Source organism: Eulemur rufifrons, chromosome 3, assembly GCF_041146395.1.
Source record: "Eulemur rufifrons isolate Redbay chromosome 3, OSU_ERuf_1, whole genome shotgun sequence".
Taxonomy (NCBI): Eukaryota; Metazoa; Chordata; class Mammalia; order Primates; family Lemuridae; genus Eulemur; species Eulemur rufifrons.
The window spans coordinates 90,242,723-90,314,811 of NC_090985.1; the positions used below are offsets into that span (position 1 = coordinate 90,242,723).

Genomic DNA, 72,089 nt, shown 5'->3' on the forward strand with positions numbered 1-72,089 from the left:
TTTTTTAAATTGGTTACCTACGAAAATCAACACTGATCCAAATAACTGGTTTATAAATTCTACATATATGTGCTAATGATATGCATTCCATTCTTTTTTTTTTTTTTTTTTCCATGTTTGACCTTCCAAATACTGCCTGGAAAGCAACAGGAAATTAAAACAAAACAAAACAAGCCTAGCTGGAAGACCTAGGCTACATAATTCCAAGATAGGTATTTAATGACTAACTTCCTCTTCCTTGCACATTTTTTTTCCATTTAAAAGGGAGTATTGGAGGTGAGGGATGGAACAGTTATACAAGATCTGAGAACCAAAACATGTGCTCTTCTGAAAGAGGAATGATTCACTCAAGGCAATTCCCAAGACTTGACATGGTTTCAGTGGCTTTAAATTTAGACACTAGTTGTTGCTGCGCACCTTTCTTTTCTCCAGCATTTCATACAGGAAACATTTCTTACAATTTAGATATGTAAGTGCTGGCACATTATATTTTCTAAGTGGGAAGGATACTGCTTTCTCTTTATTACATTTATTTGCAGAGATATAATCATAGTGTATCATTACACATGTTCACATGTGGCCACAGGCAGAAAATGGTCAACCTTTTAAATGCAGAGGCAGTAAGCGCTTTTGGACTTTAAGAAGCATAATTTAGGTTAAAATCTTAAAAACGAAGTGTTAAATGAGACATGTTAGTTAAGAAACAGATTACAAAAAGTGATACAATCTACCTTAAACATTTTTATTTAAAACAGATATATATACTTTAATTGAATTACTTGATAGAGGTCCAAGACTTTTTTTTAGAATAAGAAATCCATTGATTTGAACTCCCTAATGTTTTTCTTCTATGAACCACACCCATAATGTATTATATTCTCTAAGATTTCCCAGCGGAGGAAAACCTGAAAAACCACTTGCAAACTAAACACAAACTTCTACATTTTTATGATTTTCCCACAAGCTTTTAACAGTGTTCAAATCAGACAACCTGTATCAGGTATCTACAACGCCGTCAATTTAGCTTTCTTAGAAACAACTCTCCTTCGGTCATTTTATCAACTTACATATTTAAGTCTCATAATAAAATAAAGTACAACTGGAATAAACAACTTCAGAAAGAAGCACACACAACTCTTGGTAAGCATGCAAAATGGGTGAACTAGAAAACAGCTATGAGATACAAGTACTAATTTTGATCTCAGCACTGGGTGCTTTCCACAGGACACAAGTCAGTTAATCTAGCAAGTCCAAGTAGAAACAATAAACTTAATACATTTGTTGAGGACAATAGCTCTAATATTAGCATGCAACAGTACTATGTTGAAGCTTACTTTTATATTTCACTTGTGAACTTTTTATCTCAAGATATACTCTTCCTTTTGAATATTTACTAGAATAGTTAGAACTGCCGTCTTATTTTGTGTTTACCAAATACCTCTTCCTTTTAAAGTTGCATAATTTCACTGATGAAATATGGAAGTAACACATTGGCATTAGTGTTTCCATTCTGAAACGTTACTAACTAATCCCTAACGAGGTGCTTACAATATGTTATAATACACACTAAAGTGACACTCAATATGCATTTGTAACAAGCAAATCAAAAAATTTCTTATCTAATTTTCACCTTTGGCTTCTTTAGTTTTCTATTGTTTAAAGGTTTTCTTATCATTAATCCCTCATGTTAGCTTTCCTCTTAGTCTAATTCACCTTTGGTCCCGCCATCTGCTCTAGCAGAATAAACTCTGTATTGTTACATTTTGTTTACTTAGAAAAGGCATGGCTGAGAGTCACGGAAAACACTGGAAACCAAAAGCAGCAAAAGCAAAGATGAATTATAATTTAACAAAGATTTATTCACACAGTGGCTCTTCTCAGGATCTCAATGATCTAACTATATGAGTTGAAAGTAATTAACTTCAACTACAACCTCTAAGTTGTATCTAAGCAGCAAACATTACCATAAGAAATCTTCAACAGCAATCAATAAACTACATTCCCCATAATAAACAAAAGAGGATAGTTAACTTTTGAGGGCCTGCCATGGGCCCAGGGATTGTGCTACACACTTGATAAATATTACCTTGTTTAATTCTTCTGAAATGGGTTCTATTATCATTTTTATAATCTTTTTTTTTTTAGTTAACCAGAAAATCAAGACTTAGACTAGTTACATAGGGGATTCAGGATTCCAGGACAGATCAACCTCCAAATTCCATGACCTTGACCATTATATTACACAGCAGCCTCAAGTGTTTCAAAAGAATTCTATTAAAAACAGATGCCAAGCTGTTTAGAATGTTTTTTTCTTTTTAAAGGAAGGCACCATTTAACCATAATATATTATATGTACACCTCCTACTCAGGTTTTTTTCCTCCAGCCAAATCAGAATGACTATCAATTCCGACCTATACAACAAGATCAAGTTTTTTTGCCATCATCTAAATCTGTTACTAGATCCTCAATCCTTTTACTAGAGTCATTGCTCCTCTATACACACAATTAGAATTAATGTAAGTAGGTAGGTATGAGTCTCCACTAGAATTCCTCCAATATCCAATGGTCCTGCTGAAAAATGACGGGGAAAAGAGGAGAGGGTGTTCTAAGAAGATACAAGCAAAAAGGCAATGTATTGGCTTGCAAGCCTGTTGAGATAAGGATAAATAGTAATCCCTTCGAAAGTACTAATACAAGGATGAGAGCATAATTTCCCACTCAAGTGTGGGCTGTGACTTCTTTCCAAAGAGTACAGTAGAGAAACAGGGGCAAAAAAAAATAGTAACAAAGTGCAGAAACCTAACACACACTACCTCCGCCAGGTAGTCAACTATCACGAGACATAAAATGTTGGTATGTATCTTTGATATTATGTGATGGAAATGGCACTTTACTGACGTAGGCTTCCTCTTGAAAGCCCACAGCCCCGTCTAAGCATAAAAACACCAGCCAATTTTCAAAGGAGGGACTTTCTATAATACAAAATATCTGACCAGTACTCTTCAATACTATTGAAGTCATCAAAAACAAGTCCAAGAAATCATCACAGCCAAGACGAACCAGAGGAAACATGACAACCAGAAGTTATGTATCTTTGGTGAGATCCTGAACTAGAAAAAGGATACCAGGTAAAAACTAAGGAAATCTGAAAAAAAGTATGTATTTTAGTTAGTGATAATTATCAATTTAGTTCATTTATTTGTAAGATATTAATAACATAGGAAGCTGGGTACATGGTTTATGGGTACACTCTGTACAGTCTTTCCAAGTTTTCTGTAAAACTTCTAAAAGTCTCTTTAAAAAAAAATGCAAGGATAATATGAAATGGCAGTGGTATGGGGAAAAAATCTTGGATTTCTTTGGGACACACATCCTTTTGCTTCTCTTTACTAATACTGTGAAAAACTGGGGATTTTGTACCATTAGACTTCAAAATTGAAACTACTGGTCGTATTTAAAGAGATTAAACCAATGTTATTTGGGCTACTCATTACATACACTCTGAATAAAATAGCATGGGCAACACAGGGAGACCCCATCTCTACAAAAACTACAGACTACCCCCCTAGTCCCAGCTACTTAGAGAGGCTGAGGCAGGAGGATCATCTGAGCCCCCTAGTGCAAGGCTGCAGTGAGCTGTGATCACACAACTGCACTCCAGCCTGGGTGACAGAGTGAGACCTTATCTCTTTAAGAAAAAAAAAAAAAAAAATCATACTGGTTTCCAAACTCACTTCCAAAAAAACATTCACCATTGCTAGAATAAGGCCTTGCCTACAAAACTAGCTATTTAAATCACAAATTATAAAATCTCAGAACTGCAAAGAACCTTAGATGTATTCTACTTCAACCTTGTGATTTTATTAATACTGATTCTAACAACAAAAGAAATGATTTGTTCGGTGTCAATCTACCAGTTAGAAATAACTGTAATTCTGATCTTTCAACTCCCAATTGTAAAATCTTCCCCTAGACAATAATTCCATTCTGGTTATAGTAGTGTCTCTTAGAAATATTCAATAATGTTTCTAAGTGACATTCTAGTATCTAAATCTTTAAGTGTGTTCTTTGAAGGGGCACATCGGGTAGCAGGAAGTCTTATTAACCCTATACCTTCACTGCACACTAAGCTTTACAAAAACAATTTTTCATTTACATTTAGATCCAATGTTGTCCACATAACTAAAATTATAGAGGTGATAAATTCTGAATTTAGTGCACCATTTAAATAAATAAACTGCATTTAAACTGCCACTACTACGTGTGATATATAGAAGCTGTGTCTAACTATTGCACCAAGAGAAATAAGGAAAGAATACATTAAGATCACAAAGTGGCAAGTACTGTGATTAGAAAGTAAAGATAACCTTAAATTGTTCAGTTAACTTCTGATGGCAAGAATATTTTGCTTCATAGACTAGAATTACTAAATCTAGTATCACTAAACAAGATAAAGCTGAGGCAAATTAGGTCCCAACTACAAATGACTGGCCTCAACTATAAGTACACTGATGAAACACAAACCCTCCCTCTTTAGATGACCAATAGAAAGGACTCTGACGATGCCACAGTGTGGGCACCTGGGGTGATTCTTCAAGCCCTGGTCACAGGCCAGCAGTGTTGTGTGCATCTGCTGGCCTTAACAGATAGACAGCCCAGAAAGAATCAGTGCACCATCCAGAGTTACCATGATCTTATCCACATGAACTCTTATCAATCCCAAGAGGCAGATGTACAATGTTAGAAGAACATTCCTCAGTACCAAAAGTGGGGTATTAAGGTTATTAGCAGCTGCTGCAACTACTTCTTCCTACTACAAAAAAAGAATAAACCGGTTCTCTTTCTCTTTTGCTCTAAGTTTAGTATTAAACACATGTAATTCAATTAGGTCATTGGAATGGATAAGGATGAGAATATACTATTATCCTCCCTCTCTTTAATTCCCCTACTTCAATGGCCAACTAGAAGGAGTGATATAATCTATTTACATTTGGAAGATATGTCCATCAGAAAATCCGTAAAAGAGCAGGCAAAAATGTTAATGTTTTCAAGCAGGCAATACATATTTATAAAGATAAAATAGAAAGAACACAGGTATGAGTGAACAATTTTTATTGAAACCCTCAAAGATTAAAGAGGACCAAATGGTGAGTTTGGGTACCATAACAGAAAATCTCACCTAACTGTACCATCATTCACAGGAATGAATAAACCCAAACACGACAAAATTCAAATTCTCATGTAATTGCTACAAGTGAATGTAAATGAACTAATCATTTTATCATAACCTTCCTTTAATCATACGTAAAAGGGAATTTACATGGCATAACAAAAGATACGCAAAACTTAATGAAAACACAATTCTCTTAAATTTCTCAAACTTATTTTTTAAAGATGCAGAATGCACTTGAAATGATTAAATGACTTAAGCTGATTCTTTTTTTTTATTGCAAACTGTTTTAACATCAGCTTAACCCCCATGCATGGTATTCAAAAAGAACACAGCTTTTGAATTAGAAAGATCACTTAAGTTAAAAAGAGGAATTAAGTACTAAATTAGGAAAAGGCTGGGTTTCTTTTGAAAGGAATCTTCAAGTACCAATATGTATAGAGAAGGAATACTAATTTTGGTTACATTTTCCCCCTTACTGTTAAATATACAAACTATAATACCTTTCAAAATAAAATACCCACATAAGATAACTTTAATAAGAAACATTCAAACCAGAACTTGGAAAAACATTAAGCAAGAAATTTACTGGGCCAATAATGTCTTAATTTATGATTATTCAAACATTTGATTATGTGTCTCCTCTTACAGACCCCAGGCAACCCCAGGCTCTCTCCCTTTTGGTCCCCACAGTTAAGAAACATTCAGTTAGTTGGTTGTTCTCTTGAGACAACCTATAATAATTTCATTTAGAGGAAAAACATTTTGCAATACAATGACAGACCAAGAAGGAAGAGAAGGTGGGTGCTCTGGAGAAAACTTAATGAGAAAAACACGAAATTATCAACTGAAAAGAAAAAGGATTTTTTTCCAAAGGAATGCTGCACCCATTTCACTTAAGATTAGATATCCAGGTTAAAGGCACTGGGATGTACTCCTCACCATGAATAGACTCTCAAATACATTTATTTAACATGTCTGAGTCTATTGCAATTGGCCTGCTTGCTGGGTGCTTCCTTGACAATCTTACATAAAAACCTAATGTAAATTAAACAAGTTTGAATCCATTTATAATATAACTAGTTTTATAAAAATATCCAGAGTTGCTAATAAAGCACCAAGAAAAAGAGAACCTCAGGGGGAGGACTCAGATCCTTCCTACAAGGTCACCCTTTTATAGTTTTCTCTAATAGGACCTACCTCCAGAATGACAACAGTAATCCTTGATATGTCCTACCTATATAATCTTAGAGATGTATAACATTGCTGTGGTGACTATACCCAAATGCCAATTTTCATTATAAATAGTTATGAGACATGTTATAAGATTTCATGGCTTACTCTTAAAAAGGTAAAATAGGTGCAATTTTCCTTTAAGAAAGTCTTTATTTTATAATATATCATTAAAATTTTGATGTTCCCTTCAGTAAACACTGATATAACTACAATGGGACTACCAAAGAACTGTGTAGTAGCTATGGTTATCTACAAATACTGTATTTTTTTTTTCACTTGAATACAGTATTTGTACATTCTAAGAAAACATTGTACAAAAAAAAAAATCATATAAATGAAAGCCTCAAAGAAATATCTGACACTAGGGTTTTGAGTTGAGGTGACCAAAGACCACAATAAATGAATACATTTCTAAACATGATGTAAACATAAATGGAGTAATGCAGAATATCAAGGTCTTCAAATCTACCGTATTGCTATTTTCACCCTTAACATATCTTCCTACACAGCTTTCTCCTCTTGGAACAGTAATATAAGGGGCAGTACATTATTTTCATAATCTTATGCCATCAAATCAGTTAATACAGATGCTTGACACATTTAATTATACAAAATCAATTTGCTTCAAGATACAAAATTAATGTTGATATGTAATTAATGAAAAAAATAAGATGTTAAAAAGATAACTATAAGAATACCCAGATATATGCTGTATTCCCACTTATATAGATCTGATCAATAAAACATCAACACATTCACTTAGATACTGATTTAATTCATGGATCAAGGCCATATTTTCAAAGTATTTTAAGGATGCCAGGACACTGCAAAAGCTGGAGAAAAGAGCTGAGGAACAGTATATGCTTGCTAAACAAGAACTATGTTTATTCAGCTAGTGAATACCTAGAGTAATAAATTTTTACTTCATGATAGCAATCAGGCTCGCAAACACCCAGAAATAGGAATTAAGGGTTTTAAATGTAGTTATAAAGGTCATAAAAAGTCTGATTAGACTGAGGTACATTTACTCAAAATTTTGAGATTCATTAAGTGGTAGCAAACAAAATAATTCCTCAGACAAATGCACATTTCTCAATATACATATTATTGGGGGAAGGAGGGGAGAAGAATGTGCATTAACTGGTGAAATCCACCAAGCTGCATATCAATATTCTGTTACACCAAACAGTTTGAAGACAAGGGAAATATTCTAATATAATTTCAGATTATGTTTCATTTGGCTAAAATAGAGCTTAAGGTTGCTTTGCCATATTAAAAGTTTACTACAATAATTTTTCACATAAACATTTAGACTTGAACTCCAGGACTAAATATGGCATGATTACTTTGCTTTTAATCTGTCAAATAGCTAAAAATTGACAATTTAAAAACTACAACAAAGAAAAGTTGAAGCAGTGTGACTCTTACATCATTGAACCACTTCTAATGGTTAACTGTTAGTATTTAACAAATTCAAAGAGTTAATGAATCCTTGCATTCATTCAGTCTTCTGTGCCTTAGCTAGGATGCATAATTACAAAAGACAGCAGATACTGGTAAAAGCTTCAGGACAGAAAGTGCTTGACGAAGTTACAGTTCTCAAGTGTGTTTGGTGAGAGTATAAGGGCAGATGCGCTGATGAAAACCATTACAAGAAGAGTCAATTTTGTGTTAAAGTGTTCAAAGATGTCACCTTAAGCAGAAAAAAAGCTTTAATAACGTCTTCTTTGACTTATTAGGCATTTCCAGAGTCTACGTCATTAGTGTTGTAATTTTAACAGGACATCTCCATATGGTTATTGTTTGTTTCTATTTCTCTCCTGAAAGAAAAACAGATAAAGAATTATAACAAAATACTATCATTATTTAAAGACTTTAAACTATATGCACATATAATACAAATGATCTCTACAGAAAGTTCTTCAAATACTAAATCAAGTAATTAGTTAAAAAATGATTTACAATTACTTCTGTATACCATAGTGGGATGAATTCCACAAAACATTTGAAATAAAGAACTCTCAAACACAAAGACCTACTTCAGGAAAATACAGGTCCTCTCTGCAGCCCTATTTTCCCACAGGATTTTGTTTAAGAATATTATAACGTACTTTGAGCCCTTTCAATGAGTTTTTGATGGTGAGGTGTTAAATAGATCTAAAAGGGCCTTCCCAGAAATTTGAAAACTATTGGCTGAAGTGGGGGTAGGAGGAAAGGTAAAGAGTTGCATTAAATTACATAGAAGTTACATTCCATTAAGATTTCAGTATTAAGTAAATATTTTGAATCATAAATTTCTTCCATATCTTACTCTCACATTCAGTGTATTACAACTTTACACATCAAGAAGTATGATGAGTTGTTAGGCAGATTCAGGTGAATGTTGATTTATGATATAATTGAGAGAAAAATAATAATTTCTTCTACATAAGAAAGCAAACCACTTGAAAAAGAGTTAAACTGAGTAATGTTTTCACAAGCTCAATATTGATCAAATATTTTTAACACTTCTGTCTAAAAAAATGACGACTAGCATTGTACATGCCTACCAGTTGAACACATCAAGTAGTTTGTAACATCTTGTTTTAGTGCGTACCTCAGTGGTTCTCAAACTTTAACAAATATCGGAATCACCTGGACAGCCTGTCCAAACACTGATTGTTGGGCCTCGGAGGTATAAAGTAGAACCTGTGGATTTGCATTTCTAACAAGTTCACAGGTAATCCTGGACTGCTGGTCCAGGAATGCACTTTGACCCACTGGTGTTTAACACTGTAAGACTCTCTCACTTTGCTTTTGCTACTCCCATCTTATTTTTGCATGAGTAATATACATTCTATAGTAAATATAAGTCATACTTTGCAAGTGGTCACATTAGCTTCCCATCCTCTGAGACACCACCAGAAAACTGTACTTTAAATTTCAGAGAGAACCTCAAGTTCCTTGCTAGTAAAGTCCTTTCTTTTTCATTTTAATGCATTTCTGGAACGTGAACAGCAATATTTCATGCAGAAAGCTAACAAAATAAATGTCCTACTACACAACTATAAATAAAATTATTTCATAGACTAACAAGTATCAATGAGATACACTGAAATGAAAAACTAAAACAAAAAACAAGCACAGCTAGCTAAATACCTGTTTCAAAAGAATAAACAAAACCCAAAAATCCAACAGTATCAACAAGGATAAAAATAAAACATAGGCCGGGCCCGATGCCTCACAACCTGTAATACTAGCACTCTGGGAGGCCGAAGCAGGTGAATTCTTTGAGCTCAGGAGTTTGAAACCAGCCCGAGCAAGAGTGAGACCCCGTCTCTACTAAAAAACAGAATGAAATTAGCTGGACAACTAAAAATATATACAGAAAAAATTAGCCAGGCATGGTGGTGCATGCCTGTAGTCCCAGCTACTTGGGAGGCTGAGGCAGAAGGATTGCTTGAGCCCAGGAGTTTGAGGTTGCTGTGAGCTAGGCTGACGCCACGGCACTCTAGCCTGGACAACAGAGCAAGACTCTGTCTTAAAAATAAATAAATAAATAAATAAATAAAAATAAAAAATAATTTGGTACCACAAAGCTGTAGCCCAATTTTACAAAGGCCCTAAAACTTTTCACAAACCAGCTGAAACATAAAGAAAGTTTAGTTCTCAGCTGAAGGATACAAAACAGTTTTGGATGATAAATTTGGAAGCGTGTTCTGAACATAAAATATTTTGAAACCTTACCTAGATATAAAATACATAAAGCAAAAAGAGACAAGAGCATACATCTCATTCTTCCCCATAAAACAACTGATCAAAACTGGAGAAGAACTCCATGAGAAGCCCCAGAAACTACAAGAAAAAAAATGCAACTCCAGTTAGACAAAGAGAAGTTTAATACAAGGGAGATGATCAGTTATAACAGGATCACATGTTATTTAAGTTGGAGATGCTGTTTCAGTTTGAACTGTAATCAACTATGTACTCTAACTGAATCACTGAAACATAAACATTACATATATATCATAATACATCTATATATATAATGTGTAACTTCCAACTCAGTGAACAGGAAAAGGGGAAAATAAAGAAAACTTAATCCAAAAGGATGGAAAACAGGGAGGGAACTGGAAAGATCTACAGTAATTAGAAAGCACAAAATAAGAGGGTAGAAAAAAACATATCATTTATACATTTATATCAGGAGTCACAATAAATGGAGGCTCAGCAATGAAACCACAAGATATCAGCTCAGAATTTTAAAAGATCTCATTATACGTAATTTACAAGAAATAAACCTAAAACATAAGGACAAAGAAAAGTTAAAATTAATGGAGACATGACAACACAAACCAATTCAAGACTCATGCAAGTGTATTATCAGACAAAATGGACTTAAAGGCAAAAACCATTTTTTTTGAGACAGAGTCTCACTCTGTTGCCCAGGCTAGAGTGCCGTGGCATCAGCCTAGCTCACAGCAACCTCAAACTCCTGGGCTCAAGCGATCCTCCTGCCTCCTCTCCCAAGTAGCTGGGACTACAGGCATGCGCCACCATGCCCGGCTAATTTTTTCTGTATATATTTTTAGTTGTCCATATAATTTCTTTCTATTTTTAGTAGAGACGGGGTCTTGCTCTTGCTCAGGCTGGTCTCGAACTCCTGAGCTCAAACAATCCACCCGCCTCAGCCTCCCAGAGTGCTAGGATTACAGGCGTGAGCCACCCCGCGCCCGGCTCAAAAACCATTGTTGAAAATAAAAATGGTCACTACATACTGAATAATAGTTTTTTAAAAACTATTAAAATATTAAACTAAAAAGACCATTTTAAATATACTAAAAGTTGTCAGAATTATAAGCTGACAAATTCATAATGATGGCAGGAGATTTTAACGCATTTCTCTTAGTAACTGGTAAGGCAGACATGTTAGTAAAAATACAGATTGAACATACAGAAAACAAAAAACTGAGACAAATAATTGCAAGGTGCACATTCTACCCAGGGTGTACAATGAACCACAAAAAGTAAACACCAGACCAGAAAGCAAATCTCAATAAATGCCAAAGCAGCATTATCATACATATCATATTTTCTGACATCAATTTTAACAAACAGATAACAAGAAAAACTTTACTCACATTTGGAAATTCTAAAACAAAGTTCTAAGAATCTCTAAAAAAATCACAATGGAAATTAGAAAAGAAGAAAAACCTAGTGTTTTTGAGAGGGAGGAAAAAGCAACAGAAAAATCTCTGGAATAATTAATTTTAAAAAAGAAGTGAAGTATAAATGTCATGCAGACTGATTAGCATAAAAATATTAACACCAATATATCAACAAATCTGAAAGATTAAGACAAAATTAACTTTAAAAGAGGTAGAGCTAGTAAGAAGTGCTTGGATTCGGTATACATTTGAAGGCACAGCCAACAAAACCTACTGATTAGATAAGGAATTAGAATTAGAATTATCAATTATGAGTCCAGAATTTTTAGTATAATCCCTCTAATAAGAAAGAGAAGGTCTGGCAAAGAAACATGAGTTATATTAAATTTAGGATGCTTAAGAGACAACAAAAAAGATGTCCAATAGGCAACTGGATACATAAGCCTGGAGATAAGAGGAAAAGTCCAGGATGGGAATACAAATTTCGAAGTCCTCAATGCACGGCAAATGTCCACTCAAGTCCTCCAAGAGTCTATCCATTTTTAAAGAACCTCTCCTTTAAGATCAAAAAACCCTCACATTTATATTACCAAGATGGACTGTGCCTGACAGTGTTACTGTTAAACACATATTTTATATATCTATGGGCATGCTATCAGCTATACACAGACCACTAGAAATATGAGACTAAAAAATGATCAGTGGTATCACTAACTTTTGGTGTTATTATAAAATGAGGCCTATATTACACAGCTGATATGACAATTACATGTACTGGTATATTGTTGGAGAGTAACAAAGCGATAAAGGAAACTTGAATTACATGAAAACAGCCATGATCCAGTATACCTGGAGATAGACTAAGTCCCTAGTGACAATTCAGAGAAAGTCACTTTATACACATATACTCTCCTCTTTCCAAAGTGATTCACAGAACTCAATGTTTACTGTTAATAATGACTGAAATCTCAAAAGATGATTTGTGGAGAATTCCCTTCTCATCCACTGGCAACCCTTTTCCATTAACAGCACTATGCCTAACCAGGCAGATTCTGAGGATTGAGGGCTAATGAGTCTCTGAGGAAAACACTGGGTAGTACACGGCTTCTTCCCCACCCTGTACTGAGCAAGTAACACTGGACACCAAACAGGATCCTCGGGCAAAGACCAGGACTTGGCCTATGGAGATGAACCCAAGAGGAAGTCTATGGCCAACTCGTGTCTTTTTGAAAGAGTTTTTGAAAGAAGTTAAGGACAAATGAGCTCACACTTCCCTAGTCTTCAAACGAGGGAAAGGGTGGAATACAAAGACTTTCTTCAATGTCTTAAGAGGGGCCAACAGCTTGCCCTTGACATCATAGTAAATGACTTATTTTCCTTCTAATCATCTGTAGGTTTATCACCATTAGGAATATTTCAGTAACCAGACTGGAGGCCAAATGAGCCACAAGGGAAAAGATAACTGTGTATCTAGGAAGCCACAGCATTTAGAATGAAAATGAGGAGAAACACTGAGTACACAGGTGCAACAGAACAGAATTTTTAAAGGAAGCAGTAAATGCCTTAAAAAAAGAGAGAGAGAAATAGCAAGCAGACACTTGAGATCCAAATGCAACAAACACACACAAAAAAACACTTTTTGTGGCTTAGAAATCTGATTTTCAAATTGAAAAATTCAATAGATGAATTAAAGAGGGAAATGGTCACGACTCATTTATGGTATGGAATATTAAATCCAGGAAATATGTCACATCACGGAGCAGGAAAAATGAAACGGAAAAGCACACACACAAAAGGGAACTAGAGGACAGATCCAAGACAAAATGAGTATTCTAGAAGTAGGAAAAACAACAATTCGAAGGGTGACAAACAGCAACAAAAAATTTCACAAATTCTTTGATACTCCTCCCTGCATGAGGTGGAGGTTGTTTTCCTCCTCGTGAGTGTGGGTTGCATATAGTGACTTGCTTTTAGGAATAGAGCATGTAAAGGGGAAAATAGGACTCAGTGGAGAAACCTAGCAGACACCACTCTAACTAATCAAAGTTAACATCACTAGTAAACAGTTACATATGATGAGAAAGACATTATCACTTCTGTGGTATTCTTCCCCATAATCCGTAACCTCAATCTAATCACGAGAAAACATCAGCCAAACTGAAACTGAGGGACAATTTAACAAAGTATCTGAACAGTACCCTTTAAAATGAGAAACAAGGAAAGATAGAAAAACCGTAATAGCCTGCATAGCTTGAAGGACACTAAGGAGGCATGACAGCTAAATGCAATCTTAGTGTCCAGACTGGATCTTAAAACAGAAAAGGATATTAGTGAGAACACAGGGGAAATCTGGAAAAAGTCTGTAATTTACTTAATAGTATTGTACCAATGTTAATTTCTTAGTTTAGATAAGGTACCATGATTGTGTACATGTTAATATTAGGGGAAATTGAATAAAGGATATATAGAAATTCCCAGTATTATCTTTAAAACATTTCCGTAAATATAAAATTATTTTAAAATAAAGTTTTTAAAAATCACCACTAAATTTAGAAAAATATAACCTGCATACAACTCCCAAATATCACATGGCAGAAATATGAAATAAATATATTCTATAAGGTAGTGTTATTTTAATGGCTGCCCTGCTTCTCTTTATTGTTTATGAAGGTAACAGTGTTAAATTACACCCAAAAGTTAACGAGGAATATATCAAGACTATTAATATGTTTTTAAAGTATGAAAAAGCAGCGTGCATGTTTCAAGAAAAGACAAGGTTTACAGGTGAATAATGAAGTTAAAACATCTAATAGATTCAATTCTTCAGAAAAATTAATGATTTACCAGGAATGAAATATGCATAGGTGGCTGAAAGGTCTAGAAAAATTCATGCTAAAGAGTAGAACAAGGGCAGTAACAGATAAAACCCAAGCTACTCAAAAGCCTATGCATGTAAGTGCTATACTATTATACTTAGAGATAAGCATCTGGCATGCACTGTCTCAACATTATGACAGATCCTTTTGCATTAAGAAAGCAAAAAACAAAAGTGTTAATGGAAGCAGGTGTGAAGGGGGGAGGATTGCTAAATTCACACCTAATGGGTACAACGCACACTATATGATGGACACACTTATAACTTTGACTCAAACTGTACAAAAGCAATTCATGTAACCAAAACATTGTACCCTGGTAATGTCCTGAAATTAAAAAAAAATAAAGGAAACCAACCAATTCTGCACTGTAAAACAAATTCAAAACTATACAGTCATCAGGAGAAAGGACAATGATTATGCTTTGGGAATGGAGAGGTTCTGCTTTTGGAAATCAACTCTTCACATTTTTTAACCTTACGTTTCCATTTTAATGAGGCTCTAACATTCTTGATCATCTCTGCATGATCACACTATAACATAGAACTACAAGGGGAGGGGTGCACACCTACATGATGAGTGTGATGTGCACTGTCTAGGGAATGGACACAATTGAAGCTCAAACTCGGGGGATGGGGAGGCACGGGCAATGTATATAGCCTGATCTTTTGTACCCCCATAATGAGCTGAAAAACAAACAAACAAAAAAAAATAAAAAAAAAACTACTTTAAAAGGTTCCAGTACCCAAGATTGTATTTATAAAATAAGTTATTTTAGGTTTGGGAAAATAATTAATGCAGTCCAATATATATTAATATTCATTTATGTCAACCAAAGATCAAATAAACTCTAAGTACTATAAAAAAAAAAAAGAACAGTTAAGAAGTTCAAATAGAAAAAAATGGTGTAGAACAGAAATAATGTTTAGATGGTTCAAGGAGAGTGAGAGCATGGCTGTATGACTTAGAACTAAACTCATGTTTTGAGCTGTGATTTAGTTCAGCAAAACAATACCATTCATCACATAATTTTTTTGTTTATGTTTAGTCTTATTTTGTTTCTATAGTTTTTACTTAATTGCCTATTTAAGTAATACCATATTAAAAATAAAATGGCAAGAAAAACATAAAGATCAAAAAGAAACAGAATGGTCTCAATTTGTAGACTACGTGATTGTTAGAAAATCATAAGGCTGTATTACTAAAACTACTAGACTAAGTGAATTTAGCAATGTCACTAGATACAAGGACATAGCAGCAAACAATTAGAAAATAAAAACTGAAAACGTAATTTTATTTACAAAAGCATCAAAAAGTATAAATACTTAGAAATAAATTTAAAAAAGATATGCAGGCCCTCAACACTGAAAACTACAAAATTCTCCTGAGAGGAAATATGTTTGTCTCTCCAAGCAGACTGAGTTCTACAGAGTAAGGATTATTTATCTTTGGTGGCTTACTGGTAACCTTTAATATTTATCTACTGAATGAGTTGGGGAACACAATTAAGAAAAGAACCTGCAGGATCCAAATATATGGTGATAGAAGTGGACTGCTAATAGAAATCTCAGGAAAAAAGACTTGGTGACAGCAGCTTTTCAAGACAAGCAAAGGAATCCATATGCAATTCTATTTTGGATGTCAGATTTTAGAGTCTTTATGACAAAATAAAAATAATTACTATATTATATAGACTGTCTTTCACAAGTAAAATTATTCACTAGTAGCTTTTTTGTAGCCTATGATTCCATAAAGCCTTTTTCCATTTTCTCATGTTATTTCAAATGCAACAGAAAGCACATCAATATTGAGTATGTCAAATGTGTAAGATGCTAGAGTTTAAACAGTTTTCAATAAATACAAAGTTTTCTGCCAAGAGACAGTGAAGTCAATTTCACTCAGAAATTAGAGTGCAACATAGTAAAATTTGGTGGGGATTTTCTACAATGAAGAGATTAACTCAACATCTGATAAATGATACATATCTATAGCTACAGACCACATAAAAAGCAGAATTTTATGCATATGTTACTACTCATACTAACAAAATGGAAAAATAGTAAAATAAAGGTTTTACTATCGTTCACATTTCACATGTAATTGAAAACATAATACATATCTTTATATAAATACATATAATAGCTTAGATATTTCTAAATTGACACTTCAACATACCTTTCATTTGTACGTAACTTCCCTGCTTAAAAACTTTTAAAGGCTGAGCACATGGCTCATACTTGTAATCCTAGCACACTGGGAGGCCAAGGTGGGAGGATCGCTTGAGCTCAGGACCAGCTTGAGTTTGAGACCAGCCTGAGCAAGAGCAAGACCCTGTCTCTACTAAAAATAGAAAAATTAGCCAGGTGTGGTGGTGCATGCCTGTAGTGCCAGCTACTCAGGAGGCTGAGGCAGGAGGACTGCTTGAGCCCAGGAGTTTGAGGTTGCAATGAGCTATGATGATGCCACTGAACTTTAGCTGGGGTGACAGAGCAAGACTCTGTCTCAAAAAAAAAAAAAAAAAAAAAACCTTTTAAAGTTACTCCTCAAAACTACCAGACTTTAGATTCATGACAGGAATTTTCTTAATGAGCTCTATCCCTTAATGTCTAACACATGGTAGCTTGTTCAAAAATGCCTGCTGAATAAAGATTTCTTCAACTCACGATTTCTCTTTCCAGTTTCTCTCTTTTTCTGTACTGCCCCCAACCCCTGCCAGTTTTACCTTTTAGATTACTTCAATGTAGCACAATACCCTATGCTCTGAATGCCTTTCTTCACTTTATTATAAAATCCTACCATATCATTCAAGACCTAGTTCAAATATCCACCTGACTTCTTGATACTCCCAATCAAAATAATTTTCACTAGAGATAAAGATGAAATTTTAAAAATTAAATAAGGCTTTAATCTAAGTTTTTAGTTCACAAATAAAAATTTAAAGATCTGATAATCATAAAAATATTGCCCAGAACACCACAAATTCAAATCAGGTACCATGATTTGATATAACCACATGGTCCATCAGTGAAAAGGTTTAAAAGTAATTGTAGCAGGCAGTTTCTGACATGGCTCCCAATGATCTCTGCATCCTGGTATTCAAACCCATGTATAATCCCCTTCTGAGTGCGGGCTGGACCTAATGAATGACTTGCTTCTAATCAACAGCATTGGGCAGAGATGACAGGCTGTCACTGCCGTGATTTGAGTTAGAAAAGACTGTGACTTCTGTCCTGCTAGCTATTGCCTCCTCACTTTGCTCATTTTGACGAAGTCAGTCTCCTTGTGAGAAAGGCCCATAAGCAGGGAACAGTGCGAACACAGCTTCTGGCCAACAGCCAACAGGAACTTAAGCTTTCAGTACAACAACCTTGAGGAACTGAATTCTGCCAACAACCACATGAGTCTGGTTCAAGCCTCAGATGAGAGCCCCGGCCCAGCCTTGGCTGCAGCCTTATGAGACACCCTAAAGATAAGGACCCAGACAAGCTTTGCCCAGATTCCTGACATACAGAAACTGTAAATTGTGTTTTAAGCCACTGAGTTTTGGAGAAATTTGTTAGGCAACAATAGGTAATTAATACAACAATTCACAACAGCACTATCTATATTCATTTAACCCATCAGTAGCAAAGTCCCAAGAATGTAATATTAGCATAAATCCAGAACTGTCAGGGAAAAGAGCTATGGCATCTTTCCCTATCTTCAACAATATTCATTGTATGAGTAGGGTAAAATACACAAGAGATCTATATAGATGAAAAAATGTTTAAGCTATTCCAAGGAGCAGGTAAAGTCAGTTAAGTGCCTCAATTTACACTTACTGAAGAATAAACCTTACCTTCAATAGCTACTGATCTCTTTTCATGAAAAAAAAATTTTCTTTTCTTGGACACATGTATTCTAAATTAAGAAACCGCATGTCATGTTTAAAATAAACTATTAAAAAGGAATAATTCAATATTTAAATTAATATTTTCTGAAACTTAAGATATTTCATATTCACATAAAGTTAAATATATATGTTCCTTAAGTCACTGTGTATTTATTGAAGAAAGAGATAAATAACATTTGACCCTTTAACAACACAGGTTTGAACTGTGAAAGTCCACTTATACAGATTTTTTAACCAAACTCGGATCAAAACTACAGTATTCAAGGGACATGAAACCCACATATACAGAGACTGCGGGACTTCAGTATGTGTGGATTTTGGTATACACGGTGGTCCTGGAATTGTTCACACATACTAAGAAACAAACTGTTACTAAAATTCCGTTCAATTTAATGATCAGTGTTCACAATTATAGTGTTATTAAAAATAAGGATACAACTGCCAAGGAAATGCTTACTGTTGCCATAGATATAATTATGGCTTAAGTAATTTCTTGTATGTTAACACAAACTTGAATACTTAAGACAGACCTAACATTACCTCATCTTAAAATCAAAGTTGTTCCAAATATGAAAAAAATATATTAACACCAAGCACTAAATCTTAAGTCTTCAGAAATACCCAACTATGCAATAGCATACATGACTGATATACATAGAAGATTCTAGAAAGTAATTTGTGTTTAATATGGATTTTATTACAATTATACCTTGGTTATTTCTGCACCTAGTGCAGGGCTCCATCTCTTTCTAGGAGAATAGGTAGCCTAGTCTTAAAGGCACTATTCTTTAACATATCATCTTTAAATAATTAATTATGTTACCTTTAGAAAGATAAGAAAGAAAATAAGTGATTTACCCTTCCTGAAACCCTTCCTTCCCATTCCATCTTGTAACATTCTGTTCTAAGCAGAAGTAAATCTTTTATATCCTATTGTCCATTTCTACAAATGGAAAAACCAATAGACAGCATTTGTTATATAACTTGAATGATCACATAAATAGCACAAAAGGAAAACTCCATGACATTCAAACTTTGCAAAAGGAAATATAGTTAATATTCTCCAAAGCATTTATTCATTTAATAAACATCTACTTCAAACCTACCACGTGCCATGCATTTTTCTAGGTGCTATGGATTCGGCAGAGAGCAAAGCCAGTCCTGCTCTTTCAGAGTTTATGTTCCAAAGCTATCTAGAATTTTTTTTAGCTTCCTCCATTTCTTGAAGGCCAGTAGTTCCCAAACATTTCATTTCTCAGGCTTGAAGGACTACAATGCTCACTGGTAGACAGGGTGGGATGCCAGAATTCCTCAGATGCACTATAAACCGTGAAGACCTGCCTGACTCAAATGCACATAGGGTCTCTATCGTGATGTATTTGTTCTAATACAACCAGGTGCTACCAGGCGGTGTTACTTTCTTGAATTCCTTTCTCATTCTGCTGAAATATGTTAAGTAACCTTCCTGAAGGTTATGTGGCCAAGTTCTTGTAAACCTGAATTTCTTTATTTTATTCCCCCCACCCTCTGCACCCCACTTCACTAACTATATATTCATCTTTACAGGTGTAATTCTATGCCCAACTCCCTTCCAACTTGAAATAAAATTTTACATTGAATATCCAGGGTTGTAGATGAGAAAAATCCTGATGACAGTGTCATTCTCCCTCCTTTGTAGGTTTTTTTTTTTTTTTTTTTTTTGCTCAGGAAGCTTTTAAGATTTTTCTCTTTATCCTTTTTTTTTTTTTTCTTTTTAGTTTTAAACTAAACTCCTGATTACTCAGTAAGCCCATTCCATCTGAAAACATGTATCTTTTGGCCCCGAAATTTTTTCTTTAATCATTCTTCCCTTTGATTGCTTTTTCTTGTACTCTTTTAATGATCTTTACAGAGAACTGGACCACCTCCCTTTCCACTACATCTTTCACCTTTTATATTTTCATCTCTATTGCTCCACATTTGTAAATTTTCCCTGATTTGAAATCCCATATCATCAATTGAATCTAAAACATGAGCAATTTATTAATCTACTTACAGATTTTGTATTTTGACAATCATGTCTCTCATTTCCAAGAACACTTTCTGGTTTGCTGTTCGTTGTACATAGGAATCCTTCTTAACAACAAAAATTACAATTTTGTTTTACATTTTAAATTATCATTTGCCCCCTCAATTATGCATTTTTTTAATGGGTTTGTCTTGGTCATTCTTTCATTAAGTTTGATTTGATTTTACTCAAATATATAAAACTATGTCTTCACATCTAAGAACTATACAAATACTAACTGTCATGGATTTCTCCTGTAGTTTGAAGTTTCACCAATATCCTTCACTCTAAAATAGAGGGCCTGACATTCCAAGTTTTATATAAGCAGAGAGGATATGTTAGGTTGGCCCCTCCACAGGAAGAGTCTTGTTGGCTGGCAAGGCAAGCAGGGGAACTTCCATTGCCAAAATAATCAGGAGGAAAAAAAAAGTCAGTAAAAAATATCTAGCAATGACAAGATATGGAATTAGCTTTTTAAAGTCCTTGTCTGCTATCATAAACAGGCTCAAGATTTTAAAGAAAAACATGAACACACAGAAGAAATGAAACCTACATTAACCACAAATATAAAATTTAGAACAATGAAACTTCTATTAAAAAAAACAGGAAAAATTCCCAACTTGGAGAAGGCAAAAATTTGATGTCAGGTTAGCATAAGCCTTTGAAACACGTTATTATTCAAAATCGTTTTGACTAATCTAGGTCCTTCACCTGATCCTAGACTGGATCCTCTACTAGAAGAAAGAAAAAAATACAGGACTCTGTGGACCAACTGACAGAACACTGTGGTTTTCTAAGAGAATATCCTTATTATTAGTAAATATACACGATAATTTTTTGAGGAAAAGAGCCATGATACATAGAACTTATTCTCAAGTGCTTCAAAAAGAACTCTAAAACAAATGGGAAAGGATGTTAATAATAGGTGAATCTGGATAAGAAGTATATGAATGTTTTACACATTATTCTTATCCTCCCAAATTAATTTAAAATTATTCCCAAAACAAAAAAGAAGAAAAAAAGATTCACCCATACTGTTGTATATAAATATCATTCAATAATTCTACTGTGTTACTGTAGCACCAAAATATTTGGCCATTTTCCTACTGACGAACATTTTAATTGGTGCCATTTTTTTTTACTATTGCTGATTGTGCTCCTAATACTATTCTTATACTATGCTTTCTGGGGTATTTGGTAAACTTCTATTAGTTATTTACCCCAGAAGAGAACTGCTGAATTATTAAGTATATGAATGTTAACCTTCATAAGAAAATGCAAAATAAATATTCTCATAGTAGCCCTGACTTCTATTTCCCTAATTTTTTTAATCATCAATATATGCAGAAAAATATTTCCCCGATTTTTAATAAGGCTTCATATACTTATTAGCCATATGTGTTTCCTGTCTCATTAAATGCCTATCAATATCTTTTACCTGTTTTTTTATTGGGTTATCTTTTTCTTAAATTGAGTCACAGTTCTTTATATAGCCTTGATACTAATCTTTAGTCAGTTATATTCAAATTTCTTTCAGTCTTTTCAAAAACATGTCTTCTTAAACTTTCTTTAAAGTATCTTTTGATGAAAGGATTTTAATCTGGTAAAATTTATCAACCTTTTTATTTCACAATTAGTGCTGTTTGTGCCTTGTTTAATAAGATATTTGACTTTTACCCCAAGGTCTGCAAGATGTGCACCTGGGAAAATATGACACCCACATACCAGAAGCTTTGAGAAATTTCAGCTAAACACAAGACAGATGGGTTCATATTAAAGAGGTCACTAATAATGACTTGTAACTACTTTTATTAAAAAAAAATAAAAGTATAAGAAGTAAAGAAAATCCTTGCAAAACACTACCAATTTGTGACCTTTTTGATGGAGCCACTGAGGACTAAGAATAGACAGAGAGTACATCCTTCATCACTGGGATTCCAAAAGTATCTGAAAGCAGTTATGCTAACAAGCCCAAAGGCAAGCATATCGAAGAGAAAATCCACAAACGAAGATCTACAAATTCTGCCTGGACAAGGGCTAAGAGCATCAGCAAGAAAACTGTGCAAAAACACATGGCAACCCATATGCTAACCAGTTAGTAAGCAAGGGACACTGGTTCCGGACATAGTGAGTGGGTTCAAACTTAAGGGAAAGTCAAATCTAGCAGTATCCACTATACTGCCTTTCCCTTCTAAATTTCCACAGGCTGATTAATCATTTAACTGGTAAAGTCAAATTATAGCATGATTTGCCCATCCCACATTTGCAATGGGAAGGGTATATGCAACTAACACAAGGAATTAAAGAAAGGGGGGTGTGGGGGAGTACCTACTTTGAAGCAAAGCTTGGATGATCCTCTTCCTGGTTCAGTAACTGAACAGAAAAAAAGTCCAATAAGTCTTGAGGCTTTCCCCCATCCCCCCAACAAAAGAGGACATAACAAAACTGAGTCCAGATCTGTAGCTGTAGGCATGGGAGAAGGATGGGAATACAAAAGACTAGTATAAGGGAGGTTTGGGGGATTATGAAAGTGTTCTGTATCTTAGCTGAGGTGGTGATTACACAAATCTACAAGTGTAAAAATTCACAGAGCTAAACACCCATTCAAAAAAATGAATTTTACTGTGTGATTTTTCAAAAAAATCTTTTATGGATGTGTACACATTTGCATCAATTTTATTTGCATTCCACCAAAAATGGAAACAATCATCCTTCAAAGGATGAATGGAATAAATACGCTGTGGTACATTCATATAATGGAATATTACATAAATGAAATTTGAAAAAAGAACATAGAATTGATACATATAACATCATAGATGAACTGCTATTATGTTGAGTAAAAGAAGCTAGTTAAAATATTCTATACTGTGTAATCCCATTTATATGATAATATGTAGAACACCTTATAGGGACAAACAATAAATAGATCAGTGGTTCAGCAATTGGGTGGGACTTGACTATAAAGGGGTAGGTCAAGGAAATTTACAACTTTACTTTATGTAAATTTTTAAAAAGAAATGAAAATATAAAAGGAGTTTCTAAAAATGACATTACAGAAAGCAGATGTAAGCTTTAAATATAGTTCTTTGAGCTCGATAAAATCAAGATGAACTCTGGCTCAAGGGCTTCAGTTAAGAAAACAGTTGTAAAAGAGAACTGAATGTGATAATGTAAGCAAACTAATACTAATACTGATCACTGACACCTCGCAAATCACAGAATCAACACAAAGCAAATCAAATGGACATGGAAAACCAATGGACATGGAAATTCAAATTCTCCAAATGAAGAGAAAAATAATAACCAACGGCACTCAAGGACAAAGATTCAACATATTTATTGACATTACTAGAAAAGAGAAAAAAAAATAAAAACTTGGCCTGTAGGCTAAGGATTAAACAAAATAATAGAAACTCGTATTGTACACATTTCACATATACATTCATACTGCAAAAAGAAAGAAAAATCTTTTGCACACAGTCAAAACCAGCTATTTACAAACAGAAAATTCAGGCTAGCCTGAGACTTTTCTGTAACATAAAACTATTAAGCAAAGCCTACAGTATTGAGCGAAAAGACTGTGACCCAAGAATTCTATACTGCGTTAAACTGTTGTCCACATATCCTGGCCAAAGAAAGGCATTTTATAGATCTGGAAGAGCTTGCAAATGTGTTACTACATTACTTTACCTAAAAATAACAAAATAAGATTCAAAATAAAGCTGTCAAAGGTGAGTCAGACATTTAAAAAACTGGAAGCAAACAATGAAACAATACAAATATAAAATTAAAGTTTAAATCACTATTGTGTATATGGCTACAGTATGTCATAATACGACTATAATCTATAACTGTCACAGAAAACTTGTGAGACAACTATAAATTATTAAATAAAAATGATAAAACTAGGGGATGGTGAGTGGGGAAAAAAAAAACTAAGACAAAATTTTCAGACTGAGTATAATAGAAAATCGAGAAAACATACAAAGGTGACTGTCTCCTTAGTGGTGGGAGACAAGTATTGATAAGTATTCCTTTCATCTTTGGTGGGGTGGGGGGGGGGAAGGTCAGCCCAATCCACTTCCATGCAATCAACAGTTTAACACATTGACTGCCACATCAGGAAAAAAAATTTTTCCTTGGGGCCACAGTGTATTATTAGGAAAACAGAATAAAAACTTCAAAAACAAAAGGATCCTTTCTAATTTAATGAAAAATTTGTTATTTCTTATTGTTTTCTGTGCGTGAGTTATATGCATCTTGAAAAATAGTTCTCACGGCTGACGTGTGAGTTACGTATGCTACACAAGGCCCCAGGCTCAAAACTAGCATGACTTAAGTACAACTCAAGATGGCAGTTAATGTGTTAAGAACAGAAAGCCCCCAAATCTTTGAGTGTCACATCCAGCTTCCCAAAGACATTTCCGCTGTCTATATATTTCTCAAAGATATCTTAAAATAAGCACATCCCAAAAATGAAATATTTACTTGCATCTCACAAGTGGGAGAAAACTCAATTATATTCAGCAATCCACTTGGAAGGTTCAGCAGAGCCTTAAATAGTCATTTGTATTACTCCAAAGCAAAGTTTCTAACAATTTAGCACAACAATCACTGGCACCAGAATCATCTAGAATGCTTCTTAAAAATGTATACCAGGCTGGGCACAGTGGCTCAAGCCTATAATCCAAGTACTTTGGGAAGTAGGAGGATTGCTTGAGGTCAGGAGTTCAAGACCAGCCTGAGCAACAGCCAGACCCTCTCCACAAAAAATAGAAAAATCAGCTGGGAATGGTGGTGCCCCCTGTACTCAAGAGGCTGAAGCAGGAGAATTTCTGAGCCCAGGAGTTGAGATTGCAGCGCAAAACAAAACAAAATTTTGTTTGGTTTGGTTTGGTAAGGGACCACTAGGGTCGTTACTAGGGGGCGGGTCTCAAAAATCTGCATTTTTAAGAAGCACTCCAACTGATATGTATGTGCCCGAAGGTCCGGAGAGTACTGCTCTAGGATCATTATTTCAACATCATTCACTGAGGAATGTGAGTTGCAGCAGTTTCCTCTGCTGCACACAATCAAGAAATCACAAGATATTTAAGTTCACACACAGCAACGAATCACTGACATTTTACATATAGAGTTAAACTGAGTTTCCACTTTTATTTTAATTTCTACAAAGATCTTACCATAGTAACAAACATTATTTACTGGAGGAACTTCTAACTTTACCCCTGCTTCTTTTCAAAAGAAATTTAAATGTTTTGCCTATGAAAAAATCCATCCATTCTCTCTTTCCACCTAAAAATAGGACCCTGAGTTTATGTTGTCGCTTGGAACAGAAAACATCTCCCTGTCTGCCTTGCCCTGTGATCAAGTGCTGGCCAACATGAAGCAAGAATAAACAGCGTGTGTAATTTCAGGAAAGTTTCCCTGAGTCTCACAGAGGATAAATAACAGAATTAGAAACCAAATTCTGCAGTCTAACTCTAAAGCCTATGCCTTCTCAACTCTAAGCTGCCTTCTGAAAGTCAAATCCTCACTATATTTTTGTACAAGTGCTTTCAGTATATAAATTATGAAAATACTTCAGGAGTTTTATGTTTAAATCTATTTTATTTCTCTTCAACACAAAATAATAGCCAAACATTTATTTAAAAGTTGTTCCAACTCTAAACACATTTTCTCATAAAATAAGGCCGGGCGCGGTGGCTCACGCCTGTAATCCTAGCACTCTGGGAGGCCGAGGCGGGTGGATCGCTCGAGGTCAGGAGTTCAAGACCAGCCTGAGCAATGAGCGAGACCTCGTCTCTACTAAAAATAGAAAGAAATTATCTGGCCAACTAAAATATATATAGAAAAAAAAAAAAAAATTAGCCGGGCATGGTGGCGCATGCCTGTAGTCCCAGCTACTCGGGAGGCTGAGGCAGTAGGATTGCTTAAGCCCAGGCGTTTGAGGTTGCTGTGAGCTAGGCTGACGCCACGGCACTCTCTCTAGCCTGGGCAACAAAGCGACACTCTGTCTCAAAAAAAAAAAAAAAAAAAAATTAATATGATTTATAAGATTAGTAATTAGAGCCCTTGGCTAGTCCATAAGAGTCTGCTTATTATAAATGCTAATTCATTCACCTTTGAACAACACTGAGACTCAATGACCTTTTATCACCTGAAGGGTATGAAGAACAGGCAAGATGCAAATTTAGTGTAAGGGTTACCCTTGGGAAGGAAAGAAGAAACGATTCACACTGGGCACACACAAACCCTTTCAAAAGTTGTTTGCAGAGTTCTGTTTCTTAAGCTAAGTAGTCGGTTTCCTTCAGAATAAAGTTCTTAAATTCAGAATGTAACTTTTAAAGGCATTAAAGAATACTCATCCATACACCCCACCAGCAATACAAAGACACCCCCCCACACACACACACACACAAATTACTGTATTCTTACCCTACGCATGGCTTCCTCCTCTTCTTGACGCTTTTCATAATGTGCAAAGTCATCAAAGATTGAGGTGGTATGCTTGAAAGTAGCAATTATTTTAAGCACTTGCTTAGCTTTTTCTAGGGGTACCTCTTGAGTGTCCCTTGAATTGGTAACTGGTTTGTTGTCATTATTTTCTAAGCGAATATGCCGTAATTGGTTATTGGGAACATCTTTGACAAAGATCCATTTAACTTCAAATTTGCCCTTCCACTTATCCTGAGACCAGACACCAGCATATGCATTATAGTCCACAACAGACTTCATTTCAGCCACTCCACAAAAATGTCCACTGCCATTCACACTGAAGAGTAAATAGAGTGGGCCTTTCCCATTCAGGGAACGGTAAGCTGCATCCAAACGCTTATTACCATGCTCAGTACTACACCAGATAGAGTACTTAATGGAACGATGTATGTCATCCTCAGAGTAGCTTTTAATTATAAACACACGTCCATTCTTCAGGTTCCAATCAAAGTCTTTGGGATTATAGTTGTTTATGGCCTTTAGCTTTTCCAGCACTGGATGCACTTCTACACTCGAAGGTGAAGCGCTGACAGGTACAACACCTAAACCAAAGTTTTCACTGCCCGCTCCATTGTTCTGGTTGAAACCTGCTCCCCTGTTCCGGGGAGCTACCCAGCGATTCTGCAGCTGCTGCTGTTGAGGCTGCACTTGGTGAGGCTGGGCCTGTGGCTGAGGTCCTTGTTGCTGCTGTGGTTGTGGTGGCTGAGGCTGCTGTTGAGGCAGTTGGCTTTGCACCAATGGTGGTGGTTGAATTAATGGCTGAGGCTGCTGGATTATAGTTTGAGGAGGCAGAACTGGTTGGGTTGGTGGAGCCTTTACCACTGACCCCTTTTCATCCCAAGTTCCAATATTCATATTGTGTTTTATAGGAGGTGGTGGCACAGCAGAACCCCCAATTCCCACATTGCCCTTGGGTTTAAGTTTCGGTTGAGGTTTGGCAGGCTTTCTGGCAATGGCAGCCCAGGAGGTTGGTTTAGGTGCTGCACTGCTAACTGGGGGCACATTATTGGTTGCAATGCTAGTCATACCACTGCTGCTCAAGGCTGTACCTACAGTTTTTGTCACTGCAGCTGTTAGGTCACCACCAATTTTCAGTCCGGTCATGCCTTGCTCAATACTGCTAATGCCAGGCACCTTACTCAAAGTATCATTGCCAAATCCAGCCTGTCCATCAGTAATAGCTCTCCCAAGAGAACTAGGTGGATAGCCATAACTGCTACTATAAGCAGAACTTTGTGTTGATTGTCCCTGAGATCCACTTGTCCCCCATGTAGAGAAATCAGCATTACCAGGAAAAAAGTTAAATCCATGTTGACCAAGAAATGGAGGGGTATTTCCTAATGCCCCAGGTTGACTAAACACACCGTCTGGTATATAATGATGTTCTCCATTACTCATTTGTCCATAGGTTGTCAGATATGGCATAGGCTGGTCTCCAGCCGTGGACCATGCTGCTTCCCCAAGAGAATATGGAAATCCAATGGATGGAGCATAGTAACTAGGCATGTATGGATCGGACATTGGTGGATAGCTGTTACTCTGCAAAACAAAATACCGAAATCAGTAGCGAAATGTCCTCTTAACAGGAGGCAAAAAAAAAGACATCTGAAAGATTAAAATGGAATATTTTTAAATACATGAAAAACAAAGATGTATCTATTCTAGACAAACAAAATTAAAATTTTAAATCCAATTTTATCAACAGGAAAAATTTGCTAATGAGTATTCATATTTAAAAATATTTGTTATACAATTACTTACAGGGCTTTTTTTCTGGTGTGGGGGGGGAAGCAGGGGTGGAATGAGGATTATTTTTGAAGAGCCAGATTCTCCACCACAATTTAAAAATACCATAAATTTCTAGAGAAAGGTGATTTATAAACTTTGCAGACATAAAATTATCATTTATAGCCAAGTGTATTTTTAATCAATTGTTGTATTCAAAAATTTACATGCAAGGATTAAACCTGGAAACTACTGTCAAATAAATTGGAATTAAATTACAGTTTATCTATATTATGGAATCCAGTTCAGCCATTTAATTTTGTACATTAAGGAAAAAAATGAAGAAATGATCACATTCTGAGAGAAAAAAAAAAGACTGAAGATTATACCTATAGCATGACTCAAATTCATTTGGTTTTGCTTTGCCTTGTTCATTTTGAAAAAGAAAGAAAACAAAAAAAAATCCTTATCATGGTTTCTTCATGGTGAGATAACAAATGCCCTGTCTTTATACGTGCCTCTATTTTCCAAATTTTACACAATACACTTGCCACTTTCCAGATTAGAATTTTTAAAAATTTATAAATAGCGAGTTTATGTAATTTTTTCCAGAAGTACTATTATATCAACCTTCATTTTGAATAATATATTAAGTAATAATTGTTTAGTGATTTTCCAAAAATCAAGCCACCAAATTCCATTAAAGAAAAAAAAAAAAACCTCAAATTTGTTACCAGCCAACATTTTTTTTTAAAAAAAGTATTTTAAGGATTTCCTTTGAAAATAAGTTTCTTATGCCAAAAAAATAAAATAAAGTAAGATTTTTATGTCAAAAAGATTTTCAATCTTTGACTTGGGTGTGATTTTAAAGCTCTGGACAGATCTTTATAATTTGTAGGATTATGTATTTCTATTGTTTTTATTTATATTATTTTTTATTGCTGTGTTATTTTTCTCCCCAAGTACAGTCAGCCTTCCATATCCACGGATATAACATCTGTGGATTCAACCAGTTGCGAAACAAACATACTTAGGAGAAAAAAAATGAATGGTTAACAGTACAGGCTTTTTTTGGTCATTATTTCCTAAACAATACAGTATACTGGAGGATGGGCATAGATTATATGCAAATATTCCATCATTTTATGTAAGGGTCACTTGAGCTTCTACAGATTTCAGTATCCAAGCAGGGTCCCAGAACCAATCCCCCATAGATACCAAGGGACAACTGTTTTCTTGCTTCGCAGTTGGCTGAAACCACAGATACAGATATCACAGATGTGGCGGGGGGGGGGGGGGGGGGGGTAGTGCTGACTATACTCGAAACTGGAAAATTTGTGTGTTACAATTTATTACTTTAGTTGAACATATTTTTCAGTTAAATTGGATAATTATCTAAAATTGAAAATATAGTCAAAGAACACTCACAATATTAGCATGAAAGGAATTAACAGAACTTGTGAAACCACCACAACAGTAGCATCAATGTAGAGACCAATGTTGGAAATATTGACTGCTATATTTAACTACACTTACAAAGAAAAGCCTGAGGGAAGCACAAATACAACAACGGTACTTAAAGAAAAATACTGTGAAGAACTTAATAATGAGTAAATTTTAGAAGCCATGAAGATGATGCATACACACGTATAATTCAATCACTAAAATAACTGCTAAGAATAAAAATACTCCTAGTGCTTCATACTGACAAACTGTGACATAAAACTCTAAAAAGAAGTATAATGAAAGGGAACAGATGTTCAGCCAGTACAAATATATATAACATATATAACTGATTAAAAGATAAAATTGTCTTTACCCCTTTTTTAAATAGCTACTTAAGCATATCGTTTTATTTATAATTTTACTATTTATTTCAACCACTTACCAAATGCCTACATTGTAAAAAACATAGATATAAGATACTCATTCTAAAAGAAAACCTATAGTTAAGTCAAAAAGACAAAATACACAGGAAGTGAATAAATTCCACATGGGGAAGAGCAGGAGAGCTGGGCTGAATACAGAGGTAATCGGTTTCAACATCTTAATTTTGAACGTTGAGACTGAAATCTGGACTCAGTAAATCTTTATTAGGATGTGGGAGTGCAAAAGCAGACCAACCAGAAAGTTTGTTTTTCTGAATATTAACAAAAATTATACTCATAATTTAATATTCTTATTTCATCACGACAAATGCTGAATTCTACACAACAGTTACCATCAGGTTCTTAATTTGTCTATATCCATAGTGTAATCCAAGCATCAACAAACCAAAGGGCCAAAGGGTAAGTTTTTAAGTTTTGCAAGCTATGCCTAGTCTGTCACATATTTAGGGTTTTCTTCCCCCACCCCCAATAACCCTTTTGTAAACTGAAGGTTTTCTCAAAAAACAACAGGCCATGGCCCCTGGGCCACAGTTTGCCAATCCAGGTTTAACTGGTTACCTAATATAGGCCAATTCCTAAAAAAAGGAAACTCCCTACTGAGTACGTTAGCTAGTGGTTGTAATCCCAGTGACTTGGGAGGCTGAGGCAGGAGGACTGCTTGAGGCCAGCAGTTCAAGACGAGCCTGAGCAACATAGTGAGACCATGTCTTTAAAATAAAAAATCAAAAAAATTAGCTGGTGTAGTGGTACAGGCCTACAGTACCAGCTACTTGGGAAGCTGAGGAAGAACACTTGAGGCCAAGAGTTCAAAGCTGCAGTGAGCTATGATCCTGTAAACACACTCCAGCCTGAGTGACAGAGCAAGACCCCATCTCTTAAAAAAAAAAAAAAAAGAAAAATCCCCAAACCTATACTATTAGATGAACGGGGAACAACTTTTCGTTAATTTTGTCACACCTACGGCAAAAACAGGCCCAAACTTAACTGAGTGTGCAGGTCATGATTTTGACTACTTCACCCCTAAATGAGTGATTTTGTCAAAATAATAGTTTAATTTACTTTAAAATATGCTCCATTAGTTACAATTGCTTCCCAGTTTTGGCTAATAAAGCAGAGATGCACTGGAGTCCTTATCTCCTTACAGAGATGTTCTGAGTGTTATTACCACCTCAAATACATTGTAGAAATGGTCTACTTTCTCCTGTTTATCCAACAATCTAACCATTTATTTCCCAATTCTTTCAGTAAAGATTTTCAAGGAGACTATTTTCCTTAGTTCTATTAAAGTAGTTTAAGCAGATTCCTTTCTAAAGTTAAGCCTTTGGTTTCAGTTCTAGTAAAAACAGACTTGCAGAAGTTGAAAAGGAAGGTCTGATCAACTGTTATAGCTCTTTTAGATGTGTTTAGCAGGTTTTCAGTTCTTCACTGGAAACTACCCCCCAGGCGCGCGCACACACACACACACACACACACACACAAAAATAATGATCAACTAATTTTGAATTAGTACAGTTTCAAATGTAATTTTAAGCATTAAGTGTAAATTAATGTATGTTTTGCTAATGTAAGATAAATGTTTAATTGCTAAGTGGAATATCAATTAGAAGAATGTATCTTGGGTAGTGAAGAGGAGTAAAATTTCTACTCAGTGATAATGGAAAACAGTAATTCAAAACTTGTTTTTACCTTTTCATCTCAAACAAAGCTGGTTAGAATAAGTGTAATCAACTCAACAATTTATGTCCAGTGTCTTTAAACTAGTGAGTCTATTAATAATTTGAAAATTGTTCAGTAACAATGAAATTTTAACTACGTTCTTTAAAGATATGCTACCTTTACTAGGAGGCCAAGGCAGGAGGATCACTTGAGGTCAAGAGTTCCAGACCAGCCTGAGCAAGAGCGAGAACCCATCTCTTAGTACTAAAAATAGAAAAATTTGCTGGGCATGGTGTCAGGTGCCTGTAGTCCCAGCTACTCAGGAGGCTGAAGCAGGAGGATCACTTGAGCCCAGGAGTTTGAGGTTGCAGAGAGCTATGATAACCACTGCACCCTAGCCTAGGTAACAAGAGTGACACTTTGTCTCAATAAATAAATAAATAAATAAATCCACACACCCTTTATCCACAGCTTAAACAGACACATAATCTGGAGAGGCCATCTAGCATACGGCTAAAGGGAAGCCATGAGGTTTCTAGGTATTAATAATCCCAGTCCAGAAGGGTGCAAGTTATTTACACTGTAAATTGTTTTCTCATCTAATAAAAGGAATAAAGATACAGTGCCTAGGCCACAGGTACTCAACAAACAGCAGTTATATCAACAAACAGCAGTTATATTTATTAATATAACTGAACTTGCTTCTTTAAAATGTAAATTAATCACCATACATGGTACAATTTCAAACCTAGTCCAGATTTTAGAGTATAGTCTGGGCACAGTGGCTCATGCCTGTAAACCTAGCACTCTGGGAGGCCAAGGTGGGAAGATGAGCCCAGGAGTTTGAGCTTGCACTGAGCTATGATGATGCCACTGCATCCTACCCAGGGTGACAGAAAGAGACTCTCTCTCCAAAAAAAAAAAAAGCGCATAAAGTCACAGTGTGACACAGTAGTCTCAAAGGATATGGGCTCAATTCTTTACCACTTTCTTTGTCAGTGATCTCATCAGATCATTTAATTTCTCTGTGTTCCTTTGTTGATAAAATGGGGCTAATATCTGCTGCTCTACTCAATTATGAGGTTTTTTTAAAACGACTTTGTTAATTGCAAAGTGTTGTTATATCCAAGTAAAGCATTATGAATCATGACTTTTACCTGAAGATTAAAAGTGCTTCCTTAGAATTTCAAAATCATTTATAATCATTATTCTTTAGCCTTGTGATGTAGGTCAATTATTTTTCTATTAATTCAGAGAAAACTTGAACAAGAAGAAAAATTTCATGGTTACTGTTCTGACCTGAGGACATTTTAATACAACTCAATTATAACTGAGTCTTTCAATTATAACTTAATATCCATTTTTACTTCATAATTATCCAAATATCCAAGAAAGAGAATCTGGCAATGTCTTAAAAGCTCAGTAAAAGTTGTTAAAGTATTATTCACCAATAATAGTTAGTACTTGTACTAACTGTACAGAGAAAAATGAAAACTTTTTTCTATTAAGAATCTGAGGTATTGGCCGGGCGCGGTGGCTCACGCCTGTAATCCTAGCACTCTGGGAGGCCGAGGCGGGTGGATTGCTCAAGGTCAGGAGTTCGAGACCAGCCTGAGCGAGACCCCGTCTCTACTAAAAATAGAAAGACATTATATGGACAACTAAAAAAATCTATATAGAAAAAATTAGCCGGGCATAGTGGCGCATGCCTGTAGTCCCAGCTACTCGGGAGGCTGAGGCAGTAGGATCGCTTAAGCCGAGGAGTCTGAGGTTGCTGTGAGCTAAGCTGACGCCACGGCACTCACTCTAGCCTGGGCAACAAAGTGAGACTCTGTCTCAACAAAAAAAAAAAAAAAAAAAAAAAAAAGAATCTGAGGTATTTTCAATTCTTGAATTGACTTCTAAATTAACAAAAAATGATGTCCAGTATTCCTTCAATGCTTATATTATGCTGTGTATTTTCTTCTATTAGTGTACTTTACAAAAATATCATTTATGTATATCTAATCATAACAATGCCATAAGAAAAATGTCATATATGTAATAATATTCAATCTAAATCTTTCACCAACCGTAAGTTTGCATTCTCTAATTCTATCAGCTAACCCAAACTGCTGATTCATTTAATAAATCCTTAACGAATGGTTACTATGTGCCAGATACTATGCTGGTCAGAAGAGACAAAAAGATGAACATGATCTCCAACCTACAGCACTTCACAGATACAGAGAGGAAGACATAAATACCCTACAATGTAATAAATACTAGAAATGAAAAAGAAGGCAAAACAAGTACAAAGGAGGGAGCAAATAACTGGGACATCAGAGAAGACTTAATGAAGGAAGTGACACAATGTGTGTGTGTACATGTTTGTGCATAAAATATACAGATAAATACAAAGATTGAGATCATGAAAGAAATATTCAGAAAATATTCATATTTTCAGAGAATAATGTAAGTCCTATTTCCCTAAGTTGGAGAAAGTTGACAGAAGATGGGGTAGAGAAGGAACTGGAGACATTTTAAGAGCACTCATATAATGAATGCATCCACTGTTATGAAGCTGCGGTACTTCTTTATCATGACAGTGACAATATCAGACTCAGATTTTAAGACGACTGCTGAACAGTAATACCGAATTACCGGTTAGAAAATCATTCCAAACCCTAGGGTGCTACATCAAAAAAAAAAAAGAAAAGAAAAGAAAAGAAAAGAAAATGATTCCAACAAGCAGAGATAATGAAAACTTTAACTAAGGGCAGTGATGGCTGGGGCAGAAAAAAACAAAATTCAAAATATTATTTTTATTTATTTATTTATTTATTTTTTTGAGACAAGAGTCTCACTCTGTTGCCTGGGCTACAGTGCCGTGGCGTCAGCCTAGCTCACAGCAACCTCAAACTCCTGGGCTCAAGCAATCCTCCTGCCTCAGCCTCCCAAGTAGCCGGGACTATAGGCATGCACCACCATGTCCGGCTAATTTTTCTATATATATTTTTAGCTGTCCATATAATTTCTTTCTATTTTTAGTAGAGACGGGGTCTTGCTCTTGCTCAGGCTGGTCTCAAACTCCTGAGCTCAAACAATCCACCCGCCTCGGCCTCCCAGAGTGCTAGGATTACAGGCGTGAGCCACCTCATCCGGCCTATTTTTATTCTTAATGCTTCATACTACTTCTCTGATAAACATAGGTAAGAATTTAGTTCCCCATACATGGCAAGCAGACAAACTCAAACTTCAGTTTCCAATTTACTCTTCAAGCTCATATACACAAATTACCTGGCATCTTTAACAGTGCCTACTGAAATCGGAATTATCCAATCAACTTAATCATCAAATTATTCTGAAGAACTATAAAGAACTAATTTTAAGACCTGAAGGACTGACATTTACTTTCAAAATTACCATAAAAATTATTCCCTAAGAAATTGAACACTATAAAATAGAAGAAATACACTGCCACAGAAGTAGAAAAGTCAATGGCTTGTTTTAAATTATCCCTGGGTTTGATCTGAATTAAATCTAAGTATATAAAACAATTTAAATCATTAGCCAAAACCATTAAACACCTTTCTCATCAAGACTTATTTTTGTTATTTATAATTTTAAAATCAAATAAAGGGATTTAATTTTAAAAACGTAATGTGTATTTAGTTGAAAATTTTTAATTAAACAATTACTTCACTGAAATCAGTATACAAGGACCTTATTAAATACTTACATAACTTTAAATCTGCCAATAATTTGAGATTTATCACCAATAAATCCAGTTCTCACTAATTTGCTATAATCATACTCTTTAAAAGGTTAATTTTTTTTAAATTTTGTATTTTCACTAATTAAGAGTAACTTAAAGTTCTCATAACTTAAAGATTCCAGATAATTTTCAATTTTTCTCTATAGTAAACCCAGTTTTCAATATTCTACAGTATTAGTGCTCTTTAAAATGCAAATCTGTGCATTAAAGATAATTATTTTTAATACTTTGGAAAGGTGACTGGGGAAAAACCTATTCAATACTGGCAAGAAGTAGAATAGGCATTATTGGAATAAAACTTTAAAATTTCAAATAGGACATAAATATGTTGATTAAAATATCATCAAGTTACCATAATTTAATTAGCAAAAATTTTAAAGGCTTTTCATTTCACTATCACTTATTTTTTTTTTTTTTTTTTTTTTTGAGACAGAGTCTCGTTTTGCCACCAGGCTAGAGTGCCATGGCATCAGTCTAGCTCACAACCACCTCAAACTCCTGGACTCAAGAGATCCTCCTGCCTCAGCCTCCCCAGTAGCTAGGACTACAGGTGTACACCATGATGCCTGGCTAGTTTTTCTATTTTTAGTAGAGCTGGGGTCTCGCTCTTGCTAAAGCTGGTCTCAAACTCCTCGCCTCAAGCAATACTCCTGCCTCCTCCTGCCTTGGCCTCCCAGAGTGCTAGGATTACAGGCATGAGCCAATGCACCTGGCCTGAATATCACACTAAAACAAATCTTTTATAAATGTTTTTGCCCCAACATAAGGAATAATGATGCAACAGGAAAAAAACTCATTTTGGGTGCACCATAATGGTTTCCCAACACTCCCTAAAATTTTTTACAAGTAAAACTTACATATAATTCCAATACATAGCACAGACAAGAAGCACAGCACAGCTCTGGCTGCCACACTGATGGGATCCCCTGGTCTCCCTACCTAAAGTACCTCTGTGCAATGTCAAAAACTCTTATGACAAAAACTTTTCTCAGTCTTTGAGACAAATAAAGAACTGTAAAGTATCTATTACTAAGTAAAACAAGTAAGAAGATTCTTTCAGGTAGCAATTCTGAAACTGTCTTTTACAGTCCACTAAAATCCCTTAACAAAGAGTTTAAACAAGTCAGGAGCTTCATAATATATCTTAATCTTAAGAAATCCATTTTAAATTATAATTTATAAACTGTGAAATCAAGCAGCAAAAAACCCCAAACTTATCTGATCGTGGAGATTTTTTTGAAAGAACATATATATACTACACCTCATAATATTAGAATTCCTCAAAAAAAACTGGAAAACACTGCCATAAGGGTTAACTGAAATTACTATATGGGCGGGCCAGAATATAATAAAAGTATATTTCTTTTAAAACTTACATTATACTTCACGAATGATCTTCTACTTTCACAACTTTAGGTGGAAAAGTAAATTTGTTGAGATCATGAAGTTAGATTATATAAATTTTTTCAATTCTTTTAAGAGTAGCCAAACTTTCACAGACTCTATGGCTAGTTTTTATTTTTCCTCATTTATTTATTCCTCCTCACGTATGCTAGGAATGTAACTCAGCAGATAGGAGGGGGTGGTTAAGGAGAAATGACCAAGAGGTAAATCAGGCTGAACACAAACCATCACTCTCCAGTCATGAAAATAATCCTACGTTCCACAAACGGGGAACCACTTTTTGTTCAAATTTTCTCTAATAACTGTACTTTTAAGTTCTGTAGTAATACTTGGTTCCTTAATCTTTGATAGTTTTAAAACTCAAGGTTAAAATTTTAGAGTACATTTTTCACATTTCCCCATACATGGAAGCAGACAAGCTCAAATTTCAGTTCTCCAATTTATTCTTCAAACTAATATACACAAATTACATAATATCTTTAAAAGCGCCAATTAAAACCTGCATTTTTAATTTTAATAATTTAGAATCAACTTACTCATCAAATTATTCTGAAAAACTACAAAGAACTATTTTTAAGACTTAAAGGTCTGAAAGCATGTTTTGATTTTTTTTAAGCAAAAACACACAAAAAAGTTCCATTCCAGGATGTTCTTTCTAAAGAAACTGGTTAATACTGAAAATTATTTTTTAAATTTGTTTCCAGCAGAGACCTATTTTTAATGACAGAAATGGATCCAGAAATACTATGTATATAGATACCAAATACCATTGTTTTTCAATGTTTAAATCTAAATTATTCCTGCACACAAATCTTCAAAAGCTACCACTTACTTAATTTGATAAAATTCTCCATGTCTACAATATAGAAACAAATACTTTACGAAGTCTATTCCTTAACACTATTAAGTTATTAAAACGTTCAGCAATTACCAATGAAATTTAAACTGAAATGCCTTATAAAAAAGAAAATACTACATTTAACCAAAAATGGCAGGCAATTTCAGACAACTAATCTCCCACTCCACATACACAAATTTCTAGCTAATTAAACCTTCTAATAGGCTTAAGCTATGAAAATACAGCAGTGACACTAAAAGATTAAATTCTTTCAACATTCAAATATTCTAACAATAATATATACAAATAATGTTCATCTTCAAATCTTTAGAAAACTCTCCTGTGCCATAAACCTGCAATTGCTATTCACCACTATGCAGGCACATTAGATGAATGAATTCATGTCATGGTTAGTCTCATTCAACTAAATATCTATTTGATTAATTTCCTAGAATCTGAAACTGTCAGGAGACTTACCTGATTTGTCTGGCTACTTAAGTATGGCTCAAAATCATCATCATTTACAGCATCTTTTTGATGAATCGAACCGTTTTGTACTGAAACTAAAAAAATACTTGTATTAGAAGTGTTACAATTATATTTATGAAACAGCATAAACTATTGTTTTTAATATTTTAGAAGTATTGTCATTACCTTTAGGAAACTCACAGCACAACCTAACATTTTTAATATTTTTAAAGCCAACTAAGAAAAAGTAATCCTGAGTTCTTTGTTCTTTTCATGTAGGAACCCTCTAAAGGATAAACTTTATTTTGGATACAAGTATTTATGTGCCACAAAAAACTTTGAAATCTTGTTATATACAAGCTCAAGATTACAGAAATACAAGCCATATGTATACTTCCCCTTACCAAAAACTTTAATATCCAATTTCAACACTAGTGAGTAAACAGTTATACAAAAATGTTGTAAAGAGTTTCCTAATGCTATATATGAATCTAAAATAACTACTTCAAGTAGTGCTGTCAATAATAAAAAGATTTCTGAATGTTCTCTCTCTTTGTTTAAATCTCTGTATGATTTGGTCTAATATGAAACAACTATTTTGGAGCTAAAGTTAAAGTAAATGTCTTAAATGTCTCCAGTAAAGTGACTAAATTCACCTAAAACAGTAGTATCACAATGAATTACAGAAAACCTAAATTAAAAGGGCCTTAATTCTAACCCCCTAAAAATGAAGACTTTCACATGAAAGTACAAATAAAAACACTGGAAATAACCATTATTCTTGCAACACATGAGAAACGAGTCAGAAAATAATTTAGAATATCACATTTGTTCCGAGGTCACTTCCATAAACGCTCTGTAAAGTTGTTATTCTTTGCATGTTGTCTCAGAGTGCTTTTAAGCACAGACTCCATAAGTAAGAAGGTCCTGGGATTTGAATCCCAAGTCCACCACTGAAGAGATGGGTGACTGTTAGTGACTTTACCTAGCTACTGCTCTGTTCAAGGTTATTAACAGTACATACCTCATCTGACTATTCAATGGCAATGTTCAATAATCTTGGATATTATTATATTAAATATTACAAGATCCAAATAGAACTAAAAACGACCTTAGAACCATTTAAACAGAGAAGCATTACTAGGCTAAAATTTGATGTGGTGGCACCATGAAAATATGCTATTCTATACTACTGAAACACATGTGAAACGAAAAAAGTGGAAAATTTTCTGATAGATGTCAACTAACCTCTTGGGAACAAAAAGAACTCAGTATCTGAAGTTTTACTGCTAAAAAATAGTGTCATAGCCTATTATAAATTAAGGTTGAGGGTGATGGATTAAAGTTGCGTGCTCCTTTATATATTTTTATTATTCTTCATTTTCCCATGAGTTTATATCACCTAATATGTAATATTATGAATTAACAGTGGCTTGGGAGCAAAGACATATGTGAAATTCCTTAGTCTTTTGCCATCTGTTGAGTAGCAAAGATGACTCAAAGTTATGATGCTACTCTGTGAAGCCCTCGAAGTAGACCTCCTATGATACTGCATTGCCCTTAGAGATGAAGAGCAACCTGAAGGTCAACTTGATCCTGGGCTCCACTTAAGTGATTTAACTGCTTTTAATAAGGACTGCATCAGAACTAGCATTGAGCTAAATGTGCTCCGCAGAATTTAAATACATAGTAGCCACTAGAAACAAAAATGAAGAGGAGGGTGCCTTAGTTTACTTAAAAGGCTGGGCTAACCATTACAGCCAAAGAAATTCTGACATACCTGTTCTCCTTTACTACTGGCTTTACTGCTCATTTATCAAAGATAGTTATGCATGGTCTATCACTCCTTGAAAAAAAAAATGCTTTACTACTGGACTATTACACTAATACATATTAGTCACTGTTTGAAACAGCTAACCATTTCAAAATTACAACTATCTCTTGTATCCCTTAGGTTCTCAGAAATCTAGTCCATACTAATATAGTCAAAAAGTGCCTACTTAAAATTTATCTGAACATATATTTTACTTCTATTTTTATTTCTTTTATAGTATTCTGTCTCTTCTAAGAGGTGAGCCTAAGAACAACTCAATATTCTTATACAGTATGTAAATACAGTCTACAGTCATTTTTAAATGATGCATAAATGTCTATAAAGTCCTAAAGTATTATACAAGGCGTAAGTCAATCTAAGGAAAAGATGTTTAATTAAAAGTACTTCACATATACTGACAAGCAATTTGCATTACATTAAACTCCAAATAAGATACTAACTAGCCCTTGAGTTTCATATATATACCTTTAAGAAATTCAACTGTCTTAAAGACTTTAGTTTTTGAACATTACTTAATGACCATCTAATATCTTGGAGTCTGAAAGCCATTAAATACTAATGAAATCCAAGCTAGTTCCATAGTCTGTAAAAGTTCTTCAGGGGGAAAAAAGAACAGATGACTTACATGATTCTTCGCCTGTTTCCTCTGCTCTATGAAGCAGAGTCAAATCAAGATAGAACATGGGCCTTAGGAGCCAGGTGATTCTTTGCTCTGGTCCTGACTACATCAAGTTAGGAAAGTCAACAGATCTGTGCATCATGTTTCCCCACCTACAAAAACAGCGACAATACCATATACCCTCTATCTCCTTATAGGAATGTTGTAAGGATTAATAATAAAATGAAGCCTAAAATAATGACAGTAAAGTGCTTTGAAATCATTTCTGGGGAGGATGGAGAGAGGATACAACAGAATATTGCCAAAATGCAAGGCATTCTCCACTACCTTTCTAAAACATTAAAACTTAGCCCAACTCAACCTAATTCTTTTAAACTGCAGTTGTATAAAACGATGCACATCTCTCTGTTGGAAGGAGGAGGAAAGGAAGAATAAGATAAATTCTTTTCCATAAATTTGCCTATTTATAAACTTAGAGATAGGAGAACGAGGCAGCAAGGCCTTAAGACTACAAGTATGGAATCTGATACTTCCATCTGTAGTGTTGCAAGTAATGACACAGCACACCTTTATTTCAATAAGCAATAATTCTACTTGTTAATAAATAAATATGAAGCCAGTATTAAATTATGGACCATGGGAGGCTGAGGTGGGAGGACTGCTTGAGGCCAGGAGTTTGAGACCAGCCTGAGCAAGAGCGAGACCCTGTCTCTACTAAAAATAGAAAAATTAGCCAGGCATTGTGGCGTGTGCCTGTAGTCCCAGCTACTCGGGAAGCTGAGGCAGGAGGATCACTTAAGCCCAGGAGTACGAGGTTGCAGTGAGCTATGAAGCCACTGCTCCTAGGGTGACAGAGCAAGACTCTGTCTCAAAAAAAAAAAAAATTATGGACCAATAGGTAAATAATTACCCTTAAATTTCTACTATCCTTTGGTACTACCCTTGCCAAGGATAATAAAGAGTTCTGATACTTAGCATAATGACAATCTATTAATTACAAAAGAATTCAAATTTATAAACATGTAAACCTGGAATTATTTATACTACAAAAACATTTTCCCCTTATCAAAGAGACTTATGTATAATTCCTTCTAGCACCTTGGTGCATTAAGTCATTAAGGATATACAGAAAAACACTTAGGAGAAAATCAAAGACACTAAAGCCAGGTGTTAGGCTACTGCTGTCAACTTAAGATAATTTAGAAAAGAAATTCAGCATCTCTAAAAAGTCAACTGAAAAGGCTTATGCTTTCAAAACTTTAATTCACACCAACTTCTCAAGGACATGTATTTTTCATAAGCTTGCTAAGTTCTAAACTCAAGATTACTACTCCTATTCTTAGACAACTGAGATTGTAGTTTAAGAAAAATAACTTTGCTTTCTGCTTCATAAAAGTAAACAGAACTGGAAAGCTATTTTACTAGCTTGCAAACCAAGTCAGCTATGGCAGAATAGTTTTTCTCAAAAACACATATAACTATTATTATCAATTAACAGGTGGTGCTACCTTTGCCTTGTAATTCTCCCCAGAGAGACATAAAAATATAAGTCATGTATATGTGTATTTAAACACTTGTAGCATCTGCCATTTTAAAGCAACATACATGATTACCAATACTTTTAGGCCAGTAGCACTTTTCCCCTCCTGCCAAGACTCCATGCAATGGAGTCCCCTCCTGCACCTTAAAAAAAGATTAAGTGAGGGAGGTGAAAAGAAATCCAGCAAACATAATGGCTGGCAGAACAATGAACTTTGTGATTACAACAATCCTCATACAACAGGAACTATGGCTAGAGTAGTTATTACTATATTTTATGGAGAATTGTGACAAAAAGGTATAATGTGTTCACGCTCACTTGGCAAGTCAGCAGCCAAAGGCAGTACTAAAACTTAGGACTCCTAGGAATCCCAGTCCATCACTCTATCCTTGGATGAAATTATTGTTATTGAACTGAACATGAAGGGGAGTGGATTTCCTGGGAATAAAGAACTATCCAAATAATGCATGGTGCATGTGTCTATATATATCTAACAAAAGTGCTTCTGATGGATTAAAAATTTTTAAATAACCAAAAAATATTTATTTACAAACAGTGGATACATATGTAGCATACAGATAATTTATATCTATTTATATATTATAGCAAATTTATATCTAATAGCAAAGATAATATTAGAGTATACCTAAGTAAAATGACCATGTCATAAATCAAACTTACAGCACTGGCTTACAATGCTGTAGATGCTCTATTTTGTTTTATCAAGCAAGTTAAGTACTTCATAGAACTTGTGTACTTACCTTAAAGCAGGTAACACATAACACTTAGCATTTCAAATAGCCTTGCAAAGTGCCACCTCCCCATAGATCTAGGATAAAATAATTTATGCTAGGCAATAATGACCACAGATTTCACAATCTCCAAGTCTATATACTTCCTAATGGGCAGACTAGCAAAAAAAGAAATTAATGGATCATTCTCTTCAAATTTACAAATTTTTAAAAACTCATTTAACATAAATCAATAATATCCAATTCTGAGGTTTATGCTCACAACACAGAAAATTCTAAAAAAATTGAAATTCTAAAAATTAAAATTTCTAAATATTTATATACTTCAAGAAAACATTTTTAATCAAAACAAAGCAATAAATTTGTTACCTAATATAGTGCCATATATTTGGTATGTACAAAGTCTTACATAAATTGTACAATTCAAAAGAAATTAACTAATCTATGTATACAAAACCTATTTCTCTTCAAATTAAGCAAATTTGCAATAGCAAATAAAAAGCCTACCAAGAATTTAAAGAGCACCAACAAAGACATTGAACTTACATCTAAAAGGCTATTATAGATCTTAATTTCCTAATACTTTGTTACTGAAATTTAAAAAACAGGAAGCATAATTCTATTTAGTATAACTTCAAGCACTACTACAAATGTTATAAATATATAATTCACTCTAATGTTATTTAATTGGCACTCTCCCAAGGAAGCAGTTACTGTTCTATACTTATTAATGTCACATGACTAATGTCATAATGTTTCAGTCAGCTGACTGCATTGTTTTATATTAATACAAAACACACTTATTTTTTTAAATGCTTTACTTTCAAAGGTACTTTTACTAAAGAGTAAATCCAATAATACTGGCAGAAACCTCACAAATCATTTCCTTCTCAGCCCCTCATACGATACCAGATGGGAATCACATCTTGCAATCAGAACTATATAGCAAGATGACATGCCTATTCAGTTTTTTTCCCTCATGTTGTTGCCTCACGGCAACTGACTTCAATAGAATCAGTGATTAATACAATTTTCATTAATGTGACTTGGAATACTCCATGAGTTGCATGTTCCAATGTAATCCCGACATGTCAAAACAAAATGTACACTTTTAGGAACATACTTTTCTATATACACATATAGAAATGTTTATAGCGTAAGTTACATAACACACATCAACTGGAAAACTAAAGTATCACTACATGCACAATAATTCCTGCATAACTGAAATACAACTAAGAAACTGTTTCTTATACCACTTTGGTTTCTATAAAAGTGGCTTCAAAACAAGGAACTACCTAAGTCTTGGATAGCATTTGGCTGCCTGGGCCGTGATGAATGTTTATCTAATCCTACATTTCAAAAAAAAAAAAAAAATGGAGCAAAAATAAACAAACAAAAAAACATTCCGCAGTTTAAAAGTAACATGAAGGCAACACTGAGAAATAAGAAAAAAATATCCAAACTCACCTTTATTTCCTTGCCCTTTAGGTCTCTGTGTAGCAAGATGAAAGGTGTGGTAAAAAGGAGAAAAAGGAAGAAAGGGAGGAAAATGTGTTAATCAAAGACATTATCAAAGACAAGTTATTTTAAACAATCCGCGTAGGAGTAAAACCCACCATATCCTCCACAGCCACCAATTTCTCAACCACCCCCGGCCTTTAAACCTCCCACCCGCCACTCGAAATCCGTCTCCCAGGTCTCAGCCCCACGTCTGCCGCCCTCAGGATGTGTCCTAAGGCCCCTAAGAGCGGTCCTTCCCCCAACCCACCGCAGCACCGCGCCCGCCCGCCCGCAGGCTCCCCGGCCAGGGCGCACGCCCCGGCCCGGGCGGCAGGACCGCAGCAACTTGCGCCCGGGGCACCGTTTTTGGGGCCGGCAGCGGCGGCGACGGGGAGGAGCCGAAGCCCCACGCGAGGGTGGAGCTCCGGGGCTCGGGCCTTCGCCGAGCCTGGGGCCTCTGCTCCCTCACCTGATCCACGCTAGTGGCTGACATTCTTCACCGCAACCCGAGAGGAGCCGCCGCCGCTGCCGCCGCCGCCGCCTGGGCCTCTCCCCGTGCACTCACAGCTGTTGGCTGCCGCCCTCGGCCGAGTGATTGTTCTAGCCGCCGCCGCTGCCGCCGCTCGCTGAGAAGCCAAAATGAGGGCCTCGCGCTCGGGAGTCGGCGGAAGGGGCCCGTCTTTTCTGCTTGCACGCTCCTCTTCCCCGTCTCGCTCTCCGCTTCTCAGGTCCACAATGGCGGACAGACTCCCTAGTCTCACTTCCGCTCCGAGCCTCCCTGACCTTCCGCTCTCCACTCTGACGTCCGCGCTCACCTCGCTCTTCCTTCCCCACCCTCCCGCCACCGACCTTGGCTCCGCCTCCGCACCGCCACGTCACCGGAGACGGGACCCGCGCGGCCGTCCCTGGGCGCATGCGCCGCGCAGGGAGCGCGCGTGTGTGGCTATGAGCAACAACTTTTAGAGAGCCTTCGGCGGCTTCTTTCGGTCACCCTGGGGGACGGCGGGACGCGCGGAGAGTGGCGGCGGCAGCAAGGCTGGCCGGAGCTGGGTTTCGTCGCACTCAGAGCAGCAAGAAGGCTGGAGCGGGACGCAGCGGCTCTCCGGGATTACAGGGATCCCGGGGCCTGGCCGAAGGCGCGGGGGCCGGCGGCGCCCTCCTGGAGGCGGGCTGGACGGAGGCCGAGAGGAGCGCCGCAGCCGTGCTCGCCCCCCGGAGAGCGGGCCGCGGTAGCCAGGCCTGCGCTGGAGCCTACGGAGACCGTCCAAGGGTGCGTGGGCGGCTGGCTGACTCACCGCCCTCGGGACAGAGTTGCTGAGCTGTCCCCACAAGTCAGCACGTGCAGTGAAAGTGGCAGGGTTTGAGCTCTGGCACTGAAACATGTGAAAGCATATAGGAGTTGCACCGGCCCGTCGTCATTCTCTCCCAACCCCAGGAACGTCATAGGAATAGCTCGATGCAACCTTAATCTCCAGAGTCAAACTTTGCCACACAATTCATGGATTTGAGTTTTGATTTTGTTACCCTCCGCTCACGTTCAGTTGATTTTTTTATGAATGAATAAATCGCTTGGGAAAGACAAACATAGTTGCAGGGCGTTTTCCCGTCCTGAAAAGAGGGAAAGTTAAAGTTTCAGTAGAAACTGGTAAAGATACCTTTCTAAATGTTGACAAAACCAAAGGAAGCCAATTTGCAACATTCTGAAACTTTTATTGAATTATCTTTGCAATAAAAGCAAAGATTCCTTGCCTTACGGTAATGTGGACTCCATGTACGGACAAAATTTAAATGACCAAATCCTTTCTATACTTCAAAGCTATCAAATAGGTGATAATTTAGAAAATAGTCAATAGTTCAACAATATCTTAGAGGCACTGAATAAAAGAACTGAAATTTGAGAGGCTACTTTTCATAGAAATCACCAACAGGCATTTTTAAGATCTAGTCTGCTAGCTTCCCTTGTATGTCCCAAGACTCCCAACCCCTCAGTGGGTCAGTTGTTGCCCTCAGTGTCTCCAGTTTCCCCATTTTCTCCATTCCCAAACAGAACTTTTTAGTTTTAAAGAGTGCAACTGGTACATGCTATGATGGAGGGGGCAGAGGGTTGAGAGATAATATACAAGAAGCAGCTTATGAAATCTTGCATGTCTTGTCTTTGATCCTTAGAAGCGTGGCATGGCTTTGGAATCCCATCAGTTCGAGTCTGAATTCTAGTGGAGCAAGAATTAGTTTTATAACCTTGGGAAAATCACCGAAACTTTCTAAGTCTTCCTCATGAATAAAATAAGGTCGTATATGTACAAATCCTGGCAGAGAGTAAGCTTTCAACAAATTGTGGCTGTTCCTGATTCCTTTGCTAAATGATTCCCAGATAGTAATAACTTACACTTACTGAGTGCACATTATATGTCACTGTAATAATCACTTAAATTCACAGCATCCTTGTATGTTAAGTGCTCTTGTGAAAACCAACACAGTGAGGTTAAGAAACATGCCCAGAATAACACAGCTAGCTACTGCAAGAGCTAGGATTTGAATACAGGCAGTTTGGCTCCAGAGCTTATACTCTAGCCACCATTCAATACTGTCTAATGATATAATGTTCTCATTGAATTTCTGTTCTCTTTCATTCCTACTCAACAAACTCCTCCCTTCCTTATGGCCTTTCTTCCTGACAACGATGTCTGAAATTGCTGAATGGAGTGTTAACTACCCTCAGATATAAACCTATTTAATTTAATATTAACAAATGTTTTGAAGTACATCTGAGAACTGCCTAAAACCATCTCCAATGCTTCCAGGAGTATGCAGAGGATATTTTGGGAAATGCTGTTCTAGAGTCTAGATTGTAGACAAAATTGCAATCTTCTACAGAGCCACTGGTATGGCAGCTTCCTGGTGAACACAGCACAGTGCAAAGCTTGGAAAGGAGAGGGCAGACTGGATTTAAGCCCCATTTGCCCCTCAGGCAACCTTGGTGCTTTTATGCAGTGAAGTTCCATTCTGCGCAACTGTAACTTCTGTATGGCTACTTGTATCAATTCAAATTAGGTTCAGCTACACGTGGCATCAAGTCCACAGTAACAGAAGTCCGTTTTTCTGTTTTACGAAAGCAGTCTGGAGGTAGGTAGTCAGTCCCAGGCTTGGGCTGCTTTAGTGTCAGATATCCAGGCTTCTGGCCTATTGCTCCACCATCCTTGTTATGACATTTCTACTTGTGGTCCAGGATGGCTGCTCAGCTTCTAGTCACCATAATCACATTTCCACTAGCAGAAAACAAGGTGAAGAAAGCCCATCTCTGTCCTTTAAGGACATTTTGTAGAAATTGCATTTCCCACTTCTGCCTACCTCCTACTAACTAAAACATAGTTTCCTAAAAATACTTAGTTGAATGAAAGCTGAAAAATATATTCTGGGTGGTCATGGGGAGAAAAGAAAAATAGCTCAGAGAAATCTGGGCTATATGAGGTATGCAGGCCCAGAGAGACATGAGTATGGGACACCATCACTCCCATACTCATGCCTGGGGCAATTGTTTAAGGTCGTTTTGTTCTGACTAGCCACTTCAGCCATTATCTTCATGTTCCTGGAATTTATGATATTTAATACAAAGAATGATACTGATAGCCAATCAATAGATTATGTTATTTGAATATAAATTCTTGGTAAACAAATCAGGAACTGCCTCTTCTTTTTCTTTTAAAAATCTACTTGTAACTGCTGCTAGTCCAACTGTATAATCTGGGTGACTTGAATCTATGCTCCTGGGTTGCAGTCCTCACGCTTGGCCCAAATAAACTCTCTACTTACTTATGTGGACAGATAAATCCAAACTCTAAATTATTATTCTGAGTCCAGTACGTGTGACCATGGCCCAGAGCCACACCCAAGAAGCCTTGAGCAAGTGATTGTGCCATGGTTGGGTTACAGTTTGGTTTTATGCATTTTAGGGAGACAGGAATTACACAGGAAGTCATAAATCAGTACATGGAAGGCATATATTGGTTTGGCCTGAAAAAGCAGGGCATCTGAAAGTGGGATGGGGGGCTTACAAGTCATATGTGGGTTTTAGGGATTCTTTAGCTGATACTTGGCTGAAAGAGTTAAGCTTTGTCTAAAGACCTGGAGTGAGTGGAAAGGAATGCTTCAGCTAAGATAGGGGTCCACTTGGATGCTTGAGTTAAAATAAGAGGGTCTTCTATCTCTCATGTTATGCTATACCAGAATGAGGTTGGGAAGTAAACCGCATTATACTGGGTAAAAAAACCTGTTCAGTGAGATTTTATCCTTTCTAGGCTAACTCACCAGGCCTCTTAGAAAGGAATTTGGCCAAAAGAAAAAGGTCAGATCCTTCCGATCCCCAATGAATATTACTACCATACCCCTATGATATCCTGAAATTAAAAAAAAAAAAAAAAAAGGTCAGAGTTCAGCCCTCACTTATGTTAATTTTGCCTCAGCATCTTCCTTTTAAGTTGACAATGTGCTCAGCTAAAAATTCAGGGAGTTTACTACTAAGGAAGAAGGGGAGAAAGGATGGTGAGGGATAACTAGTTATAAACTGTGTCATTTCCAAGATTCACTTTGTTAACTAGCAGCATTTAAGTGTATCTTTTTGGCCAGGCATGATGGCTTATGCCTGTAATCCTAGCACTTTAGGAGGCCGAGGCAGGAGGATCACTTGAGCCCAGGAGTTTGAGGTTGCAGTGAGCCATAATGATGCCTTTGCACTCTAGCCGGGGTGACAGAGTGAGGCAGTTTGAGTGTACAAAGGATTTTAACTTTGCTTCAGGTCAGATTTTTTGCTTTTTAATTTTCTCAACTGAATTTTTAAGGCTAGCCATAACACTATTATGTGTCTCTTTTTAACTTTTTTTAAATCAATATGAATAAGGCAATTGGTCAGAATAAGAGATCTCTAAAATCTGTTTTTTAACATTCAGGAATTTAAAGGATCCATTTTTTGGGCCATTTGTTAGGTAGGTAGTGAGGGATTCCTGGTCTCCTAGGGACAAAAGTGGGTGCTGTGGCCCCCATCTTGGTCCTGCCCCACCCTAATCTCCTGAGCGACTGCCATACTTTGAGAGGAGGGAATACCCCACGAATCTGCCAATCATAACTTAGCATGGTAGCTGCAAAAGAATGCAGAGGATTCTCTAGCCCACAGGCCAAGCGGCATAGGTATCATAGAGTCCAGAAATTGACCTAGAACAACACGCATGCGTAGTAATGCAACTCCCAACTGTCCAATCAAAGTACTTCCATGGTGATGTCTGAGCCACTAGGGAGGTCCCAATCGGAGCACTATGGAAACATACTGAGACCATAACCAAGTCATTTTTTGTGTGCCCTTCCTTTTGCTCTCCCCTTGCTGCAACAGTGGGTTCGGTCGGCACCTGTAGCATATGTATCTTGCTCTGTAAACCCACATCTTCCTCTTGCCCTATAATCCTATCTTTCTCTTCTCAATAAACCTCATTTTCATGCTTGCTTTACTTTGGTGTGTCTGGTCATTCTTCTGCCATGAGTACACTAAAAACAGACATTACAGACTATAATCTGACACATTGACAATTAGAATTTCCAGTGGTGTACTTAATTCCAATAGTGACCCAATCTAATAGCCCCTTCAGAGAAGAAGCAATCCCAAAGCTGCCTGCACATTCCCAGAAATCAGCTGAGATAGCAAAAGACTCCTTTTGACACAGTTTTAACCAGACAACAACAGTTGGAATGACAAAAGCCCCTTATGAATGGCACTTCTTATGACAAACACTCCCAAGAGCTTGACACATTTGGAACAAAAAGTCTCAGGTTCCCAGCCATTTTTTTTTTTTTTTAATTTTTTTAAGCACCCCCCCCTACACACACACAAGCCATTTTTAGACTGGTCACCTGATGTGACCCTAGAATCATGCTCCCCCAGATGGCAGAAACCAATAGAGAGGGCTGCCACTTAGTCACATGTCAAGCTTTCAAGGACATAAAACAAGAGGGGTGAAAGCCTCAACCAGTACCTCTCTTTATGACAGAACGCAGAAAGACAAAGACAAAGGAAAGACTATTTCTAGGATGAAAGGGAATAATATGAATATTCATATCACAAAGTACCAAAAGTACACCAGAGTCACAATACCCCAAGACTAGTCATACAAATTCTTTTTTCTTATTAATCAAAACCTTGCAGAGAGACAAACAGTAATTTTTGCCATCCGCTCAACCGAATTCCACACAGAGAGGCCAGGAGCCTCATTGGTAAGGAATTCTTAGCCTTTGCTGGCTTGTTAGGTTCCTGGATTCCCTCCACTGCGGCTTCCAGAAGAACAGAGCTTTGATCACTCTGCTCACTGATTATAAAAGAAAACCCATTTTCTTTCTTTTTATGAGGTCATAGGCAAAAGCTGTCCAACTCTGCAGAATACACCCCAATGGCTACAAGGAGGAACTGAATTAGTATTTCCCATATTGGCCAAGATAAAACCACACTACACACATGACAAGGACACCAATACCAGTTACTCTGCTCAATATCCAAGTTTTAACCTGGCAAAACAAACAAAACAGTTACTCCCCCCACCCCCCACCCCCCAGTCAAGCTCACTAAGCATCCATTAGTGATTCTTTCAAGGTTCCCCACACAGAGGTGACAAGACAAAGACAAACACGCAAGGCCTCTCAAATCAGAATTTCAAAACCAAAAACAAAATTTCAAGTAAATCAAATGTAGTTTCTCAAGGTCACAGTCCCTTCAGCTCTTTAGGGGGTATCCCCCACCAAACCAGATGCCCTGCGGAGGCAGAGCCAAGCATCCTGCCAAAGCAGAACCAAGCATGCAAAGGGATGATGCCTTGGTACGTGCATCTGCCATTTACCTAAGATGTCTTCCAAGCCAAGTGCCTATTTCTAATGCTGCAAGATGAAAGCACTGCGGGCCAGTGACACCTGGCCATCAGTTGAATGCACAAATCTGTCCCTGAGAAAAATGGCTCGGACAGCTGCTGGATGGGGTTCCAGGGTAACTATGGCCAGGGGCCAATGTACCACAGGTGAGACACTCACTCAGGAATTTTTTTCCCATCTGAATCGCCAGTAGTTACCAAACCAAACTGGGGGCCACTCCCTCCGTGCAGCAAAGCCAGACACTGATGCCAAGAGTCGCAATGAAAGAAAGAAAAATTTTACTGCATGGTACCATGCAAGGAGAATAGGCAGCTAACACTTAAGACCTGAACTCCTTATTAGCTTACAAGTAAGAGTTTTTAAAGGAAGGGATACATTTAAGGAAAATGGAAGTTTAGGCAAAATTGTACATCAGTACCTGGAGGTTATATATTGGTTTGGCCCAAAAATGCAGGATACCTTGAAACAAGGGCTTACAGGTCATAGGTGGATTCAGAGATTCTTTGATTAGCAGAAAGAAATGTTGAAGTGGGTGTGACTTTCTCCAGCACCTCAGGGAGAAATTTAGAGCAACGAATGGTGTTCAGGGTTCAGTCCTCAGTTTCTCCTTATTTGTATTTTCTATCTGGTGGGTGTTTCTGAAAAACAATTCAAGAACATGTATTAAGATGTTATCTTTTCATTTCCACAGGGAACTAAAACACCCTGTGACTCTGGATGGCTGGAGGACTATTGGGGTTTGTGTGTGTGTGTGTGTGTGTGTGTGTGTTTGTTTTTTTGACAGAGTCTCGCTCTGTTGCCCAGGCTAGAGTGCCATGGCATCAGCCTAGCTCACAGCAACCTCAGACTCCTGGGCTCAAGCAATCCTCCTGCCTCAGCCTCCCAAATAGCTGGGACTAACAGGATGTGCCACCATGCGCTGCTAATTTTTTCTATATATTTTTAGTTGTCCAGCTTATTTCTTTCTATTTTTAGTAGAGACGGGGTCTTGCTCTTGCTCAGGCTGGTCTTGAACTCCTGAGCTCAAATGATCCTCCCACCTCGACCTCCCAGAGTGCTAGGATTACAGGCTTGAGCCACCTCGCCTGGCCTAGCATCTTATTTTTATATGGCATAGAGAAGCTAAATATATTTAGATCTGTTAATAAACAAAAAAATTGAGGAAACATCTTTTTTTTTTTTTTTTTTTTTTTTTTTTTTTTTTGAGACGGAGTCTCACTTTGTTGCCCAGGCTAGAGTGAGTGCCGTGGCGTCAGCCTAGCTCACAGCAACCTCAAACTCCTGGGCTCAAGCGATCCTCCTGCCTCAGCCTCCCGAGTAGCTGGGACTACAGGCATGCGCCACTATGCCCGACTAATTTTTCTATATATATATTTTTAGTTGTCCATATAATTTCTTTCTATTTTTAGTAGAGACGGGGTCTCGCTCTTGCTCAGGCTGGTCTTCGAACTCCTGACATTGAGCGATCCGCCCGCCTCGGCCTCCCAGAGTGCTAGGATTACAGGTGTGAGCCACCGCGCCTGGCCCATCTTTTTTTTTTTTAATTCAGCTTATTATGGGGGTACAAAAGTTCAGGTTATGTATATTGCCCATACCCCCCCCCCGCCCCGTGTCAGAGCTTCAAGCGTGTCCATCCCCCAGACAGTGCGCATTGCACTCATTATGTAGGTATACACCCATCCCCTCCCCCCACCCCCCACATCTGTCTGACACCCAGTTGGTGTTATTCCCAAATGTGCATTTAGGTGATGATCAGGGAAACCAATTTGCTGGTGAGTACATGCGGTGCTTATTTTTCCATTCTTGGGATACTTCACTTCATAGAATGGGTTCCAACTCTCTCCAGGAGAACAAAAGAGATTCTATATCACCGTTATTTCTTATAGCTGAGTAGTACTCCATGGTATACATATACCACATTTTACTAATTCACTCATGTATTGGTGGGCACTTGGGTTGTTGAGGAAACATCTTTTTAAAAAATTGTGAAATGGTTTTCATCTGTAAGTACTAATAAAACAGTTCAAAATCACTTATTTCCTCAGATTTTCACTGGAAATAAAGGTCTCTAAGATTTAATATTATAATTAATATATGTAATTAAACCTACGAGATAAAAGAAAAACACTTCTGTATGCAAAGTGTATAAGAAAAATTGTGTTTTTGGTGAAAAAGCTTACCAAAAAGACAGGAGGATGTATGTGGGTTTTGCTAAAGGAAAAGTAATTTTGTCAGTTTAGTGATTATTTAAAGGTTATTTCAAAAATTTTTAAAATGATATAGATAAAACTTGATGGATCTAAAAAGTTGAGAAAAGAAAAAGATTGATAAGCTATAAAATGCTTATGTAAATGTTATCTTATTTGGTCAAAGCTGATTGAGATTGGATGGACTTGTTTGTAAGGTTTTCTTAAAATTAGTTTTGGCATTAATAATATACTGATACAAAGGTAGAATTTGGTTTTCTCTTTCTTTCTTTTTTTTTTTTTTTTTTGAGACAGCGTCTCACTCTGTTGCCCAGGCTAGAGTGCTGTGGCATCAGCCTAGCTCACAGCAACCTCAAACTCCTGGGCTCAAGCAATCCTTCTGCCTCAGCCTCCCGAGTAGCTGGGACTACAGGCATGCGCCACCATGCCTGGCTAATTTTTTCTATATATTTTTAGTTGTCCAGCTTATTTCTTTCTATTTTTAGTAGAGATGGGGTCTCGCTCTTGCTCAGGCTGGTCTCCAACTCCTAAGCTCAAACAATCCGCCCACCTCGGCCTCCCAGAGTGCTAGGATTACAGGCGTGAGCCACCACGCCCAGCCCCTGGTTTTCTCTTTTGAACAAGATTTGTGTGTAGTGTTAATAAGAGATAGTAAAAGATTTTTGTTTACCTTTTGAATAAACTTCAAAAAAAAAAAAAAAAGGAGAGAGAGGGAGAGGCAGATTCTACTGGATCCATGCTGCCTTTATTGGGTCTTTTGATTGGGAAACTGAGTCTCCTGTCTATCAAAGAGTGAAGGTTTTTTCTTTTTGGCTCAATGAATGTCTTTTTTTTACAGTTACATATGAATCTATTTTTGTAAACCTAACACTCTGGGAGGCTGAGGCAGGAGGATCACTTGAGGGTAGGAGTTCCAGACTGGCCTCAGCAAGAGCAAGGTCGCAGTGAGCTATGATATCACCATTGCACTCTAGCCTGGGTGGCAGAGTGAGACACTGTCTCAATAAAAAGAAGAAAAAATCCCAGCAAGAGAAGGAATTGGGGGAGATTATAGGGAAATTGGCTGTGAGTTGGTGATTGTTGAGGCTGGGTGAGAGGTTCCTGGGGATTCATTTTACTATTCTCTCTATTTGAAATATTTCATAATAAAACATTTAAAAGAAGAATTAGCTTATAAAAACAAATGTAGAGTTGATCCTCATTATTCACCATAGTTAAGTCCAACACCGAATCAGGCATACGGAGCCGTTGTTCCCAGGTATAAAACAGAATTAGGTTCCTGCTAGCCTCTGGCCACAGCGTTTTCAGTAACAGATCAATTACCTTAAACATAATCTTGTTTTATTTGTGTTTCTGTTTAAAGACATCTTATTTAATATAAATTATTGATTCATTACCATTGAACTCGTGGCCAACAGCACTATAACCCCTGCCTGAACAAGGCTTGTCTAACATCCTCATTTTCTCTGTAAGGCACCTCACAGCCTCTTGCACTTAGGAACACTACATAGCACTTCAGCACAACAGTTGGGAGTCATTTTGAACAATGAAATCACCAACAAAAACTACAAAAATGTGAAAAATGTGGCACTACGTAGACCACAATAGGGAAACTTGTTTATAGTCTGAGAGCTCAAACAAGAAGGCAGAGAGTTCAGCTGGGAACTAACTTGTGCCCCCTCCAGCAACTCAATTTTGTTTTCTTTGCTCTTCTTTGCATGCATATGTCTGTAACCACGAAAGCACTGCAATGTTGATTTGGGGCTTACAAATGAATTTTCACATGCAGGCATATTTGTAAATACAGCATCTGCAAATAATGAGGACCGACTGTGTTTAAAGTCACAAACATAGTGATTGGCACATTGTAAATGATAACTAAGTGTTCCCTCCTGTTGCTACAGACTATGAACCTGAATTATTAAATAAAATTTTGTCAGCACTGTTGTTCTCTGGGTGAATTAAATACATTAGAAAGCAATGAGTAGATATTGTATGACATATTTGTTTAAATGTTTGCAGGTTAAAAGTGGTAGTTGGGTCATAGAAAGTTAATCATAACCTCTGTGAACTAAAATAAAATTTTAAGGCTCACTGCCCCCACCGGCTGACTGAATGGACCCCCTCGTGGCCAAAGGAATATCCTAAAATTAAATTGCCTGCCAGGAGGAGGGAGGTCAGACATGCCTCATCATGCTCCTCTCCCTTCTTGGGGACATCCTTTGTAACCCATTAACAAGCCTAAGGGTATGCAAGACAAACCCACAGGCCCTCAATTTACACAACAAATCTATGTCCAGTGGCTTATCTCTGATAAACAGCAACTATGTTAAAACATTCCAGGCCTTTAGACAAAGCTTCATGTCTTTAACCAATTACAAGCCAAAGAATCTTTAAACCCACCTATGTAACCTGCAAGTCCCCGCTTGGAGATGGCCCACCTTTTCAGGCCAAACCAATGTATGAGTCCCACATATTGATTTATGACTTCACCTGTAACCCCTTTCTCCCTGAAATGTATAAAACCAAACTGTAACCCAGCCACAGCGAATCCACTTGCTCAAGTCCTCTTGGGCGTGGCTCCGGGTCATGATCCTCAAATTTGGCTCAGAATAAATCTCTTTAAAATTATTTTACAGAGTTTGGCTTTTTTTTTTTTCTGTTAACACCTCCTGGCCTATGAGAAAATCAGATTTAACTTAAATGTTTTAAAATTACAACATTTTTGTCCACTAAATCCACCATAAGCTCAAAGACATATTATTAAATGAGATTTGTGCTTTCCCGAATTTCACATATGCATCAAATATATCTTTAAACTATTTCAAGGTGGAAATATCAAAGAATTCCAGTTGTATTTTTCAAAAGCATCTTTTAATTTGGAAACTTCAAATGGAATATATTGATATTTCTGATAAATCTAGCATACACAATGAAATTAGATTTCAATTGTAAAAGAGTATAAGAAGACCCTGCTTCTAAATGTCATTCAAAAAATCAGAAAAATTGCTGGATTTTTAAAACCTTGAGTATGTTAATTAAATATTGTTTAACAAAATTGAGTGTAAAGTTCCTAAAATTGACCAAAAGATATGGTTCGTTCTTTCTTTCTTTTTTTTTTTTTTAAGATAGATAGACAGAGTCTTGCTCTGTTCCCCGGGCTAGAGTGCTGTGGTGTCAGCCTAGCTCACAGCAACCTTAAACTCCTGGGCTTAAGCAATCCTTCTGCCTCAGCCTCCTGAGTAGCTGGGACTACAGGCATGTGCCACCATGCCCAGCTATTTTTTCTATATGTATTTTTAGATGTCCATATAATTTATTTCTATTTTTAGTAGAGACAGGGTCTCGCTCTTGCTCAGGCTGGTCTCAAACTCCTGACCTTGAGTGATCTTCCCGCTTCGGCCTCCCAGAGTGCTAGCATTATAGGCATGAGCCACCGCGTCCAGCCAAGACCTCTCTTTTAGTAAAAATGTTTCTTATTAATTAACAAATACTGAATGTCTTCTGTAACCCTAGCACATTTTGAGGCATTTTGTAGGGGGGGAAGGGGGAGGCAAAAAAGACATGAGATGATTCTCATCCTCAGAAGAACTTGTTATCTGGTTAGAAAGAGAAAACATGCCCTATTAATGGCTCACTCAGATAGTGACTGACAGTTTTTAGGAATGTTTTTGCATACATTCTTATACAAGCATAGTCTCAGTCCTCTGAGGCAGGACAGGTAGCATATAACCCATCTGCAAAAGATTGTACCACTCAGAGTGATAGAACTAGAATTAGAACACAGATTTTCAGATGGTTGGGCCAGGTTTCTGAATAAATTGTAGGCAATTTTTTTGAAAAGCATCTGTGTTTTCCAGAATAGTAAAATTCATATGCTAAGTGCCATAAGAATTTTAAGAGGTCAACAGACCTTAGAAAGTGGGCCTTGTACACATGAGACAACTGACATTTGGAGATAGTATATAACTTGTCACTTGGGTAGTGACATGCCATATTAATGTACAGGCTTATATATATAGGTTTGTTTCTTTCTTTCTTTCTTTTTTTTTTTTTTTATTTGAGACAGAGTCTCACTCTGTTGCCTGAGCTAGAGTGCTGTGGCATCAGCCCAGCTCACAGCAACCTCAAACTCTTGGGCTCAAGCAATCCTCCTGCCTCAGCCTCCCGAGTAGCTGGGACTACAGGCATGCGCCACCATGCCTGGCTAATTTTACGTTTGTAATGTGCCAGTAAACACTCTCACGTTGGTTAATAATGGTGTACAAAGGATGACAGTGACACAGACTCTGGAATAGAGACCGTCCAGGAAGGCTTCACAAGGTCAGGGAGGCCACATGTAAGTGATTAAAAGGACAGGCTCTGGGGTAGGACCACCTGATTTTGTACCCTGGCTTCAGCATTTACGAGCTATGTGATCTTGGACTAATTCCACCATCTCTGTGCGTTGGTTTTACACCTGTTCTTGGAAAGACCGAATGAGCTGTGAATATGTACAATGCTTGACACTGTCCCTGGCGCTAGGTAAGCATTCAGTAAATGTCGTTAGCTACTGTTATTATCATCATTAAATATTAACATGTGCTAAGATGTCTGACAAGAGCTCCAGAATTTTACTAAAAAACTCTGGGTGCATGTCCCAAGTCTGCCTTTTCAGAAAGTAGGTCTTTACCAAGTATTTAACATTCTCAATTCTTATTTCTTAAGTTTTTAAATGGAGAAAAATATATTAGGGTTGTTTTGAGGGTTAAATGAAAAATCACATCCAAAAATACTTTGTGAAACTATTAAGTGGTTTACAAATATGTTGCATCAATAGTATATCTTATAAATGAATCTTAAAATATTTTGAACATTTATACACTGCTCACACACTTAGGTTTAAAAAATACTAATCCAAAAGTGTGTGGCTAATGATGAAAAAGTTGAGGTATTTACAATACCTTTTGTCTTCTTACTTTATAGAATTTTTTTTTTTTTTTGAGACAGAGTCTTGCTCTGTTTCCTGGGCTAGAGTGAGTGCCATGGCATCAGCCTAGCTCACAGCAACCTCAAACTCCTGGGCTCAAGCAATCCCCCTGCCTCAGCCTCCCTAGTAGCTGGGACTATAGGCATGTGCCACCATGCCCAGCTAATTTTTTTCCATATATATTTTTAGCTGTCCAGATCATTTCTTTCTATTTTTAGTAGAGATGGGGTCTTGCTCTTGCTTAGGCTGGTCTCGAACTTCTGACCTCGAGCTATCCTCCTGCCTCTGCCTCCCAGAGTGCTAGGATTACAGGCGTGAGCCACCTCTCCCGGCCTTTATAAGATGTTAATCACTAGGTATTATCTCACTGTATATAAAATAGTGACTATTGTTGTTTTCATTGTGACAATTCAATCTTAAAAGTATTTAGAAGCTGTCATGGTGGCTCATGCCTGTAACCCTAGCACTCTCAGAGGCTGAGGCAGGAGGATCATTTGAGCTCAGAAGTTTGAGACCAGCCTGAGCAAGATAGAGACCCCATCTCTACTAAAAATAGAAAAAAATAGCCGGGCATGGTTACCTGTGTCTCTAGACCCAGCTCCTTGGGAGGCTGAGGCAGGAGGATCGTTTGAGCCCAGGCGTTTGAGGTTGCAGTGAGCTAGGATGATGCCATTGCACTCTAACCAGGGGGACAGAGAGAGACCCTGTCTCAAAAAAAAAAAAAGTACTTAGAACACAGGTGTTATGGGTTGAATTGTGTCCCCTCCCCACAAAAGGTACATTGACATCCTAACCGCCAGTACTTCAAAATGTGACCTTATTTGGAAACAGGGTCTCTGCAGATGTAATTAGTTAAGATGAGGTCATACTGGAGCAGAGTGAGGCCTTAATCCAATATGACTGGTGTCCTTATAAGAAGAGGAGAAGAGACACAGATACACGAAGGGAGAAAGCCATGTGCTGATGGGGCAGACTGACATGCAGTGGCTGTAAGCCGTGGGACAGCAAACCACTCAAGCTAGGAAGAGGAGAGATGCTCCTCTACAAGTTTCAGAGGGAGCATGGCCTTGCCAACATCTTGATTTTGGACTTATAGTTTACAGAACTGTGAGAAAATAAATTTCTGTTCTTTTAAGCCACCCAGATAGTAGTACTGTGTTACGGCAGCCCTAGAAAACTAATGCTATACCTTATGAATCTCCTTCAAGAATGCCAAAGTATTTTAATTTTGAAAAAATAAAAGGATACATTTTGGAGAATTAAAAAAGTTATAAAATAAAGTGAGAAATATAACAAAATACTGCATTGGACCAAACCAGGAATCCAAAATTCTATGAGAGGCAGTAAAAAAATAGTGGAAATGCATGAATTTTTCACTTATATATCTGGCTTCAAATCCTTGCCAAGCCACCCATAGCTGTGTTGTCTGAAGTAAATTATTTAACACTTCCTCAGTTTCCTCATTTTTAAAATGGAGTCACGGTGCCCACCTCACAGCCTTGTTGTGAATCATGTGTCCAGTGCCTGGGGCCCAGCAGGGACTTTCCCAATCGTAGTTCTCGCTGAGAAAATGCCAGAGGATGGTCTATAAAACAGCACAGTAATTGCACTTTACCACATTCTCACATTAACAACATGCAAATAATCCTAAATTCCTCTTTTGTAACCCATCACCAATATTTCCTTCCGTAGTCAAAATTTTTCTCATGAACATTAAGCAGAATACTGATTTTGCCATATTTGTCACTTTCCTTCCAATCTCTTCTCTTTGTCTACATTTTCCTTTTGCTTCTTGATGATCCTTTTTTCATATTTAAGCAGCAGCTAGTCTTCTGTTTGCACTCAGGGAAGGCATGTGGCTACAGAAAACAGAAAAAGAAAAAGAAAAATGGTTGGAGGGAGTCTCTTCCTGGTTTTTGAGTTTTAAAGGCGGAGAACTAATGAAGAGTAAGAGTTGGAAGATGTCATCAGAACATACAGCTCTTCGTCTTCCATAGTTCTGTACACTCTTTGGAAACAAGAATCCTCAAGGCTGAGAAGAGTTTGGAGAGTCCGAGAGGAGAGGCATGGCAGGACTCTGGAAAGAGGCTGCCCCTCCTGAGCTCCAGGGAGCACGAGCCCAGGTGGGTGTGTGAGTCCCCCTTTCTTACTTCTAGGGCAGACTCCAAGGAGGCAGCGAGACCCAAAGAAAGCAGCTGTGTGGTGTGTCTGCATGGATGCGGGCTTAGACAGCCTAAAGGGAGTTCCCCTGGGCCCTGCTGCAAGATTCAGCAGAGTTGAGTCCTACGGACCGAGGAACAGAGAAGTAGAGGAGAGAAACTCTGGCTTGAAGGAGTCGTGGAATAGGAACAAGAAAGTCTCCAGAGACACCTGCTTGAACTCATTCTAATGGCCAAATGGGGAATGTGTATCTCAAGTGACTGAGAAGATGATGACATTGAGGATAAAAGTGTCATTTCCATAAGTACCTTGGCTCCATACAATCATGAGAGGAAAAAGAGGGAAAGATACTGACTTGACCAAGATGAAATTTCTGTCAGCTTCCTAAAATGATGCCTTGAAATAGAAAGGAAGTTGAACTGTAGAAATCAAATTTTATATATGCATATATATTTTTGGAAATGGGGTCTGGCTATGTTGCCCAGGTTGAACTTGAACTCCTGCATTCAAGCGATCCTCCTGCTTCAGCCTCCCGAGTAGCTGGGGCCACAGGCCACTTTGCAGGCAAGTTATATTTCTCGCATGTCTGAATTGAAGGTGGAGATTCTAGCCTGATTTATATGTTTGGCCTATAAAGCCCAATTTAATTCAATTGATATTTATTGAGTGCCGAGTATGTGCCAGGCAGTGTCCTTGCCCACATGATATTTATAGGCCGGTGGGGAGGCAGGTAGTAAAAAATAATTATAAGTCAAATAAATGTTACCAAAAGGGAAGTACATGGGAGCATATGTAGCAAAAGTATTTAAATTTTAAGTGGTATGGTAAATGCCTTCTTGATAAAATTTGATCTAAGCTGAAAGATGAAAAGTAAGAATACCCAAAGCAAATGTAACAAATGTGACCGGGAGAAGAGTAGCAGAGGGAAGAGCATGTTTCAGAGTTGAGGCTGGAATCAGTATGGCTACAGCAGAGAGGACAAAAAGAGTATTAGTGGGCTTGGAAACGTTTTTAGATTTTTATTATATATATAATAAAGAAATATTCTTTGCTAGGTAAGTTGGCTGCAAAATAAGATAATGTGCCATATTTAAGTATGAAACAGGGAGAAAAGTGTAGCCATTATTTACAAAGCATTCTATCACAATGTTCCAAATTAACTTGCAGTGAGAGTTTGAGAATAAAAGTATAATATTTTCACTCCTACCCTCTGTGCCTCCCTCTAGACATTATCCGTACCTTTACATTGTGTCCACGTGGGGGTTCTCTTAAGGGTTTAGAGACCAAGTGCCCTTATAATTACATCTGTCTGTTACAACATTGCATGGTGTTTACAAGTAGAAATGAATTCGCAACTTTAAACCCCTTCCATTGTAACTCATTACATTTCAAATGTTTCTTTCCATCAGAATATGATAATGTGTTTTACTTCTGAGTTGGGGATCTTCAACAACACGTTTATGTGTTATGCCTGTGTGGGTTGGAAATTTAGAACTTAAAATGTATTCTTCCCTTAAACTAGTATCATAAACAGTGGCCTATACAAGGATATGCGTCCTGTAAAGTTGCTGAACTAATTTATTCTGCTCTTGACTTTTGATTGTCGTTGCTTCACAAAGGTTTCATCTTCTTCTTTCTGTTTCTGTTATTTCTGTTCTTTTTCCTTTGCATTCCAAAAAGTGTTAATTTCCCGAGTCCTATCTATTGTACTTCTCAATATTGCTCTAATACGTCACTTTCTCCCCATTCCCACTGCCACGTGCTGCGTTTCAGCTGTCATGATTGCTCGTGTTGACTCCTTCTGCCTCTGGACGGTTTCTGTGCTCTCTGCCCTCAGTCATCCTCCACCCTGCTGCCAAGGCTTCACGTCTTGTTGACATACTTCCCTCCCTAAATCCTTCATGCTTTCCCTGCACCTAGGGTATTGTCTCCCAAACTTCATTAAACCCGTACCCATACCAGAAAAACAATTTTGGACTCATCCCCAATGTGGTTTCATTTATTTTTTATAATTTATATATTTGTATTATTGTACTAATATTAGGTCTAATTTAAATTATATTTTAAGAAGCAATTTTTTAAATATGAACTAAAATCAGTAAGAATTATAATTTTCCCTTACTGTAGAGTACCTGTATTGAGCACAGCCATTCTGTATACCTGTCTTCTCGTGATCTGCCTCCTAACTCCCGCCAACTCACATACACATAGGCATCTGCCTTCTAGCTGCAGTATAGCACTTAGAATTCTCTCAATGTACCATATTCACTCTTGGCTCTGTCTCTTTGCACGGGTTGTTCCCTCTACCTGGAAGTCCTTTTACACTCCCCTTCTCAGCCACTTCTTTGCCTAACACATACTCATCCTTCAGGGCTCATTTCTATTATTGTGTCCAAGGATATCTCCCTTGATCCTCTCAGACGAGGTTGGATACCTTTTCTCTGTGTTTCCATAGCACCCTGGGAATCTTTTATATTGCCTGTGTCCCTTAACGTTCCTTGAGGATAAGGTTCAAGTATTTCATTTTTCATATCATCATTGGCTAGTATAGTACTCAGCACATAGTGTACCATTACTATAAGGCTGAAAACAATTTGAACAAATATATTTTGGAGGAAAGCAAGCTGGTCAACATGTCATTTGGGTGATGAGAATGGTTTTGTAATGTTATATGTATCTTTGAGCATTGTTGTCCATTTTTGTTTTCCCCTCTAATGGCAGAATTGTTCTTTTTTTTTTTAGTATGCTTTTTTTTTAATTAAAACTTTTCAAAAAAATTTTTTTATTTCTGCATATTACGGGGTACAAATGTTTCGGTTACATATATTGCCTTTGCCCCACCTGAGTCAGAGCTTCAAGTGTGCCCATTCCCCAGACGGTACACACCACACCCATTAGGTGTGAATATATTCATCCCCTCCTCCCCCCTCCCACTTGCCTGACACCCAATGAATGCAGAATTGTACTTTTTAATACTAACTTATTTTCATCTAACTACTCTAACTATTCTTTGTCATTTCAAACATTTGGGACAACCTGCACGTCCAATAATTGGTAGAGTCCAAAAGAGTGTGCATGATATTGGGTTGTAGAAAAATGACACACACATTTTATATAAAAGAATCTTGACGAATATAATCTCAGTTATGAATTAACATATTTTACTACAAAACTAGGTTTGCACTATTAAAACTATTGCTGATCCTTACGAAACATCAAAATCCACACACAAGCAAGTAAGTAAAAGAACAGTCAAGTTGTCACTATTCCAGAGACAACTGCTATATAGCAGAGAATGGGGAAAGAGAAGATATCTATATGACTTGGAAATTAGTGACTTGATTAGTGAAGAGTACCCGGAAGTGGGTACTCTTCACAGAATTTTTGGAGAATGTCATAAAAGATCAAGTGATTTTGACACTAACCTAGGCAAAATAGCTTGAAATAAATGAAGAACTCTTTTGAAGGATGGTGAAAATGCCTATGGCCCAGCCTTGTTGAGAGTTTCTGTCATGATGGTGCTCAGTTGCAGTTAAATTGATCTTCCTACCTCAGAATAAAATACAATTTATTTCATTCAACTTCCCCAAATCTGGATAAGTTAAGCATACATTCCTGAATCTGTATTTTCTTCTACTTATTTTCTTTCTACTTCTCTATTGCAGCCAAATTATGTTTCTCATACTTCTGCTAAATTCTTCCCTAACATTCTCTTGACTTTGTATCTATGCACAAGTTATTTCCAACAATGATTGCCACAAATCATTGTCTATTGAAATATGTTCACCTTTGAAAGCTCACTTGAAATGCTTCCTTCTTGAAGTCTTCAATTCCCACCCCACTCCTACCACCCAATACAAGGAATCTCTTTCCTTTGAACTTCCATATAGCACTTTGTATTTGCTGATGGCCTCTACATCTTGGTAGTGTGGAAAGGGGCAGAACAGTGAATTTGCAATATGCACTGTGCTTTGTAAACTGAAAAGCATTATAGACATATGTGATGTTACTATTGTTCATACTCAGAAATAGACTCTAAGCTCCTTTAGGGTAGAGACTATATTTTATTCAACTTTTTGTCCCCATTGCCTAACATGATGTCCAGTACATAATGATTTAAGAAATATTTGCTAAATAGCATATAGTAGTCCTCTTCTGCCTTCCCTGGTATTGATTCTTTAGGAGTGGCCATGTGTCTTAAAGAAATGCTTCTTATCTTTGCTAACCTATTATCCACAATATTATCAGCCTCAGTGCTGACTATGGATGAGGATAAGATATTCATCTTCCTGATTGAGTTTGTGAGGTGTTGGTATATCAAGTTTATTTCCAGGCATTATGCCTGACTGTCTACTCTTTGATGAGTAGATAATGAGAAGTTTTCTTGGCCAAAACAAGAGCTGCCCAAACTAGAGGTGCAGACACTTGTTTTCCGGGTGGCACATTCCAAGGCACCTGAATTCACTTTGAAATATCTGCTGCACATCATCTCATACTGCAGATCTTGCTTCATGGTGCCACCAGAAGGATTTCTCCTGCCTCTGAGTGTCAGAGAAGGTAACAAATTCATTCTACACCAGCATTTCAGATGATCTTGTCTTTTACGTCCATTACAAACAAGTTGAACCCAACGTAAAATGAAGATTCTTGGCTCTCTCATTCCACTGGCTATTTATGGACCATACTGGACAGCTTGTCAAATGACATAAATTTTAGTTTTTAACATGTGAGTTCTCAGGGAAAAAAGTTTGAGACAAATCACCATTACATACAGAATTATACTGTTAGACAGATTTATTCATCAGAAAATTTCTTTTATAAATGTGCATTCATTCATGCATATGTAGTTACAGAAACACGTTTGTTTCTGCACAGACCATTCCTTTCAGTTCAGTACCCATTTATTGTAGTCTTATTTTGTGCCAGACACCCTACTAGTTCCAGAGTAAGAGTTGAATGAATTGCAGTCCTTGTCTTATGGAACTTAGACAAACCCTCCAATATGCCCAGGAGCTCACAGTGAATTGGAGCAGACCAGCAGTTGTAATTCACCATGAAATGTAGGATGGTAGACAGAAATTACAACAGTAGTTCAGAGGAAAGCAATGTTATCTCAATCTAAGAGAACCAAGGAAAGCTTCACAAAAGTGGTAAGAGTTTTGAAGGAAAAGTAGGGGTTCACCAGGCAAAAGGTGAGGTTGAGGGCATTCGAAGCACCACATTTCAGGGGATGTGTAAGATGATTTGAGTACTAGGTAGTATATCAGAGCTTCTCTGTAAAGAGAAATACTAATTAAATATGCTGAGATGCCATTTGGATTAGCAAAAATCCAAAAATTCTATGTATGCTTTTGATGAGGTTTTGAGGAGATAGGTTCCTTCTACATTGCTGGTGGGAATGTAAATTTGTACAGCCTCTAAGAAAGGCAATTTTGAAGTCTCTATCAAAATTACAAACACATATGTCCTTTGGTCCACTAATTCCCCTTCTGATAATTTGATAACTTATCATATATATTTACACAATTGCAAAATGACATACGTAATGTAGGTTATTTGTGGTAGCATCATTTGTAATACTGTTAAGATTCATCTATGTTGGTCGGGCAAGGTGGCTCATGACTGTAATCCTAGCAATCTGGGAGGCCGAGGCAGGTGGATCGTTTGAGCTCAGGAGTTCAAGACCAGTCTGAGCAACAGCAAGACCCCATCTCTACTAAAAATAGCAAGAAATTAGCTGGACAACTAAAAATATACAGAAAAAATGAGTTGGGCATGGTGGCGCATGCCTGTAGTCCCAGCTACTTGGGAGGCTGAGGCAGAAGGATTGCTTGAGCCCAGGAGTGTGAGGTTGCTGTAAGCTAGGCTGATGCCATGGCACTCTAGCCTGGGAAACAGAGTGAGACTCTGTCACAAAAAAAAAAAAAAAAAAAAAGATTCATCCATGTTATTGCATGTATTGGTTATTTGTTCCTTTTTATTGCTGAGTAGTATTCCACTATAAAGATGTTTAACCATGTTCATCCACAATCTGTTTATCCATTTACCAGTTGATGGACATTTATGTTTTTTCCCAGATTTTCATGATTAAGAATAAACATTTCACCTACAGACCTTTGTGGTGCTTTCATTTCTCTTGATTAAATGTCTAAGAATGGGATTGCTGGGTTGTATGGTAAGTATATATTTAATTTTATAAGAAACTGTTGAATTATGTTTCTAAAATGGCAGTACCATTTTGCATTCCCTCCAGCAATTTATGAGAGTTCCACTTTGTTTATATCTGCCTGCATTCATTATTGTCAACCCATTTAAATTTAGACATTCTAATAACTGTGTAAAGATATCTCCCTGTGGTTTTAATTTTTTTCCCTAGCAATTAATGATGAGTATATTTTCATGTGCTTATTTGCCATCCTATTTATTCTTTGGTGATGTGTGTTCACAATATTTTGTTTCTTTTTATTAGATTATGTGTCTTCTTATTGACTTGTAAGTGTTCTTTATATAGCCCAAATACAGGTCCTTCATCAGACATGTGGTTTGGAAATATTTTCTCCCAGTTGGTGGTTTTTCTTTTCCTGTTCACAGTAGTTCCTTTCTGAAAGACCAGAAGTTTTCCGTTTTTATTAAGTACAATTTATCAATTTTACCTTTTATGATTCATGTTTATTGTGTCCTAAGAAATCTTTGCCTTAAGCACGGTCACAAAGATTTTCTTCTATATTTTCTTATAAAAGTTTTATAAATTTTTAGCTATAACATTTAGATCCATTATCCATTTGCAGTTAACTATACATGCTGTGTATACATTAATCTTCAATAAAAAGTTAAAAAAAGAGTTCCAACTTTCTTGACCTTTATTTTGATAAGTATTATCAAATTATTAGTATTACTCCACCTAGTGGATAAAGACTCACATTTAACCTGTCAGTTTATGTGACATTTTAACAATAAATACAAAAGTATTTTTCTCAAAAGGACACAAAAGTATTTTGACAATGAGAGTTTGAAAACCATCATATGATTTTATTTTTGAAATAGATACAAATATATCACCTATACAAGTTCTTATATCTCTACACACTTAGGAAATTTAGAAACAGATTTTTTTCTAACATATTTTAAAGTCTTCCACTTGTAAATGAAGCACTTCAAGGGGATTCTAACTTTTTTTAAAATTTGAAAGTACAGCACCTTCTAATTACTTGTCAAAAATGTTGATTGACATCAGGAAAAGTGGAAATTTACTGTTTTTCAATACAAACTTTTGAGCAAGTGTATGGAATTGAAAAACAAATATTAGTTCTACATATTTTGGTAGATTGAGTATAATCGAGTATCAAAATAAGCTGAACTTACAACTCAACTTTTGAATTATATCAAAAAATGATCATTCAAAATTTTTAAAAAGGATTATGCATATTTACTTAGCCTTCAACAAAAATATTAATAGTAAGAGCAAAAAATATTTTATACCATTAATAAAATAACATTATTTTAAATTGTTTGTCTTCTTTATATCACACTCTAAAATGCTTGTATATATTTTATAATATACATACTTTATAAGCACATAAACATATAACAATTAGATGTATTCTTAAACAACTTACTCAATCTCTTGGGTTCCTGTATTCTCACCTGTAAAATGAATGGTTTTGATTATGTAATCTGCTCGAGTTGACTTTCTTAAAAATGCTTTGATTGTTTAATTCTACTCCTAGAGATCCTGCTTGTGGCCTGTATGCCTACATTTTTTTAAATGACACTATTATCAGCCTTTTTTCACACGTTTAAAACCATAAAACCTGCATTTACTTTGGAATTCCAATAGCTCATTTTCCCATATCTGAGGTCAGTCTCAAAATTACACAAGTATCCTTTGAGGTAAAAGTTAATTTTTTCCCATTGGGGAATACTGGATGCAAGGAGACTAGTTAGATGGTACCACTATGATTATTTGAGATTAGCCCAGTGTGGTGGTACATGCCTATAGTCCCAGCTACCTAGGAGTCTGAGGCAGGAGGATCGCTTAAGCCTAGGGGTTTGAAGTTGCTGTGAGCTATGATTATGACACTGCACTCTAGCCTGGGTGACAGAGTGAGACTCTGTCAACCACCCCCATATATATATATATATATATATAATATTTTATATATAAATACAGTATATATAAATATATATTCACATATATGATTGAGGAATGAGGAGAGGGAATGACTTAAGGCAGTGGAGAAAAAAATGAAATATACATGGGGAGAATAACAGAGGCATTTATTTTGAAGAAAGAAATGATAGAATCTGATGATAGGTTGGTGATATAAGGCTGCGGTCCCCAACCCCCAGGGCCATGAACCAGTACAGGTCTGCAGCCTGTTAGGGACCGGGCCACAGAGCTCCACCGCCCGCCTCCCTCATCCTCCCTCTGTGAAAAAATTATCTTTCGTGGGAACTCGGTGGGGAGGGGGGAGCTGCACAGCAGGAGGTGAGAGGTGGGCTAGCCAACCAGCAAAACTTCATCTGTATTTACAGTACAGGTGCTCTCGGTAGCGCCCTTCACTGCCTGAGCTCCGCCTCTCCCCATCCCCCTACTGACCATGGAAAAATTGTCTTCCATGACACTGGTCCCTGGTGCCAAAAAGGTTGGGGGACCGCTGATGTAAGGGATTGCAGTGGACTGAAGGCTTGTGTCTTCCCAAAATTCATACAGTGAAATCCTAATCTCCAAGGTGATAATATTGGCAGGTGGGCCTTTGGGAGGTGCTTAGGTCAGGAGAGTGGAGCCCTCATCAATGGGATTAGTGCCCTTATAAAGGAAACCCCAGAGAGCTCTCTCACTTTCTTCCACCAGGTGAAGCTACAAGAAGGCAGGAGTCTGCATCCCAGAAGTGGGCCCTCACCAGAACACAATCATGCTCACATCATTATCTAGGACTTCCACTACCCAGGACTGTGAGAACTACATTTTTGTTGATGATGAGCCACCCAGGTAGTACTTTGTTATAGCAACTTGAATGGACTAAAACCCTGGGGTATTGTAGAAAGACAAGTTAAAAATAACTTGGAAAATTCTAACCTTAGAGATTAAAAGAACTCCACTTTTTTATTAAAAAATAAATCACAGATTGGGAAAAAAAGAGTTAATATCATTAATGTACAAATCAATAAGAAGAGAAACACATTTTCAATAGAAAAATGGGCAAAGACAATGGCCAAGAATTCACCAAAGAAGATACCCAAATGTCCAATAAACATGTGGAAAATGCTCTACTTCTTAATTTATGAAATGTGAAATTAAAATAAGAACTTGTAAGAAATGATCAAGATAGGCTTTAGCGGAATTATGTTGCTTCTTTGGAGAAATGATTCTTTTACAGAATTAGACTTGAATGCACTTAGAATATAGTTAGAAGCTCTGAGTTATGGGCTGTAGCTTCTGGAAGTGAGAATCAGAGTTGGGGCTGGAGGCAGAAAGCCTAGTCCCAGCACAGCAGGGTGATGCAACATAACAGCTGGGCTGGGAATGTGTGAGAAGAGCTGACAGTTGGAAGAATTACTAGTGTCTACATCCAGGGACGAAGACCATCTTTTGCAAATTGAAATGATAGAACTCATTTTCAAAGATGCAGAAAAAGTCAAATATTATCTCCTTAAACCATATAGTCAGGTAATCATTAATAGCAATCCTAACATATCTAGAGAAGGTAAGAAAGCACCAGACAAATATTGAAAAGACAAATACATTCCTGCAAAAAGTTGCAGGATCTTAGGCACATCAATACAGAACATGAAGTTTGGCATGTGCACTCCAATATCCAAGAAAGGAAGAAGTTTGTTTGAAAATCCAAGAGGATGCTCTATAGATTCAGAAGAGAAAAATAGATCCTGTTAAAGAAAACAACCTGATGGCTGGGTGTGGTGGCTCACTCATGTAATCCCAGCACTTTGGGAGGCTCAGGTGGGAGGATCGTTTAAGGCCAGGAGTTTGAGACCAGCCTGGACAACACAGAAAGATCCTGTCTCTACAAAAGATAAAAATAATTAGCCAGATGTGGTGCATGCCTGTAGAAAGCTGAGATGGGAAGTTCACTTGAGCCAGGAGTTCCAGGTTACATTGAGCTACAATCAAGCCACTCTGTTCCTGCCTGTGTGACAGAGCAAGACCCTAGACCATGTCTCTAAAGAAAAAAAAGAAAAGAAAAAAACATTAGGAGGAGCAGCAGAATTTCTCCACCTCCATTTGGAATCTGTAGACGAAATTAAGGAACAACACGACAATGAAACTTCCTTTCACCAGCTTCAGGACTGTGGTACATTTTATCATTTTATGGTGTTTTTTTTTTTTTTTTTTGGAGACAAGGTCTTGCTCTGTTGCCCAGACGAGAGTGTGGTGGCATCATCATAGCTCACTGCAGCTTCAAACTCCTGGGCTCTAGTGATCCTCCTGCCTCAATCTCCTGAGTAGCTGGACTACAGGTGCACACCACAGCACCTGGCTAATTTTTGTATTTTTTGTAGAGAAGGCATCTCGCTCTTGCTTAGGCTAGTCTTCAACTCCTGGCCTCAAGCAATCCTCCTGCCTCGGCCTCCCAGAGGGCTAGGATTACAGGCATGAGCCACTGTGCCTGGCCTATGGGAAGTCTTAACCTTGATAACAGCAATGGAGTTAATTTGCAAGTCTCCTGTACAAACTGCTGATTATTTGTATGTCTTTAGTGACTACTTCCTATTCTAACTGAATAAAGTTTAGAATCCCAGGAGTGCCTCCTCATTTCACAGGCTGAAATTCTTGAGGCCATGATCCGATGCTACATAGAGTGGAATTTTAGGTCCTCAAGCCCTTGTTTATCTGTGTTTTGGAAAGAAAGTTTTTGAAAAATTCTAAGGAGACTCTGACCTTCAGCATACCTCTTTGGATTGTCTATCTCCTTAGACAGGTAGTGGCCTTCATTTAGATGCAATTTTTGTTAGGCTTCTCGGTTTTCACAGAGGATGTCA

At 37.0% G+C, this 72,089-nt stretch overlaps 1 protein-coding gene and 1 non-coding gene across 6 annotated transcripts; one reads left to right on the forward strand and one right to left on the reverse strand.

Moving 5' to 3' along the window:
• Positions 1-5,098: 5,098 nt before the first annotated feature.
• On the reverse strand, positions 5,099-45,858 carry YTHDF3 (YTH N6-methyladenosine RNA binding protein F3). Of its 5 annotated transcripts, none has more exons than XM_069465549.1 (6): positions 45,322-45,858; positions 44,820-44,844; positions 41,064-41,209; positions 38,614-38,699; positions 26,808-28,406; positions 5,099-8,227 (listed from the first exon to the last, which is right to left on the reverse strand). In XM_069465549.1, the coding sequence occupies exons 3-6, from the start codon at positions 41,119-41,121 to the stop codon at positions 8,204-8,206; spliced, it is 1,767 nt and encodes a 588-aa protein (XP_069321650.1). In that variant the 5' UTR covers positions 41,122-41,209; positions 44,820-44,844; positions 45,322-45,858; the 3' UTR covers positions 5,099-8,203. The 5 variants fall into 5 exon arrangements, with proteins under 5 accessions (XP_069321650.1, XP_069321651.1, XP_069321652.1 ...); XM_069465550.1 differs by lacking the exon at positions 45,322-45,858 and adding an exon at positions 45,117-45,217; XM_069465551.1 differs by lacking the exon at positions 41,064-41,209.
• LOC138382121 (U7 small nuclear RNA) lies at positions 31,859-31,921 on the forward strand. The gene has a single exon (XR_011233281.1). It is a non-coding gene; the product is annotated as a U7 small nuclear RNA (small nuclear RNA).
• Positions 45,859-72,089: the final 26,231 nt, after the last annotated feature.

Bases quoted from the DNA above. Each gene is read 5' to 3' on its own strand.
- YTHDF3 (XM_069465549.1), bottom strand. From the start codon at position 41,121: ATGTTCTATCTTGATTTGACTCTGCTTCATAGAGCAGAGGAAACAGGC. The intron at 28,407-38,613 runs GTAAGTCTCCTG...TTTGTTTTGCAG, and splicing joins TAAGTAGCCAGACAAATCAG to AGTAACAGCTATCCACCAAT. The intron at 8,228-26,807 runs GTAAGAATACAG...TTTTTCTTTCAG, and splicing joins AGGAGGAAGCCATGCGTAGG to GAGAGAAATAGAAACAAACA.